Genomic DNA, 72,089 nt, shown 5'->3' with positions numbered 1-72,089 from the left:
CAGTTCTCAGATGAAGAAATTAAAGCCATCTGTAGTCATATGAAAAATGCTTTAAATCACTATTGATTAGAGAAATGCAAATCAAAACAACTCTGAGGTACCACATCACAACTATCAGATTGGCCAAGATGACAAAACAAGAAAATGAAAAATGTTGGATAGGATGTGGGAAAATTGGAACACTAATGCATTGTTGGTGGAGTTATGAAATGATCCAGCCATTGGAGAGCAATTTAGAACTATGCCCAAAGGCCTAAAAAAATGTGCATACCCTTTGGCCCAGCAATAGAACTTCTAGGGCTATATCCCAAAGAGATCATACAAATGGGAAAAGGACCCACATATACAAAAATATTTATAGCAGCTCTTTTTGTGGTGGCAGAGAATTGAAAATTGAGAGGATGTCCATCAATTGGGGAATGGCTGAATAAGTTGTGGTATATGAATGTGATGGAGTTCTATTGTGCTATAATGATATAATGATGAGCAGGCAGAAAAAAACCTGGAAATACTTGTATGGTCTGATGCTGAGTGAAGTGAGCAGAACTAAGAGAACGTTGTACACAATACCAGCCACATTATGCAATGACTAATACTGATAAACTTAACTCTTCCCAGTAAGACAAGGATCCAAGACAAAGGCCTCATGATGGAAAATGCTATCCGTATCCAAAGAAAGAACTATGGAGTTTGAATGCTGATCGAAGCATACTATTTGCTATTTTTTTTCTTCTGTTGAATTTTGTTTCTTCTTTCTGGGGGTTCCTTCTATTAGTTCTAATTCTTACTTACAACATCACTAATGTGAAAATATATTTAATAGGAATGTATATGTATAGCCTACATCAGATTGTGCACCATCTTGTGGAGGGTGATGGGGAGGAAGGGGGAGAAAAATTTTGAACTCAAAAGCATATGGAAGTGATTGTTGATAGATAAATCAAAATAAATTAATAAAAAAAGAAAAAAAGCAATAAAGTAGATAAACCATTGATTAATTTTATTAAAAAAAGAAAGAAGAAAACCAAATGGCTAGCATGAAAAATGAAAAGGGTGCATATACCACAAGTGAAGATGAAACTAAAGCTATTATTAGAGTTACTTTGTACCGATTATATACCAGTAAAATTGATGATCAGAGTGAAGTGAATGACTATTTACCAAACCATAAGCTGCCCTGATTAACAGAAAAGGAAATAGAATATTTAAATAACCATATCTTAGAAAAATAACTTGTAGGGGTCATTATTGTTCTCCCTAAAGGGAAAAAATGACCAGGACCAGATTGATTTATAAGTAAATTCTACCTGACATTTAAGTAGCAATTAATCCACATACTATATATGGTATGGTATACACCAAACTCTTCCTTTTATGATACAAATATGGCTTTCATAACTAAACCAAGAAGAGCAAAAACAGAGAAAGAAAACTATAGACCAATTTATTTAATTAATATTGATGCAAAATTTTTAAATAAAATATTAGCAAGATTACAGTAATACCTCACAAAAATCATACTATCACCAGGTAGGAGTTATCAGGATTTCAGAGCTGGTTCAATTTAAAAAAAACACTATCAGAATAATAGACCATATCAATAACAAAAAAAAATCATATTAATTTATCAATAGAAGCATAAAAATCCTCTTTACAAAATACAATACCCATTCCTGTAAACACAAACACATACACACACACACACACACACACACACACACATGCAAGAAAACATAGGAGTCAATGGAACTTTCCTTGAAATGATAAGTAGTATCCATCTATAACCAAGAGCAAGTATTATCAAAAATGGAGTTATGTTTGAAGCCTTCCCAATAAGATCTGGGGTGAAGCAAGATTGTTCATTATCATCACAATTATTCAATATATTACTAGAAAAGTGAACTACAACAAGAAGGCAAGGGAAAAAATGAAGTTATAAAAATAGACAATGAGTAAACAAAATTATCATTCCTTAAAGATGATATGGTGTACTTAGAGAACCTCAGAGAATCAATTTAAAAAATTAGTTGTAAGAATTAACAATTTTCACAGTTTCCAGTTATAAAAATAAACCCACAGAAATAATCAGCATTTCTATATGCTACCAACAAAACCCAGAATGAAGCGATAGAGAAATTCTATTTAAAATAAATGCAGACAATATAAAATACTTGAGAGTTTGTATGCCAAGAAAAATCCAGGAACTATATAAAAACAAACACAACAATTTTTTTCACAAAAAAAGATAGATCTAAACAATTGGAGAAACATTAATTGCTCATAAGGTAGACTGAACCAATACAATCAAAATAACAAATCTAACTAATTTAATTTATTCTGTGTCATATGAATCACACTATTTTATAGAGCTAGAAAAAATAGCAACAAAATTCATCTGGAAGAACAAAATGTCAAGAATAGCAAGGGATTCAATTAAGAAATGTGAAGGAAAGTAACCTAGCAGTACCAGATGTTAAACTTTATTACAAAATGGTAATCATAAAAAAATCTGAAACTAGCTAAGAAATAGAGAAATGGATAAGTGGAATAGAGTAGGTAGACAATACACATGTAATAGTAATCTAGCATTTGATAAATCCAAAGATCTAAGCTTTTAGGATAAGAATTCACCATTTGACAAAAAGTGATGGGAAAACTGGAGAACAGTATTGCAGAAATTAGTCATAGATCAGCATCTCACACTGTATACTTAGTTAAGGTCAAAATGGATAAAAGACATAAAAAAGTGATATAAGTAAATAAGGGGAACAGGGGGGGAATTTGACCTGTAAGGTAAAGAAAGAGTTTGTTACTAAAAAAGGGACAGAGAGGATTATGGGAAATAAAATTGATAATTTTGATTACTTGAAATTAAAAAGGATTTTCATGAACAAAACTATATGCAGCCAAAATTGGAAAACAGGAAACTGGGGGAAAATTTTACAGAAAATTTCTTTGAAAAAGGCCTAATTTTTCCAACTATATAGGGAACTGAACCAAATTTATAAAAAATAAAAGCCATTCAGTAGTGGATAAATTGTCAAAGGATGTCAACAGAAAGTTTTCAGAAGAAGAAATCAAAACCATCAAGAGTCACTTGAAACAAAGTTCTCTGAATCACTTCTGACTAGGGAAATGCAAATTAAAACAACTCATATATTTCTTCACAACTATCAGAATTGCTAACATGACAGAAAACAAAAATGACAATGCTAGAGAGGATGTGGAAAAACTGGGACACATGCACTGTTGGTGGAGTTGTTAAATAGTTCAATCATTCTGAAGAACCATTTAGAACTATGCCATATCCTTTGTCCCAGAAATGCTAGTACTGGGTCTTTATTCCAAAGTGATTCAAAGGAAAAGATCTATTTATACAAAAATATTCATAACAGCACTTTCTGTGTCAGCAAAGAATTGGAAATTGAGGGGATGTACATCAATCAGGGAATACCTGAACAAGTTGTGGTATATGATTGTGATGGAATACTATTGGACTATAAAAAATCACAAGGGAGATGGTTTCAGAAAAACCTGGAAAGATTTACTTGAACTCATGCAAAGTGAAATGGGCAGAACCAGGAGAACACTGTATATAGCAATAGCAATATTGTAAGGTTGAGAAACTGTGAAAGACTTGGTTAATCTGTTCAAGACAATTATCCTAGGCAATTCCAAAGGATCCAAGAAGAAAAATGATACACACTTCCAGACAGAGAAATGATGATCTTTGAGTGCAGGTTGAAATATGCTTTTTAACTTATTTTTTCATGTTTTTGTCAATTTACTTTTACAACATGGAAAGTATGGCAATATGTTTTGCATGACTTCACATATATAATTGATATAAAATTGCTTGCCTTCCAAAGGAGAAATACCAAGGAGGGAGAGAATTTGGAATTCAAAATTTTAATAAGTGAATGTTAATTTCTTTACATGTAATTGAGAAAGAGATAATGAAATAAATAAAAATATTTTTTAAAAATCTTTCCTTTATCACAGCTTAGCACTTAAAAGTAGAAAGTCAGTTTTGGAATATAGAATGGTTACACATTGGTCTTGTTAGTGTGGTTCCTAATTTATATGCTTCACAGCTTTCCTAGATGTGAAATATAAAACAAGAGAATTGGGGAAATCCACCAAATTATAATAAGACCTCTTATGTACCAGAAACTTGAGTTACATATCCCTTTTATTCCATTGACTGTAATAAGCTCCACAGGCAATCTGAGTCTATCAAGATTAAAGCCCTGCTCACTATAATTCATCTTGTCTATGAGATGCATTAGAGGCAGATGGCCTTGAACATATGTTAAAGTAGTTGAGCAGTATGGTGTACCAGGAAGCAAAGTTAACAGAATTCACATTATCACGACACCTTGGATAATTGTCTGAAGCAAGGTAGGATACTCAATTATTCCTAGGAAGTCACAACTTCAATCAAATCCATAAGTTATTAGAAATAGGTTGTCACAACCTGATACAAAAAGGTACACTGTTTGGGGATAGCAACACATAGCCACAAACAGAGATATAAAATTCACAGAGTAGCAATTGATCTTCAATAGCAGTTCTTTGTCCTCACTGTTAAAAGGGATCCAAGTCATGCATGAGTCTTTCTTGTCTAACTCACAGATATGGATGACAATATAATTAACAATCAATGTCAAAAGTAAAAGGGGAAAGAAAAATGTTAAGTATTTTTTATTTCCCAATAATGGATTTACCAAAGTTAATTTTAAACCATTTTGCATCAGAATAATTCCCCTCTTTTTTTGCATAGGACCATTTTTATTTCCTTCATGAAATGTTATGTTTTTTTTTTTATTTTAAGGTTGAGGCTTTCTCAGTCCCAGAGTAAAGAGCTAACCTGATTGTTTGGGACTTACACAGGATATAGAAAAGTAACTGTAGATATCCATAGTTGTATATAATTTTAATAGAGATTTGGAGAAACACTACAGAATTACAGTTTTATTAGAAAAGAAGTTAGTTTCAATGTGAATAGAACAAAATTTTAAAGACATAAAGCTTTAGGGAAATTTGTTTTTCCATAGTCCTATTTGAATGTACAATATTGGAGTTAGAAAACCAATTAAACCTTTTAAAATGCTTACATCTGGTTTCTGTGGGGAAAAAATAGAATTTCTTTGATCAAAAAAATAGGCTAATGTATAGGATCAAAATGTAAAGTAACATCAAATAGCTCTCCTGAAACAACAATTTGTTGAACTGTTTGTAAATGAATAAGAAACACAAGAATTATGTTTCCTTTAAAAACTTCCCATGCTTTTTGAAAAGTGAAGTGAAGAGTACTTCGGACATGAGATTCTGGCCACTTATTTGAAACCAGATTTAGAGTATGTACTGAAGAATTGCTTCAGCTCAGTTTCTAAGGATCTCTTCACTAAAGGATACCTCAGAAAAGACACTTAAAGGATGAAAGTCCCAGAAGACTTGTATGAAAGTATTAGAGTGTTCAGTGTGGTTGCATTTCTTTCTGATAAGATCAATGGGAGAATTTAAATATAAACACTTTCATAATATAAAATTATAAACATTGGAAGGATGATGATTGGTTGATGTGGCACCTGGGATAATTCTCTCTCACTTGTGGGGCCCATAGAAAACTTATCCCTAGGTACCACAATTACAGATATTAATGGCTAGAATAATGAGCTTACAAAATGAACACAACTGTGGAAACAGATATGATTAAATATTGGCCAGGGCATACATGCAGAGGAACAACTCATTCTTCTAGTACTGAAGAGCTGCTAACATCTTTGGATAAGGATATCTTCATATTGTGCTATGTATCTACTTCCTGCTATTCTTTGTTAGACCTGAATCTGGGTAGCATGTTGTGCTTCTGCTCTTCACCTGTAGGATGTTGAAAATACGCTGCTGCCCACTTCTCCCTTTCACTTCATTCCCCCCCTTCAACTCCCCACTCCCTCCACTTACTAGGCATTGCTGCTTCTAATTGGCTACTACACTCAACAGGTCTTATGGTCTCTGTTGAACAATGCTCTTAGCAGCCAGCTTCCTGTCTTCATCTCTTCAGTACCACTATCAGTTATTTCAGCTTTTCTGATGGAGTACAGTGACTAGAAAGCCTCACCCTGATAGAGGTTGACAACTCTTTAGTCATAATCAGAGGTTTTGAACCACTACATCCAGGTAGCAAAATCTCAATGTTTTCTCTAGATAAAATTAAACATTTTCCTGTAGTCTCCCACATCCAGGAATGTTAACAGTCATTTGTCTCCAACATTTATTGAAAAGATTTTACATTTCTGAACATCCTTTTTGGTTTAAACATTAAAATAAATCTAAACCAGGAGGCAAGGCTATTTTTCCCAATAGACTTACCATAAATTCCTGCCTTAATTTTGAATATCTAGCATTCAAGACCCTATAAAAAAGGATAAAATATCTGAGCTCCAGATAGCATGAGAAGTTTGGTCACAAACACGATACTGTTTATGGTTCAGTGTAATGCTCTTGTATAGAAAAGGCTCAGTACATATGCATGAGGATTACGATGACTATGCCATGGAGGCCAAAAAAAAAAAATCTAAATGATTTATGGAACTTTTAAAAACTATTCAACTAGATATTTTGATGTTGTATAGACCAAAGTTTAATTTTGGAAATGCCTTGTCTTTACTCAAATACCTTTTACCAACTTAGAAATGCTATATCACAAATGTCAGGTGCATACATATCACCAGGATGTCATCCTCAAAAAATTTTCAAATGACAATATTTATCATTGAAATATGATTTATAGATTTACTATAGCTAGGAAGAGCTTTTCCATGTATCAAATAAATGATTATGACATTTGAAATGAAATTTAAAGTTCATCTAAATTACTTTATTTTCCATCAAAAAGAGTAATGGCTATGCTAATTTGGATTATGACTGTTAGAAAGGGTGTACTGCAACGTGATTACATAATTTATACTAAGGGAATATGTTTGCAACCGTGCTCTAGAAATACGTTCTCCCCTTTGAGGTATTATTATTATTATTATTATGGACACTTTCTTTTCTCCATTGAAATTTACAACCCCTTGGCTCCTTCCATGTACTTGATATATTGGTTTTGATGGTATGAAACAAGATAAAGGTGCATGCATTACATCTCTAATTAGTCTCCAAAATCATTTAATTTAGGTCAATCCCAAAAGATATGTAAATATCAAGATAATAGCATTTCTTCTAGTATTAAAGTGAAAATCTAAGGTGAAATTATCCAACTATTTTTAAAACTAATATTTGCTTCTCATAAAATACTTTTTGTTTTTGGCCAATCAGTATTCAGCTGAAATTGCAATATAAATTCATTGTGGTCCAAGATGATTTCATGTTTTCCTCTGTGCTTATTTACTTCTCTACTGTCAATATCTAGTGTACACCATCTACCTTATATCATACTAATGATGTATTTAGACCTGGAGGGGCCTTAGAGATCATTGAGTCTAAGAGACTAAAAATTCCTTAAAGGTAAAGATTATATTTGTATCCCCAATTTTAGCACTATATCTTTTTAGAAATATCTTTTTATTTTTATTTATATATGTATACTAATATTAATAGTATACATACATGCATTATATATACACACATATTTATATGCATGTTTATAGTCTTGGTTTTTCCTTGTATCCTAGTTTATTCCCCTTGCCAGAGAATCATCCCTGATAATGAAAAATTGTCATTATCTTTTACATGATTTGTGTTTTATGAATATATGTCCTTGTTGTTGAGATGAAGGCTCAAAGAAAGAGTGAAATGTGAAAAAATGAGATTGCAGTGGCATAATCATGAAAGGAAGGCTTCAGGGAAAATATTTTCCCATGCTGCTGTAATCTTATCACTTGGAACAGAGTTTGAGGTAGAAGGCACAAGAATCTCTGGGTTTTGAAAACAGTTAACCCAAAGTGCCCATAATTACAAAATTGAACCACAGAGTATTTTCTAAATGGAATTTATAATAATTTCTTGTTACTGATTTCACATTGTAAAGAGGAAAAGGACTTTATAGTAGAAGACCAAAAATAAAAATTGTGAAAATGGAAAAGAAACATATACTTTGTTCATATTGAGAAAGGCAGACTATCATAACCTGGTCTGCTAGACAAATTGGGAAGGGAACAAAACTGAAGGGAGGAAAAAGAGGGTATTTGTAATTGCACTGTCTTTTGTTCTGATATGGAAAAGGATAGAGTGTAAATGTCCTAGTTTCACATGGACAAAAGAAACTTTAGAATGGCCTAGAGATCCAATCAGGAAAATAAATTAGTTACTCTAGGGTTTGGCTAGTGAATGAAATATATTTGTAGTATATATGATTATTCCTTTCAAAATTAGAAGTTGTACTTCTATCACACAATAGGGTTTTTACTGATTATGCCCCATTCCTGGAATTATCTCCCTCATTATCTTTGTCTCTTTGCCTCCCTGGCTTCCTTCAAATCCCTGTTAAAATTCCATTTTGTACAAGAAGTCTTTGCTGATCCTCCTCCGTAGTAGGTGCTTTCTTTTGTTGACCATCAATTTATCCTTTTATATATCTTGTTTGCACGTAGTTGTTTGATGTTGACTCAGCTCCTAGAGAATGCTTACTGTTTTTTTCTTCTTTCTGTTCATCTCTACTGTTTAGTACAGTGCCTGACACATAGCAGGCATTTTCAATATGCTTGTTGACTGACAAAATACAACTTAGCATTTACTCTTGACTTGCTTCCAGTCCTTTCCTCCCCAAATCTATACATATAAGTAGGAAAATGAATTGGTAAACTTATCTGTGACACAAAAGAACTGTCAAATGTGTTTTCAAATATAGGAGGAACCCCAGTTATCACACAATGTAGACTTTAGAGTAGCTAGGCCTTTCTCTTGCCATTCTGTTGTTTTCATGGTAAATCCAAGGAATACATGAAAAAGAAATTGTACAGATTGATTAGCTTTAACATTTTCAAAGCTAGCATACTATTGATTGATGTCTTAAAAAAATTTTCTGTGAAAGGAATTGGTTTCCTGATATTTCTGTGAACATTAAGCAGAAAATTCCATAGGTGACTTTAATCACCTTTAGCAAGTTTTGTTTTGTTTTGTTTTTTTTAACCAAATACATGGGCAAGAGGACACACCATGTTTTTTTTTTTTTTTCAGATGCACTTGAATTGGTTTTGTAACCTAGGTATACATGTATACATGATGATAAATGAAAACTTGTATAAGAATGAACCAATGTAGTCATGGGTAATCATTTCAAAAGTTATAAAATGACTCCACTTGAGGACCTCTTTTATCAAAATTTTGTTCAATTTAAGATAGATTTCTAATTAAAATGGTTAACTAGTACCTTATCAAGCAAGTTCCTTGGCCCTCCAACAACTACAAATAGATTATGTTTAAATAATGCATAACATAACAGATGGAAGTAAAATGTTGGACCAGATTTTTTTTTAAAAAGCCTGAGTTTTGCTCTTTCTGCTTTATTGAAAGGCCAGAAATGAAGCTGATTAATATTTTGTCATATTCTCTAACATCCTATTATCATTAACAATATTTCCTCATACAATGTTCAGGAAAATATCATATGGCAAGCAAATTCTTTTGATCAACTAGTATAGCATAGTTAGAGATGCATATTGTCTTCTTATAAGGTCAACGTTAGAGCTACAAGTATGCTCAATCTTGCTGGATAGTTGATTCTTGGTTATAATTCACATTCCTTTGCCTTCTGGAAAATCTAAGCCCTCTAATACTTTAATGTAGAAGCTGCTAAGTCCTGTGTAATCCTCATTATGGCTCCTTGATATTTGAATTATTTTTTTTTCTGGCTGCTTGCAGTATTTTCTTCTTGACCTCATAATTCTGGAATTTGGCTATAACATTTCTTGTAGTTTTCATTTTCAGATCTCTTTCAGCTTGTGATCAGTGTATTCTTTCAATGACTATTTTACCCACTTGTTCTAGGATATCAGGGCAGTTTTCCTTGATCATTTCTTGAAAGATGCTCTCCAGGCACTTTTTTGGTCATGGTTTTCAGGTAGTCCAATCATTCTTTTTTCTTTTTTTAGTAGCAAATACTATGCTTCAATCTGCACTCAAACTCCATAGTTCTTTCTTTGGATGTGGATAGCATTTTCCATCATGACACCTTTAGAGATTTCTTAGATCCTTGCATTGCTGAGAAGGGCTAAGTCTATCAACATTAGTCATTACTCAATGTGGCTGTTACTGTGTGCAACATTCTCCTGGTTGTGCTCCCTTCACTCAGTATCAGACCATACAAGTCTTTCCAGGTTTTTCTGAGGTCTGCCTACTCATCCTTATAGTACAGTACTATTCCATTACATTTGTATACCATAATTTGTTCAGCCATTCCCCAATTGATGGTCATTCCCTCAATTGCCAATTCTGGGACACCACAAAAAGAGCTGCTATAAATATTTTTATACATGTGGGTCATTTTTCCTTTTGTATGATCTCTCTGGGATACAGTCGTATAAGGGTTATTGGTGGGCCAAAGGGTATGCACATTTTTATAGCCCTTTGGGCATAGTTCCAAATTGCTCTCCAAAATGATTGGATCATGTCACATCTACACATACAAGGCATTAGTGTTCCAATTTTCCCACATCTTCTCCAACATTTGTCATTTACCTGTTTTGTCATGTTGGCCAATCTGACAAGTGTGATGTGGTATCTCAGAGTTGTTTTGGTTTGCATTTCTCTATTTAAGAGTGATTTAGAGCATTTTTTTATATGACTATAGATGGTTTTAATTTCTGAGAACTGCCTGTTCATAACTTTTGACCATTTATGAATTGCAGAATGACTTGTATTCTTATAAATTTGACTTAATTCTCTATATATTTTAGAAATGAGACCCTTATCATAGACACTGGTTGTAAAAATTCTTTCCCAATTTTCTACTTTCTTTCTAATCTTGGTTGCATTGGCCTTGTTTGTGCAAAAACTTTTCAATTTAAGGTAATCAAAATTATCCACTTTGCATTTTGTAATGTTCTCTATGTCCTGCTTAGTCATGAATTCTTCTGTTCACCACAAATGTCATAGGCAAACTATTCCTTGATCTCCCAGGTTGCTTACAGTATCAGCCTTTATATCTAAATTATGAGCCCATGGTGTGATATTTTGGTCTATGCCTAGTTTCTGCCATACTCTTTTCCAGTTTTCCCAGCAGTTTTTGTCAAAGAGTGAGTTTTTATCCCAGAAGCTGGGGTCTTTGGGTTTATCAAATAATAAATTACTATAATCACTGACTACTATGTCTTGCCTACCTAACCCATTCCACTGATCCAACATTCTGTTTTTTAGCCAGCACCAAGTAGTTTTGATGATTGCTGCTTTATAATACAAATCAAGATCTGGAGAAGCTAGGTCACCTTTCCCTGCATGTATTTCATTAGTTCCCTTGATATTCTGGTCATTTTGTTCTTCCAAATGAATCTTGTTATTAATTTTTCTAGCTCTATAAAATAATTTTTGGTAGATTGATTGTTATGGCACTGAATAAGTAAATTAATTTAGGTAGAATTGTCATTTTTTTTATATGAGCTTGGCCTACTCATGAGCAACAGATGTTTTTCCAATTATTTAGATCTGACTTTATTTGTGTGAAAAGTGTTTTCTAATTGTGTTCATAGAGTTCCTGGGTTTGTTTTGGTAAGTAGACTCCTAAATATTTTATAATGTCTATGGTAATGTTAAATGGAATTTTTCTTTCTATCTCTTGTTGTTGGGCTTTATTGGTAATATGTAGAAATGCTAATTATTTATGTGGGTTTATTTTATAGCCTGCATCTTTGCTTAAGTTGTTTATTATTTCAAGTAGTTGCTTACTTGATTCTCTAAGTATATCATCATATCATCTGCAAAGAGTGATAGCTTTGTTTCTTCTTTGCCTATTCTAATACTTTCAACTTCTATTTCTTCTCTTATTACTAAAGCTAACATTTCCAGTACCATATTGAACCACAGCGGAGATAATGAACATCCTTGTTTCACACCTAATCTTATTGGAAATGCTTCTACTTGTCCTCATCACATATGATACTTGCTGAACCTTTTAGGTAGATGTTACTCATTATTTTAAGAAAGACACTAATTATTCCTATGCTCTCTAGTGTTTTTAATAGGAATGGGTGTTATATTTTGTCAAAAGCTTTTTCTGCATCTATTGAGATAATCATGTGTTTTCTGTTAGTTTTGCTGTTGATGTGATCAAGTATGCTGATAGTTTTCCTAATATTGAATGAGCCATGAATTCCTGGTATAATTCTTGTGATAATTTGCTGTAATCTATTTCCTAATATTTTATTTACAATTTTTGCATCTATATTCATTAGGGATATTTGTTTATAATTTTCTTTCTCTATTTTGACTCTTCCTGGTTTAGGTATCAGCACTATATTTGTATCATAGAAAGAATTTGGTAAGACTCCTTCTTTGGCTATTTTCCCAAACAGATTATATAGTATTGGAATTAGTTGTTCTCTAAATGTTTGGTAGAATTTGCTTGTAAATCCATCTGGCCCTGGAGATTTTTTCCTAAGGATTTCATCAATGGCTTATTCAATTTCTTTTTCTGAGATGGGGATATTTGAGTATTTTACTTCCTCTTCTGTTAATCTGGGCAATTTATATTTTTGTAAATATTCGTCCATTTCACAAAGATTGTCAAATTTATTGGCATATAGTTGGACAAAATAGTTCCCAATTATCATTTTAAATTCTTCTTCCTCTGTGGTGGATTCATCCTTTTAATTTTTGATATTGCTAATTTGTTTTTCTCCTTTCTTTTTTTTAAATTAAATTAATGAAAAGTTTATCTATTTCATTGTCTTTTTCATAAAACAAGGTCTTAGTTTTATTTATTAGTTCAATAGCTTTCTTAACTTGAATTTTATTAATTTCTCCTTTGGTTTTCAGTATTTTCAATTTGGTGTTTAATTGAGGACTTTTTATTTGTTTTTTTCTAGTTTTTTTAGTTGTATGCACAATTCATTGATCTTTTTCTCTATTTCATTCATGTAAGCATTTAGAGATATAAAACTTCTCTTAAGAACTGCTTTGGCTGCATCCCATAAGTTTTTTTTTTTTTTTGTCTCATTATTGTCATTCTCTTGAATGAAGTTACTGATTGTTTCTATGATTTGTTGTTTGACCCATTCAAAGTTTTAGGATTAGATTATTTAGGTTCCAATTATTTTTAGTCTATCTTTCCATGGCCCATTATTACATATAATTTTTATTGCATCATTATTTGAAAAGGATGCATTTAATATTCTCCCTTTATGCACTGGATAGTGAGGTTTTTATGCCCTAGTACATGGTCAATTTTTGTGTATGTGCCATGTACCACCGAGAAAAAAGTATATTCCTTTCTATGCCCATTCAATTTTCCCCAGAGGTCTACCATATCTAACTTTTCTAAAATTCTATTCACCTCCTTAACTTCTTTCTTATTTATTTTGTGGTTAGATTTATCTAGCTTAGAGAGGGGGAGGTCGGGGTCTCCCACTGGTATAGTTTTGTTGTCTATTTCTTCCTGTAACTCTCTGAATTTCTCCTCTAAGAATATGGATGCTATACCATTTGGTGCATATATGTTTAGTAATTATATTACTTAATTATCTATGGTGCCTTTTAGCAGGCTGTAGTTACCTTCCTTATGTCTTTTGATAAGATCTATTTTTTGCTTTTGCTTTGTCTGAGATCAGGATTTCTACCCCTCTATTTCTTTTTTTTACTTTAGCTGAAGCATAATACATTCTACTCCTGCCTTTTAACTTTACTCTGTGTGTATCCCTCTGTTTCAAATGTGTTTCCTGTAAACAACATATTGTAGGATTATGGTTTTTAATCCACTCTGCTATCCACTTCCATTTTATGGGAGAGTTAATCCCATTCACATTCATAGTTATGATGACTATCTATGTCTTTCTCTCCATTCTATCCCCTCCTTGTGTATGCTTTTCTTTCTCCATTTTTTCTTTCCCTCCTCACTAATCTTTTGCTTTTGACCACCACCTCCCTCAGTCCTGCCTGCCTTCTATTAGTCCCCTCCCTTTTCTTTCCCCTTTTCCCTCCTACTTCCCATAGAGCAAGTTAGATTTATATACCTAAATGATTATGTTATTCCCTACTGGAGCCAAATCTGATGAAAGTAAGGTTCAAACAATTCTCATCTCCCTCTCTTCTTTCCCTCTACTATAATGGGTTTTTGTGCCTTTTCCTGTAACATAATTTACCCTTGTCTGCCTCCTCCTTTCCTTTTCTCTCAGTACATTTTCTTAGTTAGATCAGATTAATTCACTTACTTAGATCCATTTTACCCAATTTTTTAGATTTTTTTATCATATCAAAGTCAACTTATACCCACCCCTTTTATCTATGCCCCTTTAAAATGGTGTAATTGCAATAAAGTTCTCAAGAGTAATAAGTATCATCTTCCCTTGTAGGAATGTAAATAGTTTGCCCTCATTAATAACATGTTGTTGTTTTTTTCTGTCCTGTTTACCTTTTTATGCCTCTTTTGAGTCTTGTATTTGAAGTTCTGTTCTTTTCAGCAAGAATGCTTGAAAGTCCTCTATTTCACTGAATGTCTATTTTTTTCCCTGAAGGATTATACTCAGTTTTGCTGGGTAGGTGATTCTTGGTTGCAATCCTGTCTCCTTTGCCCTCTGGAATATTATATTCAAAGACCTCTGATCCTTTAAGTAAGAAGCTGCTAAATTTTGTGTTGTTCTGACTGTGGCTCCATCATACTTGAATTGTTTCTTTCTGACTGCTTGCAATACTTTCTCCTTAATCTGGAAACTCTGGAATTTAGCTATAATATTCCTCAGACTTTTCATTTTGGGCTCTCTTTCAGGAGTGATCAGTAGATTCTTTCAATTTCTATTTTACCTCCTGGTTCTAAAATATCAGGGCAGTTTTCCTTGATAATTTCTTGAAAGATGATGTCTAGGCTCATTTTTTTTATCATGACTTTCAGTTAGTCCAATAATTTTTAAATGATCTCTTCTAGATCTATTTTCCAGGTCAGTTGTTTTTTACAATGAGATATTTCACATTATTTTCTATTTTTTTCATTCTTTAGGTTGTGTTTTACATCTTGATTTCTCATAAAGTCACTAGCTTCCAATTGTTCCATTATAATTTTTAAGGAAGTATTCTCTTCAGTGAGCTTTTGAACTTCCTTTTCCATTTGGCCAATTTTGCTTTTTAAGGCATTCTTCTCTTCATTGGCTTTTTGGACCTCTTTTGCCATTTAGGTTAGACTACTTTTTAAGGTGTTATTTTCTTCAGTATTTTTTGGATCTCCTTTAGCAAACTGTTGATTTGTTTTTCATGATTTTCTTGCATCACTCTCATTTTTCTTCCCAGTTTTTCCTCTACTTTTACTTGCTTCTCAAAAAATTTTTTTGGTTCTTCCATGGCCTGAGACGAATTCATATTTCTTTGGAGGCTTTGGATGTAGGAACTTTGATTTTGTTGTCTTCTTCTGATTGTATATTTTGATCTTTTTTGTTAGGAAAGGAAGATTCTGTGGTCTGACATTTTTTGCCCACTTTGCTCAAGATCCCAGTCAATTACTTGAATTTTAAACTCTTTGTTAAGGTAGGGGGTCTGCTTCCAGTGTGGAGAATGTCCCAAGCTTTGGGGGTTTTCTGCAGCTGTCTTCAGAGATTTTTCTAGGGACCTGTAAATTTTCAGTTCTTCCAAGGTGGTATGATCAAGGGTGGAATGTTTACTTTTCCCTGGCCTGTACTCTGGTCTATGAGTGACCACAAGCCCTCTTTTCTGTCTTGGAACTGTGAGGAGGATGCCCTCTCCACCGCCACTACAAGCTCCACCATGCCAGCACTCCTCCTTGCCCAGGACCACCACTCAGAACTTGCAACCCAGATCCAAGCCCAGGCAAAGCAAGAGAATCCTGCCTCAGCACCAGCAAAGAGATCTTTTGCAATCCACCTCTGATCAGCCACTGGATTCCCCCTCAGTCTGTGGGCTAGAAGCTCAGGATGCAGCTGTATCACCAGGGCAGTGCCAGGGACTGGGGCTAGGACCGAGCTTCTCTCTCAGGACAGTCACAGACTTCCTATTGACCTTCTAAGTTGTCCTTGGCATTCATGGGTTGAGAAGTCTGGAAACCGCCACAGTCCTCTGAGGCCTGCTCCACCTACACTGAGGCCTGTTTTGCCTGCACACCCAAGCTGAACTACATCACTCCCCCAGTCTGGTGTGATAGACCTTTCTTATCAACCATCTAGGTAGTCTTGGGCTGCAAATTTGTTTCATTTTGTCTTTTTGCATGTTATGTTGCTTTAGAATTTGTTTAAAGACATTTTTACAGGTATTTGGAGGGGTTTGGGGGAGAGCTCAAACAAGTCACTGCTTTTACTCTGCCATCTTGGCTCTGCCCCACAGGTAACATTTCTAAAGAGCATTCTTCACCACAGTTCTATGAAGGAGATAGGGCAATGAGTACAGGATTTTACAGATATCTGTTGGCACTAACCCTGTTTATATGAAAAATGCTCCCCTCAAACTGGGCCCAAAATTGGTCCAAGTGGATAAGATAAGACTAGGTGGAGTCAGGGTCTTGCCCTCCTGGGTTGGGAGGCCCTGGCCAAGGATGACATTTCTTCTGTATCCTTAATACAGAGGGTGTGTGTCAGCTGGTTGAACCACCAGATAGAAATATAGTAAATGTGTCAGAAAACAAGTGAAATGTTATTTTTTTTTAGCTTTTGAACAAATACACACAAATATATATATTTGTATGTAGTGTAGTGGAATGTATGTTACTGCATTGATAAAAATTCCTTATCAAGCTATCTTTTGACTAAATGGCTAATTAGCAACCTGATCACCTAGAACTTCATGTCACAATGGATTCACACAGAACACATAGGTAAATCTTTTCAAAGAATTCTGAGTTCATCTTGTTGCTCAGGCATCTTTTGACCAACAGTCAAGTGCATCAACTTCTGGCACATGAGGTCATAGCTTTTCCAGTCATTTGCATGAGATGCTCAGAATACTTTGGTTACTAATCATGCATTCATTCTTCATTGGTTCTCCACTGAGACCTAGTGGGTTCAATGTGATCTTCCAGAGGAAAGATTTAGCCCTCATATCACTACTTTGGTGCCTTTCTATGTCTGTAGCATGGTAATTTTGGGAAAAGACAGGAAAAGCCAATTGCCTTAACATTATGTCCTTCAGGATGTGGTTTAATTTAATATATGATAATCAGTTAGAACCTAAGGCTTCGGGACTTTGGCTTTCTTAAAATTAGTATTGGTTGCTTTTGGGGGGCGGGGCTTGCCACCAAACAGAGAGGTTTTACTTCTGTTATGGGAAACCTCATCTGGCAGATAGCAGGATATTTCTTCTGAAACTGCTTTAATATTTTTCCCTTTTTTTTTTCTTTTAGCGGTAAGCTTTTATCTTTGATAATATTCTCCAAAAATTCTACAATTGCAACTTGAGAGGTAGAAACTTTCTGTTCATCAAATTCCTGGGTGCTTATCTGCTTAAAATAAGAGAAGGTTGGCAAAGCAGCAATCAGTTCATCCCCATGACTCATAATATGGCCCTTCCTCAGGTAGTACAGGTGCTTCTCCATGTAAGTGAGATGGCACTTGAAGAATTCCTTGATGATGATCTATCAGAAAGGGAATTATTCATGTAGCAAGTCAAGATCAACTTCCTCAGCACATCACAGCACACATTGGGAAAATGCTTATATCATAAGTGATCTTGTTCCCTTCGTATCATAAAGTTTTGGCATATCATTGTTCTGACTCATCTGAGAAATCATTCTCATTAGAAGTTGGAGCTTTCTCCCATTTGGTGGAGGAAGCAACAAGCAACATATTTGTAGGGAATCAATAGCAACTCTCTTTAAATGAAGCTGTAGTAAACCAAATACATTAACAAATAATTCATAATATTAAAAAATAAGAAGTAGTTCTGGGAGATCTACAAATTCTCAGCAATAGTTACAAATACATCTCATTCCAATTCAACAAAAGTTGGATGGCTCATGTCATTACATCTTGGTCAATTTGGTAAACATTTCATAACAGATAATACCCAATAAAGAAGGTCTTCTGCTTTGTTTTGCAATACACTACTTCATGTTTATGCATATTGGTCATATTATACATTATATGCTGAGGTATTACTTGTGTTGGATCCAAGACTTCTTATAAAGATGGAATATCTAAAATGGTTTGTAAGTGCATCAAAATAATATGTTTCAAAATTGCTTTGATATCTTTTTGACTTATTTCTCTTTTCTCTAGTGGGTTTTCTTTATTTTCATCTTCAATCCCACTTTTAACATTTTCTGTATTTTCCTGATAGACATGCTTTTTAGGAGTTCTATGATATAAATGCCATAATTTAAAGATACTTTCTTTCTCTTTAAAAATATTCTCTTCCCCAACTGATAAATGGTCAAAGAATATGAACAGGCAGTTCTCAGATGAAGTGATTACAGCCTTCTATAGTCAAAGAAAAAATGTTCTAAATCACTATTGATTAGAGAAATGCAAATCAAAACAACTCTGAGGTACCACATCATACTTGTCAAAGTGGCCAACATGACAAAACAGGTAAATGACAAATGTTGGAGAAGATACAGGAAAATTGAAACACTAATGCATTTTTGGTGGAGTTATGAAATGATCCAGCCATTGGAGAGTAATTTGGGACTATGCCCAAAGGGCTATAAAAATGTGCATACCCTTTGGCCCAGCAATAGCACTTCTAGGGTTGTATCCCAAAGAGATCATACAAATGGGAAAATGACCCACATGTGCAAAAATATTTATAGCAGCTCTTTTTGTGATGGCCAAGAATTGGAAATTGAGGGAATGACCATCAATTTGGGAATGGCTGAACAAGCTGTGGTATATGAATGCAATGGAATACTCTTGTGCTATAAGAAATGATGAGAAAAAAAGAAATGATGAGCAGGTGGACTTCATAAAAACCTGGAAAGACTTGTATGGACTAATGCTGAGTGAAGGGAGCAGAACCAGGAGAACATTGTATACAGTAACAGCCATTTTGTGTGATGATTAACATTGATGGTTAGCCCTTCTCAGCAATGCAAGGATCTAAGACATCTCTAAAGGTCTCATGATAGAAAATGCTATCTACATACCAAGAAAGAACTATGGAGTTTGAATGCAGATTGAAGCATACTATTTTCTCTTTTTTTCTGTTTTGTTTTGTTTTCTCTTCCTGGTGGTTCCTCCTATTGGTCCTAATTCTTCCTTACAACATCACTAATGTGAAGATGTTTTAATAGGAATGAATATGTATAACTTATATCAGATTGCTTGCTGTCTTGGGGAGGGAGGGGGAGAAAAATTTGCAACTCAAAAGCTTATGAAAGTGATTGTTGATAAATTAAAATAAAGTAAGAAAAAAAAGAAAGAACAAAAGATGAATAACAACAACAAAAAGAAATATTTTCTATGTTTCTTTTTCTCAATTCTGGGTGATGGTGTGGTACACTTTTAAGCAGAGAAGTTGTAGGAAACCTGAAGAGTTGACTATTGTTATCAAGATTTTATGATCCCCATCTTCCTTTAACATCTTCAATTACATGATTCTTGAAGAATTTTCTCAATGGAACAGTCTGTTGTCTTGTAACTTCAGGACCAAAATTGCTATTACTTCTTAATAGCTCATAAAGCAAGTCTACTGCTTCATCGACAGTGAAAGAGTTGCCATATTTTTTAACGTGCTGCCTGTGTTTTCTTAGAGGCATTCATGCTTATTCCACAGCTTGGTGGCCTGGTAAGGCCCCATGGTCACCCCCAGCTTTCCGTGCTCCCCGCCAGGCTCCTGTATTGCTCTGGGCCTTTCCCCATGGTGGTGTCCAGAGACTGAGCATTGAAGCCTCCCCAACCTCCACCAACTCTCTCCTGAGAATAAGGATTCTAAAAGGTCGAGGATAAAACACTACAGGAGTGACAAAGAGATCCTGCAAAGGCATGGAGGTGGCTGATGAAATGCCATATTTGGGAAATAGCACATAGGCCAGGTTGACTGAAATGAAGGTGGAATGAGCCAGAAAAATATGAAATCAGAATGAAAGGAGAAGTTGAACCACATTATAATTTTTTTTATGGTAAAGGATTTTATCCTAGAGAAATTAAAAAGACATTGAAACTTCTTGAATAGGGAAGTGATATGGTCAGATCTGAAATTTAGGAATATCAGTTTGATAGCTATTTGGGCAATGAATTGGAGTGGTGAGACTGGATCTAGGGAGCTCAATTAGCAGGTTATTGTAATAATCAAGATGAGAGATGATGAAGATCTGAAATAAGGCATTTATAGTGTGAATGTAAAGAAGAAGAGCATGAATGATGTTGTGGGCATAGGCTCTACAAGACTCAGAGACTTACGTGTTGTAGGGGTTGAGTTAATGAGAATTGTCAGCATGACTCTGGAGTTTTGAACCTATGTTACTGGAAGGCAATTGTTTAATAAACAGTAAGAAGTTAGTATATACAATAAACTGTAATAAATTCTGGGAATACAAAGCGAGTCACATACCTATAGTCCATTTCCTTAGGGAGATCAATTTCTAATGCGGGAGACAAAAAGCAAACAATTATGAACATGTAAGATAAATAGATAAATGGGAAGTGATCTTGGAACAAATACACTCAGAGTTGAGGGGATCAGGAAAGGCCTCTTATGTTTTTCAGTCTTTTTCAGTCATATCTGACTCTTTGTGACCCCATTTGGTATTTTCTTGGAAAAAATACTAGAATGACTTGCCATCTCATTCTCCAGTTCATTTTACAGATGAGAAAACTGAGGCAAACAGGGTTAGGTTACTTTTCCAAGGTCACACAACTAGTAAGTGTCTGAGGCTATATTTGAACTCAGAAAGATGAGTTTTCCTTTCTCCAAACCTGGCATTCTCTTCACTGTACCACCCACCTGCCCTTGGTCTCTTACTGAAGGTGGAATTTGAGCTTAGTCTTGAAGTAACCCCAGGAATCTAGGAGGCAGAAATGAGATTGAAGAGCATTCCATGCATGGGAGATAGCAAGTAAAAGAAGGCACAGATTTAAGGGATGGAATGTCATGAATGAGCAATGGCAAGAAAATCTGTTTTGAGCTACTTAGAGGAGAGAAAGACTGGAAAATGTAGGAAGGGAGCAGCTTGTGAAAGAATTTTAAAAAGAAATATAGTATCATGGCATCATCAATAGAATGAAGAAATTTGGAGAATTTAAAAGTTTTGGGAAAATATAGTTCAGAACATTTCTCATCTGCCAAGTAATTTTTTTTCAAAATTTTCTGTGTATACATAATTTAATCACTTTTTTATTTTAAAAATATATTATTTATTTTAACATTCTTTTCTTTTTAAATTTTGAGTTCCAGATTCTCTCTTTTCCTCCCACCACTCTCCCACCCACTGAGAAAGCAAAATAAAAAAGATATTAATTACACATGCAAAATCATGCAAAACATATTTCCATATTTGCCATATCACAAAAAAGCAAAACTAAAAGCCAAAAACTTAGACTTCAATTTGCATTCAGAGTTCATAAGTTCTCTCTCTGGAGGGAAATACAATTTTTTTATCATGAGTTTTTGGAATTGTCTTGGATTACTTTATTGATCAGAGTAGTCAAGTTTTCCACAGTTGGTCCTCATTACAACATTGTTGCTATCGTGCACAGTGATCTCCTGGTTCATTTAATTTCACTTGACAACAGTTCATACGGGTCTTTCCATGTTTTTCCAAACCACCTCCTCATCATTTCCCACTGCACAATAATACTCCATCACAATCATACCACATGTTCACAAATTCCCCAGGTGATGAGTGTCTACTCAATTTCTAATTCTTCAAAACCCCAAAAAGAGTAGCCAACCACAAAATAACAACATAAGTAGGTCCCTTTTCTTTTCCTTTTGTCTTTTTTGGGGTACAGATTTAGTAGTGATATCTCTAGATCAAAAGGTATGCACAGTTTTATAGTTCTATGGGCAGAGTTCCAGATTGTTTTTCAGAAAGGTTGGACCAATTCACTACTCCACCAAAAATTCATTAATGTACCTATTTCCCTTCATCCTCTATATCATTTGTCATTTCTGATAGTTGTGAGGTGATGTCTCAGAGTTTCTTTAATTTGCCTTTCTGTAATCAACAGTGTTTTAGAGAATTTTAATACGAGTATAGATAGCTTTGATTTTTTCTGAAAACTGCCTATTGATATATGTTGTTCATTTATCAATTGGGGAATGACTTATTTTTATAAATTTGACTAAGTTCCCTTTATATTTTAGAAACAAGGCATTTATCAGTGAACTTGATGTAAATTTATTTGATATTACTTCATTATCTATAGTACTTTTTAGCAAAATACACTTTCACTGATTATCTCTTTCAATTAGGTTTAATTTTGCTTTTCCTGATATGATTGCCTCCCCTTCCCTATTTACTTCAGGTGAAGCATAATGATCTCTGCTCTAGCTCTTGATTTGAAGTCTCTGTGTGTCTTTATATTCCAAGTGTTTTTCTTTTATATAATGTGTTGTTGGATTCTGGTTTTCAGTCCATTCTGCTGTCTGATTCTACTCCATAGGTCAGCTCAACACATTCACATTCCCAGTTATGATCATTAACTGCATTTCTCTCCCTCTCATTTTCCTGTTTATCATTCTCTTTTTATCCTATCCCTCCTCAAAAGTCTATCTTGCTTCTGACCACTGTTTCTCCTGATCTACTCTCCTTTTATTACCACCTCATATCTCTTTTCTCCTTCCCCTCTCATCTCCTTATTTGGAAGTGTGTGTGTGTGTGTGTGTGTGTGTGTGTGGATATTGATATCTATCTATCTATCTATTTATTTATCTATCTATATCTTCCTTCTTTGAGCAAATTCCAATGAGAGTGACATTCAAACATTGTTTGCCACTATTCCTATTTTCCCCAAAATATACTCAGTTTTACTAAGTAGATTGTTCTTGATTATAATCCTACTTCTTTTCCCCTCTGGAATATCATATCTTAAGCCCTCCACTCCTTTAACATGGAAACTGCTAAATCTTGTGTGATCCTGACTGTGGCTTCCTGATATTTGAGTTCTTTCTGGCTGCTTTCAATATTTTCTCCTTGACCAGGAAGCTCTGGAATTTGACTAAACTATTCTTGGGAGTTTTCAATTTGGAATCTCTTTCAGGAAGTGATCAGTTGGGATTCTTTCAATTTCTATTTTACACACTGGATCTAAGATATGTGAGCAGTTATAATTTATAATTTCATGACATATGATGTGTAGGCTTTTTTTAATCATGGCTGTCAAATAGTCAATAATTCTTAAATTATCTCTCCTTGATCTATTTTCCAGGTCAGTTGTTTTTCCAAGGATATTTTTCACATTTTCTTTTTTTTCATTCTTTTGACTTTGTTTTATTGTTTCTTGATGTCTCTTGGTGTCATTAGCTTTCACATACCCAATTCTAACTTTTAAGGAACTATCTTCTTCTTTTATATTTTTTAGTATTTTATTTTCCTCAGTTACATGTAAAAAACAATTTTTAACATTTGTTTTTAAAACTTTGAGTTCAAAATCCTCTCCCTTCCTTCCTCCATCACCTCATTGAGAAGGCAAGCAATTTGATATAGGTAATACATGTCTGGTCATGCAAAACATTTCCATAATAGTTGTGTTGTGAGAGAAAACATAGACAAAAAAAAACTCAAGAAAAATAAAGTAAAAAATAGTCTTCAATCTGTATTCAGACATCATGAGTTCTTTTTCTGGGAATGGATAGCATTTTTCATCATAAGTCCTTCAGAGTTATCTTGGATTGTTGTATTTCTCAGAATAGCTAAGTCATTCATAACTGATCATCTTACAATATTACTGTTAGTTTGCACAAAGTACATTTCATTTTGCATCAGCCCATTCAAATTTTTCCAGATTTTTCTGAGAGCATTGGGGTCATCTTTTCTTAGAGTACAATAATATTCCATCATAATCCCATACCACAATTTGTTCAGCTATTCCTCAATTGATCGGCATCCCCTCAAGTTCTAATTCTTTGCCCCCAGAAAAGAGCCACTATAAATACCTTTGTACATATAGGTCCTTTTCCTTTTTTGTTTTTTTATCTATTTTGAGATACAGACCTAGTAGTGGCACTGCTAGGTCAAAGGGTATGCATGGTTTTATAGGCCTTTGGGTATAGTTCCAAATTGCTCTACAGAATGGTTGGATCAGTTCACAACTCCACCAACAGTGCCTTAATGTCTCCTTTCCCACTTCCACTTGACATTTGTCTTTCATCTTTTCTGTCCTTTTATCCAACCTAATAGGTGTGAGGTAGTACCTCAGAATTGTTTTAATTTGCATTTCTCCAATCAATGAATTAGAATATTTTCTTTTCCATATGGCTATAAATAGCTTTGATTACTTGGTCTGAAAACTGATTATATCTTTTGATCATTTTTCAATTGGGTAATGGCTCTTATTTTTATAAATTTAATACAGTTCTCTATATGTTTGAGGCCTTTATCAGAGAAACTTGTTTCAATTTTTTTTCACAGTTATGATTGCTAACTGTATTTCCCTCCATACCCTTCTCCTAACTCCATTTATTCTATTGTCTCTCACCTTTCTCCCCTATGCACTCTGTCTATATGTACTCCTTCTAACTACCTTAATAATGAGGAAGTTCTTATGAGTTACAAATATCATAGTCCTATGTAGGAATGTAAACAGTTTAACATTATTAAGTCCCTTATGATTTTCCTTCCCTGTTTGCCATTTTATGCTTCTCTTCAGTGCTGTATTTGAAAGTCAAATTTTCTACTGACCTCTGTTTTTTTTCATCAAGAATTCTTAAAAGTCTGCTGTCTCATTGAATGTTCATTTTTTTTTCCTCTGAAGGATCATACTCAGTTTTGCTGGGTAAGTGATTCTTGGTTGTAAACTTAGCTCCTTTGCCTTCTAGACCTTCAATGTAGAAGCTGCTAAATCTTGTGTTATCCTTACTATGGCTCTATGATACTTGAATTGTTTCTTTCTGGCTGCTTACAATATTTTCTCCTTCACCTGGGAACTCTGGGATTTGGCTATAACATTCCTAGCAGTTTTAATTTGGGGATCTCTTCTAGGAGGTGATCAGTGGATTTTTTTCCATTTCTATTTTACCCTCTGTTTCTAAAATATGGGAGGAATTTTCCTTGATAACTTCTTGAAAGATGGTGTCTAGGCTCTTTTCTTGGTTACAACTTTCAGATACTGTAATCATTTTAAAATTATCTCTCCTGGATCTATTTCCAGGTGAGTTGCTTTTCCAATGAACTATTTCACATTGTCTTCTAAGTTTTCTTTCTTTTGGTTTTCTTTTAGTGTTTCTTGATTTCTCTTAAAGTCATCAGTTTCCATTTACTCCATTCTAATGTTTAAGGAATTATTTTCTTTAGGGAACTTTTGGACCTCTTTTGCACTTGGCCAATTCTACTTTTTTTTCTTTTTTTTGCTTTTTAGTGAGGCGATTGGGATTAAGTGACTTGCCCAGGGTCACACAGCTAGTAAATATTAAGTGTCTGAGGCTGGATTTGAACTCAGGTCTTCCTGACTCCAAAGCCAGAGCTCTATTCACTGCACCACCTAGCTGTTCCCTAATTCTACTTTTTAAGGCATTCTTCTCCTTATTGGCTTTTTGGACTCTTTTGCCATTTGGGTTAGGCTATTTTTTAAGGTGTTATTGTCTTCAGTACTTTTTTGGGGGGTCTTCTTCACTAAGCTATTGACTTGTTTTTCATGATTTTCTTGCATCACTCTCATTTCTCTTCCAAATTTTTCTTTACCTCTCTTACTTGGTTTTCAAAGTCCTTTTTGAGCTCTTCTTGTTCTGAGATCATATTTTTCTTGGAGTTTTTGGATGTAGGAGCTTTGACTTTGTTGTCTTCTTCTGTTTGTATGTTTTGATATTCCTTGTTGTCACCATAGCAACTTTCTATAGTCACAATTTTTCCCATTATTTGCTCATTTTCCCAGCCTATTACTTGACTTTTAACACTTAATTAAGATATGGCTCTGCTTCCAGGGTGTAGAGCACACTGTCCCAAGTTTTAGGCTCTAAGTGCAGTAATTTTCAGAGATTCTTCTAGAGTCCTATAAATTTTAAGTTCTTCCAAGGTGGTATGATCCAAGAAGAGGTGTTTACTAATCTTCTGGGCTGTTCTCTGGTCTGTGAGTAACCACAAGCATTCTTTTCTTCCTTGGAAGTGTGAGGAGGTTCCCCTCTCCACTGTGAGTACAAGCTCTGTTATGCTAGTGCTTCTCCTCAGCCTGGGACTGCCACTCAGCATTGTGACCCAGATTGGAGTATGGGCAAGGCAGCAGAATCCTGCCCTCAGTGACAGCAAAGAGACCCCTGTAATCTTTTTCTGACCGGTGTTCAACCCTGTTGTAGTCAGTGGGCTGAACGCTCCAGAAGCAGTCATTACTGGTGCCATTGCCATGCCAATTTTGTAACTCCAAAGTCCTCCTCCTGGTTTGCCAAGACCGTGCTAGTACAGCCTGCACAGACTTGTGCTCCATTCTCACCCAGGTGCAACAAGCTTTTCCTGCTGAACTTCTAAGTTGTCTTTGACATCTGTGGGCTGAGAGGTCTGGAAACTGCCACTGTTAACACTGATTCAGTCTCCCCAGGTCTGCTCTGGCTTTACTGGGGCCTGGCCTGTGAAGGTGTACCATGTGCTGGATTGTGCTCCTCTCTCACTCTGGTGCAACAGAACTTTCCTACCAACTTTCCAAGATATCTTGGGCTGGAAATTTGTTTCACTCCATCTGTTTGTGAGTTCTGTTGCTCTAGAATTTGTGTAGAGTCATTTTTAAAGGTTATTGGAGGGATTTGGGGAAGAGCTCAAGCAAGTCTTTACTCCACCATCTTGTGACTAATTCTTTATTTTAAGATATTTTCTTCAGTACTTTTTTTTACCGAGCTGTTACTATTTTTATAATTTGTTGCATCACTCTCATTTCCTTTCCCCTTTTTCTCTACCACTCTTATCTCTTTCTTTAACTCTTCCAGGAATTCTTGATGACCTCGAGTCTAATTAGCATTTTTCGTTGAAGCTTTGCTTGTAGTTGTTTTCACATTTTTGTCTTCTTCCAAATTAATATTTTGATCTTTTCTCTCACCATAGTAACTTTCTATGATCTTTTTTGGTTGTTTGCTCATTTTCCCAGTTTATTTCTTGACTTTGAACTTTATTTTAAAATTGGGCTCTGCTCACCTAAGGATGCTGAGGCACTATCCAAAGCTTCAGACTTTTTTTGTGCTGCTATTTTCAGAGCTAATTCTGGAGGTCTACAAGTTTTTGGTGCTTATTATATTTGTATTATCTTTGGTGTATTATCTTTGGTGAGGTATGGTCACTGCTCTCCTACTCTGCAATTTGATCTTTACCCAGGAAGAGCCTCTATAGCTATAAGTATCAGTGTTTTCCTTTGCCCTGGAATTATGACTAGGTGCTGTGCAAAGCACAACCCCAAGTGCTTATACACCTCTTATCCCTTGAAATGTGACCAGTGTCTGTGCTCCTTTGTGACTGATCACCAGTGCTCCTCTTTGTCTGGGTACTACAACCCATAATTGCATATGGGCAATAGAGTTACCAATCAGTGCTTGCTATAATCAGTTCCATCAAAGGGTCCCCTCTTATTACCTTCTGACCAGTTATCCAATTCCTTCACATCTCTGGTCTGAAAGATCTTGATGTTGTGGCTGCTTCTAAGGCCCATATCTCATGATCTTGCCATTCTTACCATGTTCTGGCCTGTGCCCTCCCACCTCCCTTAGGGGCTATTTTTTAACAACCAAAGCATCAATTAAAAGCACAAAAATAAGAAAAAATGTGACACAAAATAGACTACATAGAGGACACTTATTATAGCATTAGCACTGAAACAAGAAGACATATATGTAACATATATGTTTCTTATAATATGTGTGCACAAAATACATGCACATTATGGTGAATGTTATAGTATTATAGTATTTCTATGTACATATGTAACATATAATTTAACTGTTATTTTGTTTTTCATAATTCTGCACTTAGATTTCTCCTTTGCTTTTATATCACACTTTCATAGGTATTAGATGTACATAGGTATACACTCTTACTTTTTATATTGTAACTTCTAAAAAATCAGTATTTGTGTCATTTGTAAACTTAGCTTCTGGTAGAGTACTTTAAGCAAAGCAAATGCTTAATAAATGGTTTTTTAAATCAATTCTTGAGTTTCCCTTCTGCCATGTGTCTCCATCTTTGGACCTATTTTCCTTTATTCTATCAAGGAGGAACATATATTGCTTTAAAAGCTTATACCATGTGCTAATGATGCTAATGAATCTCTTAACAAGCCTGTTTTTCTATATTATATCATATGGCCCTTCCTCTTGGATAGTACAAACTCTAACAGACTAGAATTTCAGTCCTTACAGATTTTTAAACTTAAACAAGAGCCTTGTGATTTTAGTTTCATTTTTGTTTAGCAAAATGTAAGCACCTTCAGAATCACAAAATCTGAGATTTGCAAGGTACCTTGGAGAGCTTCTGGTATACCATCCAACTTTGTGTAGGAATTGTTTCATTGATGTACCTAACAGGATTTTAATTTATTTATGAAGTAAATAAAACAAGTAACATTAATTCAGTTTGCATATACTTTGGAAATCTTTCTCTGAGATTAAAGGATACAAATATGAATCTTTTAACTTAATATTATTTTAACATATACCACTACTTGGTATGTGTTTCTTATATGCCTTCACTGGGGTTTGTTGATGAGCAGATTTTGGAAATGTTCCAAGAAATTTCTGGATTCCTCACTAGGTTTCTGAATTTCAGCTCTAATCTTCTTCCTTGATACCAGATAGCAAATTGCCTCTGGTGTTTTTGAATGCCTTCAAAATGTTTTAGTTTTGAGAACAGAGCCAAAAATATGGTGGAGAGAAGCCAGGAAATTGCTTCAGCTATCCCCAGTTTCCCTTTGATACAATATTGAATCAAAGCTCTAAAAGAATGCTAGAATGACAGAATCTATAAAAAGATGGATTGAAACACTTTTCTAGGCAAAGGTAACTTAGAAGAACTTCAGGAAAGGTCTACCTCACTTGGGTAAAAGGGGAGTACAGCTCAGCATAGGCAGTGTCTTGGCAAGCAAGTGGGAGACTCTTAGCCACAGCATAGATCAGCAACCAAGGGGATGTAGTTCTGGCACAGCAGGCTAATGGCACAGCAGACCAATTATGAGGTTGCCAACCCCAGAGCAGCAGGAAGCTGCCAGCCCAGGAACCCATGACACAAGAGGCACAACTAATTTGGGCCAACTCAGCACAAATGGGCAAGCTTCCAGGCCCAGAAGGTCCAGTGCAGAAAGCCAACGGCCAGGCCACTGGCCTCCAGCACAGGAATCTCAGCACAGTGCCTCTTGTACCTCAGAAGCAGAGATCAATTTCAAAAAATGAACAATACCAAAAAGAGCCCTGACCATAAAAAGCTACTGTAGTGAAAGGGAAGATCAAAACACAAACTCAGGAGAGAACAATGTCAAAACACCTACCTGGGAAGCCTCAAAGGGGAATATGAATTGGTTGCAAGCTCAAAAAGTCTGTTGGAAGAGCTCAAAAAGGATTTTAAAAATCAAGTAAGATTGGTGGAAGAAAAAAAAATTGGTAAAACAAATGAGACTTTTGCCTCAGTGAACCTGGCGCAGGCATCAGGGGACTGAATCACTAGCAGTAGTAGCAGTTTCCAGTCTTCTCAATCCACAAACATTCGAGACAACTTAGAAGGTCAGTAGGAAAGGTCTGTTGGACCTGGGTGAGAGAAGAGTGCAGTCCAGCCCTGGTCCTGGTACAGCCTCAGGGTGGTGGCTGCTTCCAGAGCTCTTGGCCCACAGATGGTAGGAGGATCAAGTGCCTGATCAGAGAGGGATTGCAAGGATCTCTTTGTTGGTGCTGAGGCAAGATTCTCTTGATTTGTCCATACTTGGATCTAGGTCTCAGTCCTGGGTGGTGGTCCTGGGGTGAGAAGGAGTATTGGCATGGTGGAACTTGTGGCAGCATGGGAAAGAGAATCATCCTCACAGTTCCAAAGCAGAAAAGAGTGCTGTCATCACTCATAGACCAGAGCCAAGGTGAGAAAAGGAGTAAACACCTTGTCTTTGATCATATCACCTGGGAAAAATTGAAAATTTACAGGACCCTAAAAGTATTTCCAAAAACAGCTGCACAAAACCCATGAAGCTTGGGACAGTACAGCCCCTACCTTGGAAGCACACCCCTACCTTAACAAAAATTTTAAAAGTCGAGTAATTGGCTGAGAACATGAGCAAACATCAACAAAAATGTCAGACCATTGAATCATACTTTGGTGACAAAGAAGACCAAAACATACATACAACCAGAAGAAGACAACAAAGTCAAAGCTCCTACATCCAAAGCCTGCAAGAAAAATATGAATTGGTCCTAGGCCATGGAAGAACTCAAAGGATTTTAAGAAGCAAGTAATATTATACCCAAATTCCAGAGTTCCCAGGTCAAGGAGAAAATATTGCAAGCAGCCAGAAAGAAACAATTCGAGTATTGTGTAAACACAATCAGCATAACACAAGATTCAGGAGCTTCTACATTAAGGGATTGGAGGGCTTGGAATATGATATTCCAGAAGTCAAACGAGCTAGGATTAAAACCAATAATCACCTACCCAGCAAAATTGAGTATAATCCTTCATGGGAAAAATGGACATTCAGTGAAATAGAGGATTTTCAAGAATTCTTGAAGAAAAGATCAGTGTTGAATAGAAAATTTGACTTTCAAATACAAGACTCCAGAGGAGCATGAAAAGGTAAACAAGAAAGACAAATCATAAGAGACTTATTAGAGTTGAACTGTTTACATTCCTACATGGAAAGATGATATTTTTCACTCATGAGACCTTTCTCAGTATTAGGGTAGTTGTAGAGACTATATATATATATATATACACACACACACACATATATATATATATATATATATATACAAACACATATATATACATATATATACACACATATATATATATTTATATACACATATAGACAGAGAGCACAGGACGAGTTGAATATGAAGTGATGATATCTAAAAAATAAAATTAAGGGGTAAGAGAGGATTATACTAGGAGAAGGAGAAAGGGAGAGGTGGAATGAGGTAACTTATTTCGCATAAAAGAGGAAAGAAAAACCTTTTACCATGGAATGGAAGTGGGGGGGAGGTGAGAGGGAATGAGTGAATCTTACTCTCATCAGATTTGGCTTAAGGAGGGAATGACATACACACTCAAATGGGTATGGAAATCTATCTTGCCCTACAGGAAAAAAAGGGATAAAAGAAGGGGAATGATAAAAGGGAGGGCAGATAGGGGAAGGGGTTAATCAGAAGCAAACACTTTTGAGGAGAGATAGGATCAAAGGAGAGAATAGAATAAATGGGTGGGGTGGGGTAGAAGGAAGGGAAATATAGTTAGTTTTTCACAACATGGCTATTTTGGAAGTGTTTTGCTTGACTACACATGTATAGCCTGTATCTACTTGCTTGCCTTCTCAATGAGGGTGGATGGGGAGGGAAGAGGGGAGACAATTTGGAACCCAAAATTTTAAAACTGAATGTTATAAATTGTTTTTACATGCAACTGGGAAATAAGACATATGGGCAATGGGGTATAGAAATCTATCCTACCCTACAGAAAAATAGAAGGGAAGTGGAGAAGAAAAGGAGGGGATGATAGAAGGGATGTCAGATCAGGGGAAGGGGTATTCAGAATTCACACTGTCTTGGGGTGGGGAGAGGAGACAGATAGGGAGAAAATTTGGAACTCAAAATCTTGTGGAAGTGAATGTTGAAAACTTGAAAATAAATTAGTTAAATGTTAAAAAAAAGAGCCATAATAAAGACAGCACTTGCTTTTCTATATAACTAGAAGATGGAGCTGATTTGTAAATGTACACCTTTGTATCTATATTTTAAATGCATTAATTGTGATTCATAGTGCAAAAACATTAAGCATTTCTTTGATGAATGAATTGTCAAAAGATTATGAAATTAACAAGCAAACCACTGTCGCTGTCAGTACTGTAGGGTCATAAGTGAGTTTATTTCTTTACATTTTATTTTTCTGTGTATTTGTTTCTTATAATTATTTAATACATTTAGTAAACCTTTGATAAATGGTTGTTAAAAACAAAAAATAAATAAATGTAGAAATGGCTGAATGGAAAAGAAAACTGAAGAAAATAATTCCTTAAAAATTAGAATTTGGCAAGTGAAAGCTAATGACTCTATGAGACATCAAGAATCAGTCAAAAAAAAAAAAGAAGAAAAAAAGAGAAGAAAATGTAAAATACCTCATTGGAAAAACAACTGAACTGGAAAATAGATCAAGGAAGAACAATTTAAGAATTATTGGACTACCTGAAAGCTATGATCAAAACAAATACCTGGACATCATCTTTCAAAAACTAATCAAGAAAAACTACCCCAATATCCTACAACCAGCAGTTAAACTAGTCATTTAAAGAATCCATTGATCACCTGCTGAAAGAGATCCCAAAATGGAAAATGCAGGAATATTGTAGTCAAATTGGAAAACTATCAGGTCAAGGAGAAAATACTGCAAGTAGCAAGAAAGTAATAATTTAAATACCAAGGAGCCACAGTCAGGATTACCCAGCAATGAACAGCTTCTACATTAAAGCATCAGAGTGCTTGAATATGGTTTTCTGGAAGGCAAAGGAGCTTGTATTATAACAAAGAATTAGCTACCAAGAAAAAGTGAGTATAATCTTACAGGTGAAAAGATTGACATTCAATGAAATAGGGGAGTTTTTAACTTTCCTGATCAAAAGACTAGAGTGGAACAGAAATGACCAGCTAAAAATAGTATAGACTGAAGCAATCCATTCAGCTTCTATTCATTGGGTTACTACTGAAAATACATGCTGCAATGGTTGACAAGTTAGGCTCTTATTGAAAGGAGAGGGTTATTCAACCTTCAATTCTGACAAGTAGCTATGTAATAATTAGTAATTTATCTAACTCCTTTCAGCCTGTGGTTCTTCATCTTTAAAAAGAGAATAATAATACTTGAAATATCTACTTCATGAGGTTTTGTAAGCAAAGTGCTTTGGAAACAAAACTCTTTATACATATCTTGCTTACATAATTAGGGAATTTTGCTAGACAATTACAAAGCATAGCATACATTGATCTCTGCTCTGAAAGACAGCACGGATTTAGAGTTAGGAAGATCTTGGCTTTCACCCTTATTCTGACCCTGTGTAAATCATTGTACCTTTCTAATACTCACTTAACTGATCTGTAAAAACAGATATAATAATGTTTTAGGTATTGGACTTTTGTGAAGATTAAACTAGAAGTGTGTAAAGAGCTTGCAAAGCTTAAAATACTAATTAAACATCAATTATATACCTGTCATGTAAAGATCATATCCAAGGCTAGAGTAATCTCTAGGCAGAATAAATCAACTATTAAAAATCTAATGCATGTCAACCAGTCTTCCAGAGCTTGACATTGTCTCCTTTAGAGCAGTTATTGGGTTATTGATAATTACCAGTTCTTAAGTCCAATTCTACAAGTACAAATTGGAGCATGAATTGCTTTATTTTAACTTTTTTTTTTCAAATTAGCACCAAGTTAATATCTAGAGAAATGAAGGGATGAAAGAGATATCAGGTAAGTATTAGTCATTGCAGAATTGGGCAGCATAATCCCATGACTGAGCATAACATAGGTTATAAATCAAGGGAGTCAATCTTAAGGTTTTAGGCTACCTGGAGGAGATCTTATGGGTGTGCAATTAACACCAACTTTCTTTCCTTCATGGTTTTACCTAGGACTGGTTGTGTGTACAGGCACTGATGTTCTGTCTCAAGGACTGCAGATTGCATTTTTGCTACAACTCTTCTGTCCAAATAAGTGTGTCTTAAAGTCCCTAGTGTCAAAAGTGGATTCTGTGTATGAGGCTCTATAAGCCCATTACCAAAACAAAGGGCACAACTGAAAGTTCTGAATACTCCCTTGCTGAAGTTAATAATAGTATTTCTTCACATTTGTCTTAACCCTACTGTTAATAGTAACACTTTCTCAGCATGCATCATGCACTCACAGATAAAGTTTATTCCAACTATCCTCTGAGGTATAATAAGTAAGGTTAATGTTATCTCTATTAATCAGAGAAGAAAACTCTGAGAGGTTTTCTGATTTGCTTAAGGTAATAATAACTCAGAACCACATCTAGGACTGAAGTCCAGGTGTCCAGACCAGTTCATTATTCTTTGATGATCCCATATTCCAAATGCAAGGAAAGTTCATTGGTTTTCTCATGGGCAGGGCCTCACAACAGAAATTAATCTGATCATGAAGAATCACCTGCTAACACCACTTCTCACATATTTCTCAGATGCAAGAGGTGGTGGATATGAAGTAATCAATTAAAGTGCTGGCCAATCTTCTTTCTCTTCAAATTATCTGCTTCTGCTTGACTGGTGGCTATTAACTCTACCTATACTTGAGCTGTTAATAATATTCTCTGGGATGTGTTAATGATGGCTTTTTATCAGATTGCACAGTATGATGTAGTAGACACAGCATTGGACTGGAGTTGAGAGGTCTGGTTTTAAATTCTACCTCATGCTATTATTACCTATATGATTACTGGGGGAGTGGAATTACATTTCAGCAGCTAGATGGCACAGTGGTAAAGAGCCATACCTGGTGTCAGAAAGACTTATCTTCCTGAGTTCAAATTTGGCATTAGATACTTACTACCTGTGTCATCCTCAACAACAGTTTGGGCTGGGAAAAGAATACATACATACCTATGTGTGTGTGTGTATACATATATGTACACACATATGTATATATGTATGTATATATGCATATATACACATATATACACACATACACACATGCATATACACACATATGTATATACATGTGTATCTATATGTGTACATATGTGCATATGTGTAAATACACATATGTGCATGTATGCACGTGTGTTTACCTTTACATAATATTTAGAACTGGATACTCTAGGCTGATCTATTTATCTTATAAATGAAGGGAGAAAATCATAGAAATGTCAAGTGATTTGTCCAAAATTACTCCTGGATTAAGTTGGAGAGCTGGGATTTAAAGCCATTATCTTCTATTACCAAACCTGGGCATTTCCACTATATACCAGAACCTTCATTACTCTAAAGAGCACAACTACATCAGGCAAAAGAACATTTTTTCCCTGTATTTATACTTAATATATTTACTCCAGTATCTAGAGCTCTTGAATTATATATAAAATATATATATATATATAATAAATTATATATATAAAAATCTAAATTGCTCTAATAATTCTTGCAGAGATCTCCTATGATGCCATTGAAAAACATAAAACTATCATGTATTGAAAGACTAACATGATTACAAATTTCTATTTAGTACATCTTAATACTCTCTTACTTGAAACATTTGAATACAGATCTGAGAAAAGTACCAGATGCAATAAAAGTAAGGAGAGCCAGGGATATGCATGCATGGAAGAGATAGAGAAAGATGTGGTTTCCTATGACCATCCATATCACAACTTAACTCACCTCTCATTTCTCTCTCGTGCTACATCCTTTTCACAAGTTCTTGGCTTCTGAATAGTTACATTAAAAGGAAAGGGATGGCACAAGAGAAAGATGGGTAATAAAAGGGGCTAGTGTTGTTCAATTCTTTATCATGTTGTTCTATAATTCATCCTTTTGAAGTGGGTAGAAGTCACTTGAAGACAATAACATTTTCCAAGTCCAAAGAGATAAATACTTTACCAAAACTGATGATAACTCTAATCTTTTAAATTTGTCTATAGACAATACCTAGAAGGAGAAGAAATTAAGCTTCCTCTTCTTCCTTTCCACTCCTAGTCTGTGGAAAAAAGTCCCATTATCCTCACACAAGGTCAGAGTTGCCCCAGATTAAAATACTTGAATGTCTTTAAAGGAAGCTATTATAGTAGATTGAATGTCAGCCTTGAAGCCAGAAAAACCTGAGTTTAAATGGATTTTTAGAATCTTACTCTCCATGTGATTGTGAACAAGTCATTTAATAGTTATTAACCTTAATTTCCTCACCTATAAAATGGAAGATAACACCTACTTTACAGAATAGTAAAGAGAATCAAAGGAGGTAATATATGTAAAACACACTACAAATCTTAAAGTTCTGTAAAAAATTAGCAATTACAATTATATAAATATTAGCTACTGTTAAAAGAGGTGTGGCTAATTAAGGTCTTGTTAATTTAACAATGTGTATTCTGAAGACTTTCTATCACCTTGAGGTAGAAGGTAATTTTAGGTGACACTACTATATTTTGAGAAATAGACTTCATTTAAACATTCCTGGAAAAGACTAAAGAGAGATCACATCAAAGAATCAATGAGGTGCTGTCAAATTATCAACCTCTCCACTACTCTGTTTCTAACTCACCTGGATAGAAAAGGGAACTCCTGAGTGCCAAGTCATGAATGCCATGTCTTTTTTTAGCTTAACTATTTTATTGCCAAACTCAGTATCTTAAATTCAAGCAGTCATTTTAGAATTATATGCCACTGGTCATAAGAGAAACTGGGCAAGAAATGCTGAGATAAGAACAAATTCAACAGCCCTATCGGGAAAACAAAAAACAAAAAACAAAAAACAAGACAAAACAAGACAAAACAAAACAAAAAAAGCTGATAGTAAGTCCAACTAGTAATAAGAAATGTATCAAGAATATTAACTCTCCATACATGTGCAAACTTACTGTGAAAACAAGGGATATGGATGAGGGCTGGACCTGTGATCTCACTGATATAGGGAATTTCCAGGTGAATTGATTCTCTCTTTGAAAGAAGTTTAATGGCAATTGTAAGTTTCAAAAGCATAGTCTAGAATGACTAGACTATGTCAATATTTTATGTATAATCTGATGATAATATAGAATCCCATGTCATTGTAAGTCTTTATCAAGGCAGACAACATCCCATCATATGTTACTCTTCAGGTTTCAGGAAAGCATTATTCATATTCATATAGCAAGAGTGTCCTATACCACTTTAATAAGTAATTTAAAACCATTTGCATGATAATATAATCAGCTTACATCAATAGATTAAATTTATATAATTTTTGTAGGGGAGAGATAGAATGGAGAGATCTAGCCCAAGGGAGGATGGGAGGAGAGACTGCTTAAATCTAGGTAAAAAAGAGCATATTTTTTCTAACCAATATTTTTATTTTCTTTAAGAACACTGAAAATGGTGAGGCCATAGTTTAAAATAATTACTTATGTTCTAGCTTTTGAAAACATTTATCAGAAATGAGAGAAAATATGATGTGTGTGCTAATCTACATGTAATATATATATATATATCTGCATGGATTTTCTCATTTTAAGGGCTACTAAGATAATTCATATTGCTATAATCACAAACTGTGCATATCTATTTATTTTTATTATTGAAAACATGTAAAGATAATAAATTTGAAAAAAAAATCTAAGCCAGAAGATTTATTTACTGGTTAATCAGGCAGACAAAGGGTAAAGTGAATAATTTAAAAAGTCCTTTGAGGAAGAACTGCTCAATTTCTTCAAAGTGTTCTCTACCATAGAGAAACTAGTCATCTTGACAAAATTAGAGACTCAAGAAACATGTTCTTTATTTCTTACCTCTTCCTTTGACCACTCTAGAACCAAGTGGTTCTCAAAAAATCATCACTAAAACACACCCAAGGTTCTAGAAGTCATACCCTGGCAACAATTCTTCCTACAAATGTGTTTGTTTGGTAATATATGCAAATCATTCTTGATTCTCATGATTCTGAAGAGGATCATTTCTTTACAAAAAAGTAAATTATTGGACTCATCTGCAAATGGAAAGTGTTCAATATAACTCCAACAAATGAGTAATCTTCTTGACTAGACCCTGGGGATACCAGAAATAAAATATCCTCTGATGCTGAGGAACTCATATTCTCCTGGTAAGATATAACCTGTGCACAGAAAGGCCAATCTAAGCTGTTTCAGGAAGGATAGGGCATTGACACATAAGCAGATTAGGAAAAGTTTCACAGAGGAGGTGGCATCGCAAGTGAACCTTTAAAGGAGTTAATCATTCTAAAACCCCTTCTCATTAGGGAATACATTCCAGTAACAGACGTTGAGATGGGGAAGAGGGTAAATAGAGATCTCGTATAAAGGTATGAAAATGGATAACACATTGTGGAGTGGGTGAGCAATTAGTAGGCCATTTTGTTGGGAATATATGAAGAGGAGTAATGCACATGAGAAAGTGGGTAACAATTTTGTGGAGAACTTTAAATTCCAGATAGAAGAGTTTAGGAGGGAATGAATAAGATTATGGTTTGGGAGTTAGAAGGTATCTTAGAGATCACAGAAAACAAGTTCCTCATTTTATGAATGAATAAACTATGGTTTATGATAGTTAGCTGACTTTTTCTGTTTCACATAGCTTGTAAGTGTCTGAGGTAGAATTTGAACTCATATCATCCTGCTTCCAAACCCAGTTTTCCTTTCTGTTCACTATTCCATGCTGCTTCTGGGCTAATAGTTGCTATTCACTTTTTTTTCTGAAGATCTTTCCTCATCAGGCTTAGTGGGCAGTAGATTTTCTTTAAAATTTTGTCTCTTTATCACTGCTCTTGCATTTTCCCCCTCAACACAACTTTTATCAAAAACAAGGAATTCTGCAGTCTAAAATGAAGTACATATTGGTCCTATAATGTTCTGTCTCTACCTCAAGCATCTTGCATTTGCTTTTGGTAGCTTTGGTAACAATTCTGAAGTGATTATATTTGCTAACATTCTGTACTACAGAGAGGGGAAAAAGATACAGAGATCATTATTTTTCCCCTAACTTTGGAATCAACATTTTAATAGGTGTTGAGTTTTTTTTTCCTTTTTTTGGGTAGATAGATCAGTGAAACTGCAGCAGAAGCATCAGGTAAACTAAGATCATCACTTAATTTATAATACAAACCTCTATCTTAAATAAACTGCTATACATTTCAAGATGACTCAGATAAGAATCCACAGACTTTCAAAACAGGAGAACACTAGGGTAATATATATCAGACACATGAATACATCATATTTCAAAGAAGAAATTCATTTTCAATATATCCACTTTTATGTGTTCACTCTTCTTATCTAATTATCATCCCAAATCTACTCTCTACATATACATTGGGCCTCTTTTGCTCATGCAGAACCCCAATCTTAATGTCTTTTTTGCTACCTTGTTCTTTCATGCTCCCTTGGACGTTTACCTCTCATTGTTTCAGTGTTATTTTGCCATGCAAAATATTCAGGACTATACTATATCAATTTAAGAATGCCAAAGGCCAGATGTTGAGAAGCCTTTCTATCCCTTAGAGCTCTTTTTTTTCTTCCAGGAAATGTTTTAAATCAAGGAGTTGTGATTTTAATTGTGTAGGAACTCTCTTTATTCATGTATCAATTAAAATTCATTTATTAAGTGCCTTCTGTGTGCCAGACACTGTGCTAGGTGCTGAGGAAAATATAGGGTGTGAAACTATCCCTACTCTCAAGATACTTACATTTTAATGAAAGATACAACAAATGTGTATGCGTACACACATACATATATGTGTGTATATATATATACATACATACATATATATATATATGTACATAGGCACACAAATTATATATGAGTTACTTCTCTTTTTAGAATTCTAGGGGTAATTGTGAGTTCTCATTTTTGTCTTTGTAATAAGAATTAGCAACTAGAATTAATTAGTTTGCAGAGATGGTGTTTATTAAGATGTTATTTTAATAATGGTCTTTATAAAACATCTCCTTTACCCTCCCCATCTCACCCAAAGCCTGGGACATATTATACAAATTTACACAGGTCTCTTGAAAGAGTAGGCCCAAATGTAGAGTACAAGGGTAATGAAACAGAAGTGTACATGTACTGTATTCTTGGCTACTCAAAGTCCATTTCTGCCTTTGTAAGGTCCTTACTAGATTTCTCTTAGATATAGCATTCAACTAGGGTGCAAGGGTTTATGTCTTTTAAGGGTAGGGCTGGCATTTCTTTCTGCCACAATCAGGTCATGATCCCTGAAGCTAGCTTCCCTTGGGTGGCTGTAGCTCTTGGATGGCCATGTTGTCTGCTACTAATCCAGTTTCTGTGATCTCAACTAGGTGCATTGTCTGATACTGATCCAATCTGTCTGATGACATGTTTAATAGCAGTAATTACTTTTAAGAGCTTGACTGTTACTACCTAATTGGTATCCTTGTGATTAGAACTATTTCAACTCTAGGCTGGTTTACTACTTCACCAAGTACTATTTTTATACATTGGCCCAAGAGAATGCTTAATTCAGTCAGTCACAAGACATGTTCTGCCTGGTATTATCTATTTTCATTGCAATGGTCATATCACAATAATCTTTTCACATACATTAAGCACTTCACATATTTATAGGATGATTTTTAACACCTAGTATTCTGTTGATGATTAAATAATCAATGAGGGTTCAGGGGAAGTGTCTGAGACTTCTGTGATTACATGAATTATGACAGAAAGAACTGCACATTTATGCATGTACTAAAGTGTAAAGAAAATAATTTAAAATAATATGTAGTAGTTAACTACAAGATAGTTTAGGTTGGAGATTACCAGCAGTTGATGTAGATCATAAAACACTTATAATTTATAGATAAATCTTAGAGATGCCTGAGTCTTAGAGATGTTAAATGACCTGTCCATAATGCCAGAGGCTAATAACTGGCACAATAATTTGAATAATCTTCCTAATTCCAAGTTTAACACCTTTTTTGTTAGTCATGCTACTCCAGGACACATATGTGTTTTTTGAGGATGACCTCTGATTGTAATGCCCTCATTTTTATTATTTAAATCCAAAAATGTTATATTAATGGTAAGAATACTTATCTCTGTATGAATGAAGAACAGTAGCATTATGGACAATGTCAGTCATATTGTTGAGGACTCTATGGAGAACCACAAATAATAATGATAGCCACCTCTTACTCTATCCTGACTAGAAGAATCATTTCACAAAATGGTTTTAACAAAGCTTGACAAAAGTATTGAGGCATAACTTAATTTTTTTAGAAATTGAAGAGAGGTTTGACTGCAGTGTCAAAAACTATGAGAGTATTATGCTAGAAGAGGTTTATGAATTTCAAACAAACATAATTTTAATCCATTAATTTAAATATATCAAACTAGTTGTTTTAGCACATTAAATATTTACACATATTACATTGTGTACTAACATTAATGTGACAGTATGAGTTGCTTTTCTAAGGATTTTTAATTAATTTCCTTTCTTACTCATAATTTTATTAATGGGAAAGTGAATTGTTTAAATTCCATTTAGAAATTCTAAGTATATGGGTTAAAACATGTAATCTCCACATGGAATTCACATAAATAATGAAGTGGTCAGCCTGCTCAGCATCAGAGACCAAACATCTTGTAACACTGGGACCTATGAAAATTCTCAGCTAAGTATGTGAAAAAAAATCTTATTAAGAATTGCTTTAAACCATAAACAATAGTAATTTTTGAAAGCTCAAAGTACCTGCTTGAAATCTTAGAATTAATATCCTTACATGAATAATAAAAATACTTAGGAACTTATAAATAAGAATTAGCTATAATTAGTATTTTGATTTTTTGTATGTGAATTAGTGATCTTAAAGTCCTTGTTGATACTTGAAAATAGCTTGCTTTCTTAAAAACAGTAAACATGATTTAGGGTTTAATTACATTGTTAATTTTAAATACAAAGAGTCTGTTAAATGTAAACTTTATCATCATTTAAATTATAATGATTCCACAGAAATTAATCCTGAATTAATGATATTTTGTTTATATTCATTTTCCCATTTATTTTGTTGTTGTTGTTGGTGTTGTTGTTGTTGCCCTATGGATTGAATGTACATTCCTTGAATTCAAGTCTCTTCAACTTTTGTTTAGTTTTTTAATCTCTACATAGTAGCACAGTGACTGACCCACAGATAACATTTAATAAATACTTATTCATTGATCAGTTGACATACATGAACTTAAAAAAATAAACATTTGGAACATGTTACACAAATAGCTACTATTATTAAGAGTAAATACTATTTTGCTACTACGGAATTGTAAAGGCCAATGCACATTCTACCTAAAAGTCTTTTCTTTTTTAGATAGACAAAAGGATGTTTAGCAGGTCAGACAGACTTTGCCCAATGACCACAGATTTTTGCTTGGGAAAGAAGTATTAAGTGAAAAGTATCTTCTTTTTTCTTGGCCCAGGGAAATGTGTCATAGAGAAAAATAATTGATAGAATGATTCTAAGAATCAGGTACATAAAAGGTTTGATGTGCATTGTGAGATGGGATATGAGTCAAAAATAGCAAATTTAATATGTTAATATTTGATAATATTTCATTTCTTCACTTGGATTAAATTAGATCCTGGAAAACAAAATACTGGTGTTTCTGAGTAAAAAAGGATCTGCCATGTTAGGGTGAGGATTGCTGCCTCTTAGAGGAACGTTTCAAGTAGAGTACCACATGGTGGATAATTCAGATACTGCATAATGAATTAATTTAAATTCCTTTACAACACACAAATCTGGAGTTGCAGGGGACCTCAGAGGCCCCCTAATCCTAGTCCTTCATTTTACAGATGATGGAACTGAAGCCCAAAAGTGAATTGTGCCACGGTCAAGGTTACACAAGTAGTATTTTAAGTGATACTTTAATGCAAGTATCTATCTCTCTCTCTCTCTTTCTCTATCTATCTAGATATAACTGTATGTAGAGATACAGATAGACATATATGTATATGCATGTATATATGCATGCATATATATATGTACATTTGCATGTGTGTATACATACATATAGACAGTGTATATACATATGCATAGTTATATGTATACATACAGTACACATACAAACATATGCATGTATAGATGTAAACACAAATACTTTTTTATACTTTTATGATTATATAAGTTGCAGAGAAGTAACTATGAATCGACAAAAGAGGTCCCTCACCAGAAAATCTCTAAACCAATAAAATCACAGGTCAGAACAAACAAATTTGATTCTCAAATACACACAAACTCATGCATGTATACTCATATATTATATGTTCATATATAAATGCATATACATATAAATATGTGCATAGATACATATTTGAAGATATATACACACATATACATACCTATCTCTGTCTGTATCACTTTCTATCTACAACTGTCTTTTCCTCTTTCTTCTTTAAATTTCCACTGATCTTAGAAAAATCTTAAATATGTGTATACATTTGTGAATCATGTAAATATATTCATGTATATGCATCTATGTATGTATATACATATTTGTATAAATATAGATGCAGTAGAGCTATAGATATTGATAATAGAGATGTATAGTTATATGTACACATATATACATGCATTACACATGTGTGGTCTATATTAATTTATATTTACACACACAAGCACACACACACAAACATAAGATTTTGTTATAAATTAATGGAAAATGAGATTAAATTGCTTTATTGGAGCCAGATTTCGGAAACACTTTGAATATTAAATTTAAGTGTTCGGATCTGATCAGCCATGACCTAAGAGGAATCAGACTTTTCCCCAACATTTTAATATCAATTGTATTCAATGAACATTTATTAAGCATTCTCTATGTAAAAGACTTTGCATGATTAAGGCAGTAGTTCAAGAGAATAAGTATTACAGGAGTATAAAGAATGGATTTGAGAATGGGAAAACTAAAGAAAGAACAACCACTTACATTTTGATACAAAGAAATTAATAAATTTGCGAGTTGATAAGAATTTAGAGAAGAGTATTGTCAATAAGAATGGAGAAAGGATGAATACAACACAGTTAGAAATGACTAATGGCTTAGTAACTTGCTTTTTATAGAGGTCTAAGATGGTACAAGTTTCAAAGATTGTAATTTTATTTAAATATATGGAAAAAATTACTGAATGATCTGAAGAAGAGTGGAATGTTGAATTTCTAGCAGTAATGAATTTCCACTGTCTGAAGGTCTTCAAGCAGAGGATAAATAATGATGTGTTAGAGATATGCCAAAACAAGTTCCTGGTTCTAGTCAAGATTGCACTTCAGATATGGGTGGTTTTTCCACTTCTGAAACCATATAATGCTAATCTGATGTAATAGATAAATATATATTCATGTTTTCCAGAAAACTTTCTTTCTGTAATTTATTAGGTGCAACATAATGTGTTATGTTAATAACATTATAACAATAATTAAAATGTTCCAGTGTGTATAAGCTTAGTTCTGTTAGACAATCTGGGGAATATAATGTTATTAGTTCTGTAATATCCTAGAAAAATTGAATACAGTTTTGGTAACCAGCCAGTATTATACTATAAAAACTGTCAAATACTGAGAGAGGTCAAGGGAATGAAGTTTTAAAGGAAGTCACTGACAACCTGAAAGATTATAGTTTCATTGCAATGATAAATGTGAAAACTAGATTTTATAGAATTAAACAGACAATGGGTACTAAAGAAATGGAAACATCAGAAATAGGTAGTATTTTCAACAAGATTGACTGAGACTTCAGACCAGTTAAATTGGCCATAATGTTTTCCAAAAGAAAAAAAAAGCAAAATAAATAACATCATTTGAAAGCCCATATTCTGATTTTGAGATGATGTGTTACAAGTGCAAAGAAAAAAAAATATACATTTTCAGACATGGACAACTAGTGGATTTTGTTTAATTATATACACATACATACATATATACACACACATGTATATGTTATGTTATAAGGAAAGTTTTTAAATTGGGGAAGAGGAGAGAGAGGTTAGTTAAACTAAGGTCATTTTTTTTTTTTACAAAGAAGGCCATTGAAATATTAGAAAAGAAAGCTCATTAGGAAAAAAAAGATAACAACTTTGAAATTAAAGGATAGATTTTATTTTCTTTTTAAGACATAAGATTTATGTAACAGATTCCCATTTTCATATACAATCTCTCTTTTTTGTTCCTGTTTTTGTTTTTGTTCTTATTTATGTAATAATAGCTAATGCTTAGGGAATGTTCTAAGATTTCCCAAGCATTTACATTTGCTACCATTTCATCCTTACAACAACTCTGGGAGGTATGTGCTATTATTATCCCAATTTTACTCATAATCAAACTGAGATTAAATTACTTCCCAGTTATCTGAGGAAGAATTTGAATTCTGGTCTTCCTGAATCCAAGCCAAACAGTTACATGAAAATATTCATGAATATCGTGTTAAGAATAATATAAAAATGGATTTTTCTTTAAAGTTTTGAAGAGAAAGGACTCAAAGAAATAGACCACATACACATATATACAGACACACACACACACACACACACACACACACACGCCTTCTGAAAGGAGAAAAGTGATAAAGAGAGAGGACTAGGTATCTCAGGAGTTGGGAAAGAACAAAATCTAAGAGCGTTGGTGGAATGGCAAGTTTCAGAAAGGAAGAAGAATCTGATTTTCTCTAAGAATAATGGAAAATATGAGAGGACACTGAAAAGAAAGAGTGACATGAAAAAGTTATAGATCAGGTTGCTCATAGTAGAGGATCTTGGTCTTGTCAGTAAAATAGTGAGGTCATTTGTAGCTTAGAACAATGGTACCAACTTCTGGAGTTCAAATTGTATTTGAAGAAAGTAAATTCATTAAGGGAATAATACTATTTCTAGAATATAATTTTAAAACTCCTGAAACTTAATTAATGGGGCAGCTAGTCAATAGAATGCAGGGCCTGGAGTCAGAAAGAATCTTCTTCCTGAGTTGAAATCTAGCTTCAGATGCTTACAAGCTGTGCGGCCCTGGACAAGTGACAACACTTTTGCCTCAGTTTCCTTGTCTGTAAAATGAACTGGAGAAGGAAATGGCAAACCACTCTAGGATCTTCCTGAGAAAGCCCCATTTGGGGTCACAAAGAGTCAGTCAGACATGACTCGAAATGACTGAACAACAACAATTTGATTAAATAGTAGTGTATATTTATTCAAGAATAAATAACTTTCATTAATTCTTAAAGCATGTGTCATCTGGCAATGAAAAAGAAAAAGAAATTTTGTCCTTTACTTTCAACTCTATTATTGATTTGCAGACCTCTGAATCTGAGAAATTTTTCTAAGTTTTAAGGCATGATTTAAACAGTGATATTTGAATTGGAAGTGACTTTAGAGAAAATTTGGATCATTTTATTCAAAAAGATATGTGGAAACCAAAGTCCAAAGAGCTTAAATTATTTTTCCAAGGTTGAATAAGTAGTAATTAGCAGACCAAGGATTGAAACCCAATTTCTCTATGTAGTTTATTTTTTAATCTAATTTTTAAATTTAAATAGTATTTTATTTTTCCCCAAATACATATTAAGAACAATTTTTAGCATTCACTTTTACAAGATTTTGAGTTTCAAATATTTCTTCTTTCCTCTGTCCCCTCTTCTGAAAATGGTAGGCAGTTTGATAAAGTTTATACATGTGCTGTCATGTAAAACATACTTCCATATTCTCCAGAGTTGTGGAGGAATAATCAGATCAAAAGGAAATAAAACCATGAGAAAGAATAAAGTGAGTGAAAAAAATGCTTTGGTATCCATTCTGAGCCCATTGTTTCTTTACCTGGATGTGGATAGTATTTTTTTCATGAGTCCTTTGTCCTTGTCTTGTATCACTGTGTTGCTGAGAAGAGCTAAATCGGTCATATTTGATTATCACACAATGCTGCTGATACTGTGTACAATGTTTTCCTGTTTCTGCTCATTTCACTTTGCATCAGTTTGCACAAGTCTTTCAAGGTTTTCCTGAAATCTGCCTGTTTATCATCTCATTACACAATACAAAGGTTCTCAAAGTGGGAAATATCCCTACCTGAGGGGTGCTGGAATGATCCAGGGAGTGACAGTAGCCTTAGGTTTAATTGGGAAGTATTGAATAAAAAAAAGAGGGTGGTGAAATTATAACTATAAAAGAGAAGACAATTTTGAAAAATCATTCATACATGTTTCATCTGCTGTATAGAAGAGTTAAATATTTTCCAAATAAACACACAATATGAAAGTTATAACCAATCAATGATCATGTCTGCAAACAGATCTTAACAAGCTAGTGTTGGCAGGTGAGCTTGTGTACCATTGTTGGAAAGTCCAGCATGCATGAGCAGGAATATGTACATGTAATGACTTGTTTACAATATGATACTATATGATTATCTGACATAATATTGCATCATTAAAATTTCAATGCAGAAAAAACACTACAAATTTACAATAAATTATTAAATTTAAGATGCATCATTTTTTTTAAAATTATTTTTAATGATGCAAATTTCAAAAAAAGCTAAGGGGTTAAGGATTTCTAGGCAAGCACTGAGTAATTTTTTTAAAGGGTGCAGTAGGCCAAATGAGTTTGGGAACCTCTGCACAATAGTATTCCATTACATTGATCCTCTACAAGTTCTTCAGCCATTCCCCAAATGATAAGCATCCCTTCAATTTCCAATTCTTTGCCACCACAAAAAGATCTGCTATAAATATTTTTGCACATATAGGGCCTTTTCCTTTTTTTATGATCTCTTTGAGATATAGACCTAGGAGTGGTATTGCTGGATCAAAGGGTATGCACAGTTTTATAGTCATTTGAGCATAGTTCCAAATTGCTCTCCAGAATGGTTGGATCAGTTCACAATTCCACCAACCATGTATTAGTGTTCTAATTTTCCCACATTTTCTCCAACACTTATCATTTTCTTTTTTTTTTGTCATATTAGCCAAACTGATTCAGAGTTGTTTTATTTTGCAATTCTCTAATCAAAAGTGATTTAGAGTACTTCTTAACATGCTTGTAGATAATCTTTGATTTCTTCATCTTAAAACTGCTGGTTCATATCCTTTGACCATTTATCAATTGTGGAATAGCTTGTATTCTAATAAATTTTATCACTTCTTTATATATTTGAAAAATGAGACACTTTATGAGTTACTTGCTGTAAAGATTATTTTCCAGCTTTCTGTTTTCCTTCTAATCTTGGTTGCATTGGTTTGTTTGTACAAAGGTTTTCAGATTTAATATGATGAAAATTATTTATTCTACATTTTGTAATACTCTCTATCCCTTTTTGGGTCGTGTTATTCCTATATTCATCCTGTTCTTCCCCTCCCCATAGATCTGATAAGTAGACTTTTCCTTGCTCTTCTAATTTGATGGTTTCATTGTCTATGGTACCTTTTAGCAAGGTGTAGCTTCCTTCCTTATCTCTTTCAATTAGGTATATTTTTGTTTTTACTTTGTCTAAGATTAAGATTGCTACTCCTGCTTTTTTTTTAACTTCAGCTGAAGAATAATAGATTCCACTCCAGTCCCTTACCTTTACTCTATGTGTGTTTCTCTCTGCTTCAAGTGTGTTTCTTGTAAGCAACATATTGTAGGATTTTGGTTTTTTTATCTACTTTTCTATCCACTTCTGTTTTATGGGAGAATTCATCTCATTCACATTCACAGTTATGATTACTACCTGTGTCTTTCCCTCCATCCTAGTCTTCTTCCTGTTTGTCCTTTTTCTCCTTTTACCCTTTCCCTCCTCACCACTGTTTTGCTCTTATATACCACTTCCCCTGATCTGCCGTCCCTTTTGTCAGTCCCCCCCCCCCTTTTCTTAATCCCCTCCCCTCCTGCTTCCCTGTCAGGTAAGATAGGTTTCTAAATTCAATTGATTGTGTATATTATTCTGTTGAGCTAATACTGATGAGAGTAAAGCTCAAGTGGTGCACATTATCCACCCTCCCATCTTCCCCTCTACTGTAATAGATCTTTATCACCTCTTCCTGTGAGATAATTTACCCAATTCTACCCCTCCTTTCCTGTTGCACCCATTGTAGCCTTTTTTCTCATCCCTTAATTTTTTTTAATGTCATTCACTCAAATACGCCTTATACCTATACCCTCTATCTATGTATATTCCTTTTATCTGTACTGCTAGTGATACAATTTTTAAGAGTTAATTAAGATATTAATTTTTAATAGACTTAGTTCTATTGAATACCTTATATTGTCTTTTCTCCTTTTACCTGTTTATGCTTCTCTTGGGTCTAGATATTTGAGCTAAATTTTTTGGTTTAATTCTCGTCTTCTCCATATGAAGCCTTGAAATCCTTCTATTTTGTTGAATGACCATTTTTCCCTTTATATATTATGTTTAATTTTTCTGAGTAAGTGATTCTTGGTTATAGTCCTAGCCACTTTGCTCTCTGGAATATCATGTTTCATGACCTCCTGTATTTTAATGTTGCAGGTACCAGGTCCTGTGTGATCCTGACTGTGACTCCCTGATATTTGAATTGTTTCTTTCTAGTTACTAATAGTATTTTTTTTCCTTGACATTATAGTTCTGAAATTTGGCAATAATGTTCTTTGAAGTTTTTTATTTTGGGATCTCTTTCCTGAGGTGATCAGTGGATTATTTCCATGCCTATTTTGCCCTCTGGTACCAGGCTATCAGGGCAGTTTTCCTTGATAATTTCTTAAAAGATGCTGTCCAGGTCATCTTTTTCATTATGGTTTCCAGGCATTCCAGTGATTCTGATATTGTCTCTCCTGGATCTATTTTCCAGATTGGTTGTTTTTCTCATGAGGCGTTTTACATTTTCTCCCATGTTTACATTCTTTTGAATCCATTTTATTGATTCATGATATCTCATAGAGTCATTAGCTTCTAGTTGTTCAATTCTAACATTTAAAGTATTGTTTTCCTTGATTAGATTTTTTACTCTCTTTCTCATTTGACCAATTATACTCTTTAAGGAGTTGTTTTCTTCAGTGGATTTTTCTATCTCCTTTTCCATTTGGCCAGGTCTGTTTTTAAGCAGTTTTCCAGATTGTTGACCCCTTCCCCCATAATTCTCTTGCATCACTCTCATTTATTTTCCCAATTTTTCTTCTGCCTCTCTTATATGATTTTTAAGCTTTTTGAACTCTTCTATGAGATTTTTTCTGGGCTTGAGACCACTTCTTTTTTTTTTCTTTGGGGTTTTGCCCGTAGGTATTTTGACATTATTGTCCTCATCTGAATTTGTGTCTTGGTTTTCATTGTCACCATAATAATGTTCTATGGTCAGATTCTCTTTTTGTTGTTGTTTTTTCTGCTTGTCTCCTCCCCGCCCCCATTTTTAACCTTTTCCCTTTCTTTTAAATTTGAGCTCTGCTCTCAGGGTGGAAGGGACACTGTCTCTGGCTTCTTGTGTTAGTGGCTGTGGACCATGTCTGTTTAACATGGTGCTACACTGATTTTGCTCTGAGGCCCACAGGGGATCCTTGTGTCTGATACTCTGCTGTGGGGGTGAGACAGGGGTTGACTGGCATGGCAGGAGACTGTGGGGGTCTGGCAACTTGCCTGGTGCTGAGCTGGGGTCTGAGTAACGTTGTCTGATATGTGCTGAGGCCCTGTGGTATGTTTTTGCATTCCCCAGTGGCTGTACTGAAGCACATGCAGTCTGGCCTCTGGAGGCTTCCTGTCTCCTGGAGATATGATGAAGTATAGTGACCAGTGCTATCTGCCTGTACCCTTACCATTGGCATATACCTGTTTGGCCCATGCTGTGCTGATGCATGTGTAGGTTTGGCCACTGGAGTCTGCCTGTTTGCCCAGGGTTGTGATGAAGCACATGGTGGGTTTCAGAGCTGGAGTCTTCCATTTCCTCTGGTTATGTTAATGCATGTGGTGGGTCATGGTGTTGTTTGCCTGCTCCACCACACTGGGGGTCAGGATCTACCGCTGGTTTGCTGAGGTGGGGCTTGCTGCAGGCTTGCTGGAACCCTGCCCATCCTGGGCTGCTCCTTTCACCCAAGTGAGATGGACATTGCTGATCCTCCAAGTTTCTTGGGTAAAATATTGTTTCACTCCATCTTTTTGCTAGTTATGCCATTCCAGGATTTGTTTAGGGGCTCTGTATTATGGTTGTTTGGAGGTGATTATGGGAGAGTTGCAGCTTATTCCACCATCTTGGCTCCTGAAAGTTCTTTCTATGTAGTTTATTCTGAATAAAATATAAATTGATGCAAAATATATGTATCCATACACTTTTATGCATTTCATGGAGCAATATAAAAATAGATCTTGATTATTTTCTTTAGAAAACATAATGTAGTTTGATTTTCCATAATACATCATCCTGAATCAGTGGACATGTCATCTTTATTCAGATGATGTGTCATCCTATGAGTTTCCACACTGCTGGAACATGACTAATCCTAACATCTAAGGGGTTCAAGGTCTTTGAACTTAAAAGACATTCCCTAAGGTGTTTTTTGCAACTTATGTACAAAATGAGAAATGCAGATTTTTGCTTGTGCAACAAAATAAAATATGGAGAACTCATTATACAAAGTAGATATTCTCTAGAGGCTGTGCCAACGTACTGGATGAGGGATATGAAAAAGTAAATCAAAGAGAAGATCAATACAACTTCTTATGTAGATCTGTGCTTGTTAGGGCTGCTTTCAGAACTGAATTTTGTGTGAAGACATTGTAGCTTGTTCCATTTGAATCCATCCATAGCTGAAAATTTTAGATACATAAAAATCTTGGTTAAATTACTCAAGGGGATTCACTACAGGTAACACTAAGAGCTTGGGTGGGGTTGTCACAGGGATAAGCCAGGATTCATAAGCCAGGAGTCTGAATAAGGATAAGCATGGTCCAGGTCTTCTACAAAGCTTATGACACTGTGACCAAGGTTTTATATCTCCATTGTACTGTCCCACTTGAAATGAATGAGAGACAGGGCAATGACAGTGCCCATGCAACATTCACTTTTAATAAGATTTTGAGTTCCAAATGTTTTTATCCCTCCCTCACTCTCTCCCCACCCTCCTCTCCAAGACAGAAAGCAATATGACATAGGTTATACATGTACAATCATATTAAACATATTTCCACATTAGTAATGCTTTGAAAGAAGAATCAGAATAAAGGGGGAAAACCATGAAAAAGAAAAAAAAAGTTAAAATAATATATTTTGACTTGCATTCAAACTCCATAGTTCTTTCTCTTGATGTAGATAGCATTTCTATCATTAATCTTTTGGAATTGTCTTAGATCATTGAGATTGATCAGCTGAGAAGAGCTGTCTATCATAGTTGATCATCACACAGTGTTGCTGTTACTATGTACAATTTTCTCTAGGTCCTGTTCACTTCACTCAGCTCAGTTCATGTAAGTCTTTTCAGGTTTTTCTGAAATCTGCCGGCTCATCATTTCTTATAAAATAATAGTACTCCGTTACTTTCATACACCACAACTTGTTCAGCCATTCTGGAATTGAACATCCTCTCAATTTCCAGTTCTTTGCCACTATAAAAAGAACTGCTATAAATATTTTTGTACATATAGGTCCTTTCCCCTTTTTAATGATCACTTCAGAATATAGAACTTATAGTGATATTGCTGGATCAAAGGGTATGCACAATTTTATAGCCTTTTGGACTGAGTTCCAAATTGTTCTCTGGATTGGTTGGACCAGTATACAACTCCACCAACAATGGATTAGTGTCCCAATTTTCTTACATCTTCTCCAATATTTATCATTTTCCTTTACCTGTCATATTAGCCTGTCTTACAGGTGTGAGGTGGTATCACAGAGTTGTTTTAATTTGTGTTCTCTAGTCAATAGTCATTTAGATTTTTTTATGGCTATAGATAGCTTTAATTTCTTCATCTGAAAACTGCCTGTTCATACCCTTTGACCACTGATTGATTTTAAAGGTGGTGGTGACTATGGGGCTGGGAGAAAGAGAGGCAGATTGTGGGAGGTAGACTCTGAGTTGATGGGACAGATTCACAATGTCTGTAAGGCACAGACTGGAGCTTCTAAATGAATGGTGTGCCTTGAAGGAAATGATTAGAAAATGTCCAGAAGGCAAGAAAAATAGGATTTTCTGAGATGCAGTCCAACAGTTGTTTTTAATAAAACAATGTCCAAGAGACCATTCCTGAGAGCAATATCTGATTATGATGGCACTATTTGAGTGTGATGGCAATGAATGATAGTCTATTTTCAGCATTTTACAGAGATCACTGCAAGGTGATGACTTATTGGGGTATATTTCTGTGATTTAAAGGAATTTTTTAGAAGACTTAGATATCCCATTTTAACTATGCCTATATCTGAGGCCAAGTATGTAGACAGACCTTGGGGTGAGCATGACCATTTCTTCTCAGTTGAAGGGCCCATGCCAATGTTTTCTCCTGAATGTGTGGTATTCTATGTATGTTCATACAAACCAGTAAGTATGGAAAGCAATGGACATAATTATTTACTCATGTTTAACTCATAAGCAAAATCTCTGCAGCTTAACTAGAGATACATAAGAGCATGAGTGAGGGTGATAGGGATACAACCAGATTAAAGAGAGTTGGGTACAAAGGACCTTGTCACCATGACATAAATGATTATTAATAACCAAGTATGGGATAAATGCAGGCTTTCCTCTGTCCTATTATCTTAATCAAAGCCCGGTCTTTGAAGGACATTATTAACTTCTGCCAAAAATTTACCATCTTATCTAAGTGAATTCCTGTCATTGTGTTCTTTTCAGATTTAAGTAAGGATAAATTCTATGACTGAATTGTTCAAGACTGTAGTTGATTTGGAAGTAAATGACATCATCAAAGTCATGTCCCCGAGCCCCTGGTTAGAATAGGCTCACTTCTCATAATATTCATTCTCTCACTACTTGTTAAGCAATCAGAGTCAATTGCCACCCGCAGGAACACCCAGTCTTCCAAAGGCACAGAAGTGTTGAGTGGATTCCATGAGGGGTCTTTGTTAAGAGTGTCACTGACCCGTTTTATTAATAATATACTAGTATTATTAATGAAATGGTTAATTACCCAGAAACTATCTCTCTTTTTAAAATTATTTTATTAATGTTTAGTTTTGAACATTCACTTCCACAAGTTTTTGAATTCTAAATTTTCTCCCCATATCTCCCCTCCCCCCACACCAAGATAGCATGCATTCGGAATATCCCTTCCACCAATTGACCCTTTCTTCTATCATCACCCCTACTCTTATCCCCTTACCCCTTATTTTCCTGTAGAGTAAGATAGATTCCCATACCTAATTGAATGTGTATGCTATTCCCTCTTTAACCCAAATCCAATAAGAGTAAGATTCACTCATTCCCTTTCACCTCCCCCACTTCCCCTCCACTTTAAAAGCTTTTTCTTGTCTGTTCTATGTGAGATAATTTACCCCATTCTGCCTCTCCCTTTCTACTTTTCCCAGTATAATCCTCTCTCACCCCTTCTTTTATTTAGATATCATCCCTTCATTTTTCAACTCACCCTATGTGCATGCTCTCTCTCTGTCTCTTTGTATAAATATATATACACATACATACTATATATATAATATATACATTATATATATATATATATATATATGTATATGAAATTTTCCCTCCTCCAACTACCCTAATACTGAGAAAGGTCTCATGAGTTACAAATATCATCTTTCCATGTAGGAATGTAAACAGTTCAACTTTAATAAGTCCCTTATGATTTTTCTTTCCTATTTACCTTCTCATGCTTCTCTTGAGTCTTACATTTGAAAGTCAATTTTCTATTCATCTCTGGTCTTTTCATCAAGAATGCTTGAAAGTCCTGTATTTCATTTAATGCCCATTTTCCCCCTAAAGAATTATACTCAGTTTTTATAGGTAGGTGATTCTTGGTTGTAATCCTATCTCCTTTGACTTCTGGAACATCATATTCCAAGCCCTCTGGTCCCTTAATGTAGAAGTTACTAAATCTTGTGTTATGCTGATTATGTTTCCACAATACTTGAATTGTTTCTTTCTGGCTCCTTGCAATATTTTCTCCTTGACCTGGGAACTATGGATTTTGGCTATAATATTACTAGGGGTTTTCCTTTGGGCATCTTTTTCAGGAGATGATAGGTGGATTCTTTTAATTTCTATTTTACCCTCTGGTTCTAGAAGGTCAGGGAAGTTTTCCTTAATAATTTCTTAAAAGATGATGTGTACGCTCTATTTTTTCATCATGGCTTTCAGGTAGTCCAATAATTTTTAAATTATCTCTCCTGGATCTATTTTCCAGGTCAGTTGTTTTTCCAATGAGATATTTTACATTGTCTTCTATTTTTTCATTCTTTTGGTTTTGTTTTATAATTTCCTGATTTCTCATAGAGTCATTCTCCATTCTAATTTTTAAGGAATTATTTTCTTCAGTGAGCTTTTGGACTTGCTTTTCCATTTGGTCAATTCTGCTTTTTAAAGCATTCTCCTCATTGGCTTTGTGTACCTCTTTCATCGTTTGGGTCAGTCTATTTTTTAAGGTGTTATTTTCTTCAGTTTGAGTCTCCTTTAGCAAGCTATTGACTTGTGTTTTGTGATTTTCTTGCATCACTCTCATTTCTCTTCCTAGTTTTTCCTCTGTTTCTCTTACTTGCTTCTCAAAATACTTTTTTGAGTTCTTCCATGGCCTGGGATTTATTCATATTTTTCTTGGAGGCTTTGGATGTAGAAGCTTTGAATTTGTTGTCTTCTGGTTGTATGTTTTGATCTTCTTTGTCACCAAAGTAAGATCCTATCATCTGAGTTTTTTTTTTTTTTTTGCTATTTGCTAATGTTCCCAGCCAATTACTTGACTTTTAAATGTTTTGTTAAGGTAGGGGTCTGCTTCCAAGATAGGGGGTGTACTGTCCCAAGCTTCAGGGGTTTTGTGCAGGTGTATTCAGAGATACTTCTAGGGATCTATAAATTTTCAAGTCTTCCAAGGTACAATGCAAAGGTAAAGTGTTTACTCCTTTCCTGGCCTGGGTTCTGGTCTATGGGTGACCACAAGCACTCTTTTCTACCTTGGAACTGTGAGGAATATTCCCTCTCTCTCCTGTTGTCATGAGCTCCACCACGCCAGTACTCCTTCTTATCCCAGGATCACCACCCAGGACTGGGACCCAGATCCAAGCATGGGCAAAACAAGAGAATCCACCAGCAAAGAGATCTCTGCAATCCCCCTCTGATTAACCACTCAATCTGCCTACCATCTGTGGGCTGAGAGCTTTGGAAGCAGCCACCACTCTGAGGCATACAACCTCTCTCACCCAGGTCTGACAGACCTTTCCTACTGACCTTCTAAGTTGTCTTTGGCATTTGTGAGTTGAGAATTCTGGAAACTGCCACAGCTGCCTGTGATTCAGTTCCCTGAGGCCTGTTCCAGTTTGGCTGAGGCCCTGTCTTTGCATGCACAACCTACATTGAACTGCAGTCCTCTCCCAGACTGTCACAATAGAACTTTCCTATCAACCATCCAGGTTGCATTTGGCTGGAAATTTGTTTCACTCTGTCTTTGTGTGTTTGTGTGTGTGTGTGTGTTCTGCTGCTCTAGACTTTGTTTAGAGACAGTTTTTTGAGGTATTTGGAGGGATTTGGGGGAGAGCTCAAGCAAATCACTGCTTTTACTCTGCCATCTTGGCTCCACCCCCCAGAAACCATGTCTCTTGAACTTTTTAAACATCATAATAATATCCAGAGGGGAAAGGATACAACCAAAACCTTGTAGAAAACCTTGAGTACCAGGGAAGGAAGTAGTAATTCAAAGTGGTCATTTGACAGGACTAGGTACCTGACACTCTTATCAATTCTCATGTCACTCTATGAATAAGAATAGCTCAGCAATACTAAAAAAAAGGCCAACTATATCATAGCAATGTATGGAGTTATGATTATGCCAGCTAATTGGTTTCTCAATTCTGATTTAACAATCATCAGTGTTATGTGTAAGAGGGATATTTCTAGCACAAAACACTCTTAACAGATTCCCCAAAATGTAAATTCCTTGAGGGTAAAGTCTCTCTCTCTATATATATATATAGATTCATGTATATGTATGTACTATATATGTATGTGAACACACATGTTTGTGTAGTAATGTGTGTTTTAATTTAAATAAAATAATTTATATTTGTTATGTTATTAATTTATTTTTAATTTACTAAAATGTATATTATTGAAGACAAAGGACAGGATTTCTCTGGTTTTTTTTTTGTCTCCATTTTGATGACTTCTTACCTGAACCTTAGTCAAGGAAAGCAAATTAATATTTATCTAAGTATCTATCTATCTATCTATCTATCTATCTAACTACCTACCTGCCTATCTTTCTATCTATCTACATACATTTATGTTTACATATAATTACAGAAATATCTGTGTATATGTTAAATGTATTTTTTCATTGACTAGGAAGAAGATAAAACAAAAATTCATAAAATTGAAGATAAAGAACAAAAAGGTAAGTTACTCCGAGCGGTGTCAAACAGTCAAAGGACACTTGTTTTTCTCTAAAACCTGGAGCATATGCTATCCCTTAAGACATGGAATATGGAACTGGTTCCACCTTTGAGTTTTGCTTGATGGTTCATAACTAGGCTGCAACCTCTAGAGAAGATGTACCTCCTCATCCTCATGAATGAGAGAAGCTATATCAAGGCTTGCCCTAGATGGATAACACTAGACACCAGTTTCCTACAGACTGACATTTTCTTTAATGCATATCTTGCCCTCACTTGTTTAAGGTCAAATTGCTTAAACTTTTCTATCATTAACCCCTTTGGAAGTCTGTTGAATCCTGTGGACCCCTTCTGATAATATTTTAAGTATAAAATAAAATATATAAGATAACAAAGGAAACCAATTACATTGAAATGCAATAGATAGATAGATAGATAGATAGATATAGATATAGATATAGATTTAAAAGATGATGGATTCAGTAGAGGAAGGAGGTAAGATACAGCATCTTGTCTTAAAAGTTCAATAATCATTAAATAGACCCACCAGAACTTCAAATCCTGACATAGACTTTTACTAGTTATGTGACCCTTGGTAAGTCAATCTTCTCTCAGCTACAGTTTCCATTTGTAAAAGTAATAAGTTGGACTCTGAGTTTTCTTTCAGGTCTAAATCTATGATTTTATGATCTTATTAAGTTATATGATATTTAGGGGGATAATTTATATATTAAAATGATATTAATCTACCACCAGCAAGACACTGATTATGAGTTATTTTTACTTTAAGGTCATTAGCCCAGAGCTCCTTTTTCTCTTCTCCTCCCAATCTCACATCACCCAGATAACTTCTGCCACCATTTCTTCCTTCAACCCTGTTTCATATGAAGAGATTGATCCTCTCCTTAAAAATATAAATCCCTCTCCAAGAACAAGTAATCCTTTTCCATCTAATCTGCAGCAGGTTGCCCCTTTGCCACTCTCTCAATGATTTTCAATCTCTCCTTGTATACTGACTACTTCTGTACTGCCTAAAGACATACTCATATTTCCCCTGTCCTTAAAAAACCCTCACTTGATTCAACCATTCCCACTATGTATAATCCCATATCTCTTCTCCATTTTATGGCTAAACTACTCGGTAAGATCATTTATAATCAGTGACTCCACTTCCTTTTCCTTCATTCTTTTTTTTTAAACTTCATCATTCATCTCAATCTGTTCTCTCCAATCCCTTAATCATCAAATCTAATGATTTCACTCCTCATCTTTTTGACACTGTCCATCATCCTCTTCTCCTTGATGTCCTCTTGTATCTAGGTTTCCATGGCACTATTCCATCTTGCTTCTCCTACCTGTCTGATCACTCTCAGTTTCCTCATCTGTTTTTCATCCAGGTCATCATGCCCTTTAAAAATGGGTATCTCACAGTGTTCTTTCCTGGTTCCCTATCTCTTATCCTTGTTGGTAATCTAATTAATTTCCATAGATTCAGACATCATCTCTATGTTAATGATCTACTTTTCCAACCCTAATTTCTCTCCTAACATCTAGACACGCATCTTTAATTGACTCTTAGATATTTCAAACTGGATGTCTTATAGACAACTTAAAATCTACACATCTAAACTGAACTCACTGTTTTCTCCCAGAACCTTTAACCTTCCAAACTTTCCTATTACCCTTTGAGACCACAATCATCCTCCCAACCAGCCAGGCTTACATCCAAGATGTCATCCTTGATCTCTCCTTCCTTCTCACCCCCTATATAATCTATCCATTTATTCAAATTATTAATAAAAATATGCAAGAGATAGGCTCAAGTACAGATATCAAGGACACTTTATGAGATGTTCTTCCAAATTTAAGCCTTGGTTTTAATAGGACTACTGTAGTTTGGTGAATAAGCTCAGCATATAACAATGTGTATCTGAAGAGGTCTTTTATCATATTTGAAGATATAGTTCTTACCTATAGGTAACTGCCTATACTATAAATCATCTACATACTAATTGTCTGTCTCATGTGTCTTAAAAAATTACCTGTATCTTTTTTTTAATCTGTCTGTCAGCTCTATTGCTTTCATGGCATCAGTGCACTGGAGTGAACACCTAAAAGGACTTTTCCTGTATTTGTTCACTAGCAATGTGATTGCATGTAAAAACTAGCTTTTAGAGACACATATACACATACACTAGAGTTGGGGCAGGTAGGTGGCACAGTGGATAGAGCACCAGCCCTTGAGTCAGGAGGACCTGATTTCAAATGCGGACTCAGACACATAGCACTTACTACCTGTGTGACTCTGGGCAAGTCACTTAACCTTGATTGCCTTACCAAAACAAACAAACAATAACAAAGAAAAAAAAAAACAACCAAACAAACAGATACACTGAAGTGAGTAAGCCAATAAAGTGTGCAGTATATTCATTGAATATAACTTGTAGTGTTTCACAGATTATACTTCTACTTGTTTTAGGCTATGGGAAGCCTATTGTGTGTACCTTTTCTTCCAGCCTCACTTTTACACCTAACCTCATTCATTAGCATAAAAAAAATTTCCTAAGAAATAGAAAGCAGCTGACCACAGCAAACTTTGGCCTGGATTTGCAGTGAGTAGTAGCAGTCAGCTACCTGCAAATAATGTATATTTAAGAATATAAGGCAGCATTCCTTAGACCTGTCATTTAAAAGGTAACATTTAGAGGGAAAAGACAAAATATAACTATATGAGTCATCTGTAATCCCTTTAATGCAGGGCCCTGTCTCCCTATGGGAGCCACCCCTTTTCACTTGGTTTCTGAGGAAGAGCAGGATAACCATTGACATCAAACACATGCAACATCTAAGTCCTAGTGTAGATGAGAAGTTGTCTGGTGACTTGGCAGCATAAGATAGTAACCACAACAAGTGCCTCAGAACAGCTTTGACTAATGTATGTTTGATTTCATTAGACCTAGAATACACATACACACACACACACACACACATATATATATTATACATCATGGCTTCACATTCAAGCATCCAAGAAAGTCTTTAGGATTCATTTTATACATGTCAAAAATAACTCTTGCTACTCCGATGTTTTATTTTTTTTCTACTGAGTAACATATTTAGGACCCAGTATTGATTTCTGTCCTTTCCCACAAGATCATGAAATGTGTATTATCTCCTAGGATCTGAAAGAATTCTTAAACATCCACAAGTGTGCCATCTTCCTCCAACACTAAGGTAACCAGTCCAGTAATAATTACTAGGGCATCTCAGGTCTTGCTAATGAGTTCAGCAGTGTGTTGGCTGTCACCCAGTGTAGGATGCTTCTGTCTTGATTTGAGACATGGAAAGGCTGAAATGAATACATGAGGGAAGTTAACATGACTGATTTTGTTTGCGATCCCACAAAAGTCAAGGACCCCTTCAGGGTGTGAGCATAGTTCTTGGCAGTGTCCGTTGCAGGGTGACCTTTGTTGTGGAGCTCTAGAACAGAACAGCCTGGTGTTTCAATTGACTCAACCTATAGCTTTTAAAGCAGATGTTTATTGACTGCTTTTAGTATAGAGAATCAGAGCAGAGTAAGAATTTTATCTTATTTTGTTGGTGTTCTATATAAAATATTTTTACATTTAAATCTACCTAAGTTTGTAGATAGGTAAATATTTTTGTGTATCTCTCTTGCACTACAAGTAAAAAAAATTCACATGTGTATACAACCTCTATTGTCTACATATATTCATATGCATATACATATATACACACTTAAATATCTATGTGTATATGTTCATATAGATGAATATAAAAATATAAATGACATAGATATAGGCATAGATATCTATAACACATTCCTTATATCTACCAGTTTAGTAACCTTGTGAAAAAGGCATACTATCTACCTCCAGAGAAATAATTGACACTTTCTGATTACGGATTGAAGCATGCTATTTTTTACTTTCTTTCTCTCATTCTTTTTTTCAAAATTTTCCTGTACAAAATGAACAATATGGAAATGTTTTACATGATTGCACATGTGTAAACAATATAGAATTGCTTATCATCTTAGTGGGGGGAGGGGAATACAAGAAGGAAGGATAGAATTTGGAATAAAAACTTTTTTTTAGAATGTTTAAAATTTGTTTTAACATGTAATTGGGCAAAAATAAAATATATTATTTTAAAAAGTAAATAAGATTATTTTAAAGTGACTTATTCTTGATGAAACCATGCTATATCTTTGTGATCATATTTTTCTGAATACTTAATAACCTCCCAATTAATAATATGTTTTAGATTTTTTTCCAGGAATCAAATTCAAGCACATTAACATACAATTACAAAATTTCGTTCTCTTCTCATATTTGAAAAATCAGGAAAATACAATTTGCCTTTCTTCAATTCTGTGGCATTCCCTTATTGTCCAAAGTCCTTGAAAATCCTTGGCATAGATTCAGCAATCAAACCTGCCAATTCCTTCAGCACCTGAGATTGTAGTTTATCTGATCTCATGACTGAATTAATCAAGAATGGCTTGTTGCTCTCTGATTATGTCCTCATTTCTCTAATATGAAAACTTTCTGTTCTCCATTTTTTGTTCAGAATTTTCCAGTCCAAAGAGCATTTTCCTTGGAAGAGAAACAAGCATAGTAAGAGTTATGCCTGTGCTTCCTCTTTTTCCTCAATAATTGTCATCCTATTCACCCTGAGAACTAATCCTATCTTTGATCATCTTCTTCAATGAAACTAAATAAGTAAGCAAGCAAACAAACCGCAAACAAAATGCCTTTGATTCTTTACCTGTCAGTAATAATCTCAGCTCACTCTGAGTGTTGGTATTCCCTATGCATTTTTTTTAAAAATGATTCCACACTTGGGGATTCATCCTCTGTTACCTGAGCTGCTTTCATCTTCTTTAAGCCTTTTAAAAAAATAATATTGGTTGGTAGTTTCCCTGAACATAAATATTAGTTTCTTTTGATAAATCTCCCTTTATCTTCTTCATTGTACTTGTTACTATTTGTAATTTCATTCTTGAAATCTTTACATCACTTTTGGCCTGACATCCCCTATAGAAAAGTTAAGTCTCGTAGATCATACCTAGACTTACACTCTTTCCTTTAAAATCTTCTTTCTGGAAATCTATGGCAAATGCCTATTATGTTCATTTTCCCCCCTCTCTCTACCATAAATGCTAGAGCTAGTGGTTACTTCCCTACAAGATTCCCATAATTTCTAATCAGAAACTTCTTCATTGTAATTTTCACTTATTTGTTCTTATTGGTTTCTCCCTCTATTGTAGGAAAAAAAAATTATCAGTCAGATAAGTGAAGAAATTATTTCAGTTAAAAGAAAAGAGAACCAACAGAGATTTAAATAATTGAAATCCCTCCATTACTACTCTATCATGCTTCTGTCTCAGGATTGTTGTCTCTTTCTTAAACTGCTGCATGATAGTTGAAATGAATGAAAATCCCAAGAGACAGAATCTCTGAGTAATTAATAGTCAATTCATTAATTATGCTAGACAGCAATCAATACATTGATGGTCCTTGGTTTCTTTTTGTAAACAAAAAAAAATAGGAGACTCTGAAATGCCTTATAACCCTTCTGAAGAAAATTCACTCCATTTGGTGGACATTAATGAGGACATGGGCTAAAAGTCTAGCTCTCTCTGCTGAAAATTTGACTTGATCATGAGACTCACTAGTCTGAAGCCACCTGGGCAAGGTAAGTCATCTCCATCCAGCTTTCTCCTACATGAGTTGGACTGCCCTAAATCCTAATGTAGGAAAAAGAGGACAGGGGTTCTTCCCCCAGGCAAAGGTTCACCCAGACTGGATTCTGTTTATACTTTAAACAGAATTTAGGCCTGCCAGTTGGGTGGGGTCTTGCCCACCTAGTTAATTATCATGAGCCTTGGGGGCTAAGAGAAAATTGCATCACTCAGCCAAGCCCTTCAAAGATTGACTGACTTTTCCAGGAGTTGGGTTTTAACAGAAATAAAAGTAAAAGAATGGATCACAAATTAAAAATTAGGTATTAATATAATTGCATAGTATTAATTTCTCTTCTTGTTCCTTTCTATACTACTATAATATACTACTTTGTATACTACAGACCAGGAGGTCTGTACACTGAAGATTATATATATATATATGTATTTTAATTTTTATTTCTTCTCCATTGATCTTTATCAATTGTTTTTCATTATTCTTTTGTGAGACTCTTCTTACACTGATGAATATTTTTGATATTCTATGCTACTTTTTTCTCTCTTTGCCTATCCTGCTTATTTTGAATAATTTATAAATTTCCAGGGCCACATTCCAGCCATAAGATTCATCCTGCCAAATTTTAGTTTCACCTATTTTTCTTCTTGTTGTAAGATCTCTAGTTCTTCTTTATTGTTGTACTGTGTGAATAACAATGTAGAAATATGAGACCACAGATATAGTTGTTGGATTTTGTCTTTGGACATTATCTTCACTGACCTTTTTGTTTGGTTCTAATACTATTTTTCCTACATTGCAGTTTTTCTCTGTGGTCTTTTGCTTTGTGGAATATATATATGCATACACACACACACACACACACAAACCATTTTCTCCTGTCCTCTTCCATTGCATTTTAATGCTTTTGTCATCACATTTTTAAGGGTCTAGGCAAATTCATTCTTACTGGCCCTTAGTAGGTGCATTCTGTCCCTAACCTGTCATTCTTACATTGTAAGCTATGGTTTAGAAATCCAAATTTTATCTATAAATACTAAATTTGTTAATAGCTATTCACTTCATGAACTACTTTTTTTTGTCTAATACAAAGGAGTGACTCTAATGGAGATTTAGGATGGGCTGCCAATGAAAATTAATAGGGAAGACCTACAGAGATACTTACCCTTTGATTTGATTCAATCATATGGCAGAAACAAGTTTTAACACCCCTCCCTTCCCCATAGACTCTCAATATGTTATAGAGCAGGGTATGAGAGGAGGGAAGAACTTAAACTTTTATGTGTTGTGAACTCATCTAGAAGTCAGGAAAAAAGTATCAGATCTTTTACATTAATTTCCAGCTCAACTCACTGTCCAGTCTGTTTTAGCCCTTCACTAACTTTACAACTTTGGGGTAACTTCCTATTAGGCCTACTTTCCTTATGAATGAGTCCTTTGCCAGGATCACTATTTCTTAAGTAGTCCCAAGCACAATCCCTTCATTCTCAGCTCAATTCATTCTAGAGACTGCTCCATCTCCTCACCAGATTGGTATCCACTCACTTTCTAGTACTCTTTTATGCTTTGTCTTTGCCTATTAGAATGTGAGCTCCTTGAGAGTAGAAATTGCCTTGTTTTCTCATATTTGTATTCTCATTGCTTAGCAGAAAGCCTGGCAAATAGTAAGCACTTAACAAATGCTCTATCTACTCTCTCTCTCTCTCTCTCTCTCTCTTTTTCTTTCTCTCTCTCACACACACACACACAGACACACATACTTCTATCATATCTTTAAATATGTAAACTAAAATACATGGGATTACAAAGGAAACCAATTATTTTAAATAAAATGATCAATATTTGTTTATATGTATATATATACATACATATACACACAAATTTATGCCTGCATGCACACATGAAGGCCTATACACATTTATTCATATGCCAATACAGACAATCCTCAACTTTAGAGAGGGTAACATTCTTAGAAAATGGTAAGAAGGTAAAAAAATCAAATGTTGCCACATTGATCCTTTGGGAAATAGTGGTCTCATTTCCCAGGACCAACAAAAATTATAATCCTTTGCTAGATTGCTGAAAATATACTTTTTTTCTGTATGTAATTCTTTATAACAACATATTAATTCTGATAATATCCAATTGTCTTAACACTGTAATCATGAGATAACTCATAAAATGCAGTATAAAAAATAAAATTGGTAACATATAATACACTTCATCTTGCTAGTTATTCTCTAGAATTCTATGACCTTTTGTACTAACATCTCAATTTAACAAAAAAGGACAAAACATTGATTTCAGATAATTTTCATTTTTTATAACTCATGAAATCTACAGTACCTTAAATATTTTAAAGCAATAAAAATTCTTTAAACTAAAACATTTTTTAACCTAAATCTTACCTTCCACCATGTCAGATGATAGTGCGAGTTGTACTGTATATTATACTGCTGTAAACCTCTCTGTTGGCCTTCCTCTGAAGATCAAGGGAAAAGTTGCTTGGACATTTTAGTGGCTGCTGTTGAAAGATTTCAAGACTGGTGAGTTATTGATCATCTCAGATACTCTATCCTTCAAGACTAGTAGATGGCATTAGAGATTGTGAAGGATGCACCAGCTTAAAATTATCTGTTAGCAAAGTCTGCTTTGTGCACCTTTTGAGATCCTTAAGGGACTTCTGGCTGACAGAGCAGACATTACAGCTTGAAGTTTATCTAAGACTTTTGTCTTCTCATTAAGCCACATGATTGACTTTGGGGTGTTGGGTTTACAGAACAAAGGACTTGCACTATTTTGGGTCCATAATTGTAACATAAGGCTGAAGTTTTAAAGGCAAATAATGAAAATATGCAAGGAATGTATACGGAGATCTTTACATCATTATGATGGTAGGGTGAACAAGACCAGTAAAGCCCCCAATAGGATTCTAGCCACTTCACACACTTGCCAGTATGGGGACTCTCATTTTTTTTTCTCTACTAAGCATTGCTAGGAATGTGTGGAGTTGCTAATTTGAAACTCAAAATGAGATTAATGAGATCACACATACACTTGAAGGCATGTAAAAAATGAGCAAATGTTGAGGTTTGATTACAGATATGTATATACATGTATGTATATGTATACACATGCATAAATATATGAATGTATACACCCATATGTGTGCATAAACACAGATACATATATGGATATCCAGGTTAAGAATTCCTATCATAAAGTGAAATGAGAATGAGAGCAGGATACAGAGACAGAGAAGCAAAACAGAGATATAAAGACACAGACACAGAGAGCTAGAAACAGAGAGAGACAGAGATATAGAAAGGAGAAGAGGGAGAAAGAGAGGGAGAGAGGTTGAAAATTTTGTGTTGGGGAAAAGTAGGAAGAATGGAAGGTCATACAGCTACTGTGCACTAGAACAAATTTCCTAACTAGGTGAAATAGTCACTTTAAATGTAGAACAGAATTTTGTAGGAATTTGTTTTCATATGGACATGATATCTTACTAACAATTGCTTTATTTAGATTATTATGATATTTGAAACTTAATCACAGTAGCACATGATATATAAAGTGAACTTTGAAAACCAATGGTTAGACCACAGATCTAAAAGTTCCTTTTAGTCTGGCTGTCTTGTGTCTTCTCTGTGCCCCTGCATTTATTCTTTCAGACTTAGAAACTGTATAATTTTTATCTTTTAAATATGTGCTACTTGTTAGGCAACAAAATTAATTAATAAGGTGTGTGGAATAGGTTTTACTTTTTTAAGAAAAAAATGCAATAACAAATCATCCTGGAACTAATAAAACCAATCAATCAGACTTTTTTATGCTACATAATAGAAAAGTTCTCTTTCCAGATGTCACTGGCTAATCCTTTAAGAACATGATCAAAGGTATTAAGTGTTTAATGTTTAAATGTGATAGTTCTTACCACTATTTCCCACACCCTAGTAGAATGTCAGCTCATTGAAGTCAAGTACTATTTGTACTATTTTTTTTTACCCCCAGTCCTCACCTCATGGCCTTATATGTAGTAGTTGAATAAATGTTTACTGAATGGTTGTTGTTCGTTGTTCTCAAAAGAGGTCCAAATGATACCACTAGGTTAACATCAAGTTATAGTGTGTCTGACTATGGCTGATCAGACCAATATGAGCTTGTAATGTAACCATATGTCAGGCACAAATATTTGTTGTGGATTCTCTAAATCTCAAGTTTCTTTTGAGCTACTTCAATTCCTCTTTGCTTATAGAGCACATGGCCTTTTTTGATACAAGCACACAGTACTGGATGGTCCTTTTCCAGCATCTCCTATGTCACTTAATCAATTCCAAAGTTCTCCAGAGAGACCTTTAAAGTGTCTTTCTGTCACTTCTTCTGACCACCATGTGAATGCCTTCCTTGTGTGAGTTCTCTGTAAAATAGTCTTTTAGGTAAGCATACTTCTGGTATTTGAACAATGTGGCCAGCCCACTGGAGTTGCACTCTCTGCATTAGAGTCTGAATGCTTGGCAGCCTCTACCTGATCTACCAATTCTCTTATCTATCGCTCCAAAAAGCTATGGCATGCACAGCAGCCACACCCTTGTGAAAAACAAAGCAAAACAAAACAAAAAAAAGTTTTGGCAGACAGCTAAACCAGGTTGAGAGTAACCAATCAAATCCTTCAATGAGTTAGGGGAAGGGATGTCTACCCCAAGCATGTGAAGACTTCCCCCTGGTAAAATGGTAGATGAGAACAATTTGTTTCAATGGCTATGAAAAGAGCTGAAGCATGTGCTGTGGAGCTCTTGGAGCTTGGTTAGGCATCTAAGACACCAACGTTATCCACTACATCCTGAGCCATCACCAGTCATCTTGACTCTGTACTGCCACTGAACTGTGGTGACTTATTAAATGAATGAACACTATACTAGAAACAAACAAACAAAAAGTTGGAAAATTATTCCTAACAATTAGTATTCAGGATAAGGATCTTGTTACTACAAGTAAATATTATATATATATATATATATGTATATATATATGTATATATATATACACATATATATACATATATGTGTGTGTGTAAGCATATATATATTTATATTTCTATACATATACAGACATGTTTATCAAAAACAAAATAAAGCAAAACAAAACAAAAATACTCCATTTACATAATCTCATTTTGACTTTTTACATTTATAGATGAAGCACAAACACGTGACCCCTATAACACAATGCCTAAAATACTCATTAATTTATGTGAAATAGCAATGGCAAGTTATACAAAATTTTCAAAGCTCAAATGTGCAAAATTGTTCTAACGGATATGTTAAAAGTAATTTTCCAATTAGAGCAATCTCCCTTTTGTAATTTCACCATAATTGGAGCTGATATAACTGCAGACATATGATGTTAGTTTGCTGGTGTGACTAGTGAAGCCTGCAGGTGAATATTCCTATTCTTTCTAAGACAAACATTGTTAAGTGCCATTTTATGAACTGGTTTGAGTTTAGTTCAAATGAGACACAAGTAAACATGAAGCACTAAGAGACAGTGCTCAAGGCAGGTAATAAAGAATGATCTTCCCAGTTTGTGATTCTAAGCAGTGTGGACATTGTATTACATTTTTAAAAGTGGAAGTATGATGTAGGTAAACAGATGGAAGTTTTAGTATCATTAAGGTGTAACATGTCTTCAAACTTTCTATAATATATATTCCTGGTTATATTTGTTTATAGAATCCTATTAGAACAAGTCCTCCATCTATTATTATTCAAGAAGTTTATGCATTTAAGTGATAGATTTTTTTTAATAAAACAAAATAAACACATCTTTCAGTGGTATAACCCAAGGATGTTTGCCATTGTATTATATGAAAGCATTTCACAACAGTCTGGAGATTTGGCTTAGAATACCAACTCTGAATCCAACTCTATGGCTAAGGGTAGGTCATTGAAGAATAAATCATGTAGCATTCTAAGGTTGGGAAAGGTCTTTCTTTATAATAACCCTATTAAGTAATTAATTCAAATATTATTATCTTCATTTTACAGATAAAAAAGCTGAGGATTTGTGAAGTTGAATAACTTATCTGTATAATGATAGACATATTAGTAGTTTGAGAGGGAAATACCTCTATCTCAGGATTCCTATCTCCAAGTCCAGCATTCTATCCATAAAGTTATAATGCCTCTCTGAGCCTTTTTTTCATCATCTGTAAAACAGGGTTAATAATATTTAAACTCTTAAATTTATAAGTAAAGTAAATTTGTTATTTGCTGTTGCTAATTATGAAGAAAGATTGCCTTATATTTGGTTCTTGTATATTAGAGTAAGTTTCAAAGATCTGAAAGGCTTTCTATAGAATAGAGATGAGACCTGTGATTTCATTGATAGAGAGAAATACATGATGTTGGAATTTTGTCTTACTATGCAAGTCCCCACCTTCTCTGAAACTTGAAGTCTTATATAGCTATCTAAAGCAGTGACACAAGGATACCCAAGAACACATAGCCAATAAATATCAAACACATCAACTGAACTAAGGACTTCCTGGTTTCTAGATCAGCTATAAGGTCCTGCCTCTCAAAAAGTCTGATATTTATTTCATATGTGTTTTGGTTAAGTGGGAAAAGGGTAATATTCAGTTTGAAAATTGTATTTAATATTATCAAGGATCAGTCATTGTAGAGTGAATATAAAAATTTACTGAGTAGTTTATTTGAAGACAGAACTGAAATGGTATCTGGTAACATTCCCTTTTCTATCTTTTGATCATAATTTTGATGACTCCCAAAACTTGTAACTTTGCATTATAAGATTCCTTTAAATAATGAAGTTAATAAGAAAAGCAGTTGTGAAGTCAAATATTGTTATGTCATTTGTATTTTGAAAGTGCACCAATTCATTGAACTGACCTTCAAAAAAATGGTAAATAATTCAAACTACAATTGCCCAACAAATTCATGAGTGTTTATGAAACTATAGGAAAAAAAATCTATTATTGCTCTAGTTGTTTTCATACACACACATATTATTTATATACTATACATGTATGTATTTGCAATTCATGTACCTTCAGAGATCCAGCAATCAAAAACAAACTTCTTCTATTTACTGTTATTACTATTGAGACAAGTGCTTGGTCCAGGAACAAAGATACGTATTATCCAACACGTTTTTACTATACAGGTTAAACTTTTTAGAGCCGTGGTTTTAATTGTTTTTGTAATATCTAATTATGGAACTATATGACTAAATAATTGGCATTGACTCCATTTCTTTAGATACTTAGACATATCTCTTTTGTTCTTAAGATAACTTTTGATGTATAGAGAAAACAACTATATTGGTTAGGAAGAAAAAGATAACAACAGCTTAGATGGTGAGAGTTGAAAAAGACCTTACAGCATAGCACATTTTCTGGAACAGTTAACAATTAATAAATGCTTGATGATTGATTGATCTAATATACTCTCTCCCCACCCCACCCCCATTTTAATGGTCAACAAAACAAGGGCTAGAAAGGTTAAATGATTTTCTAAAGGATATAGCCTCCAGGAATGGCAGAGGTAGGGCCAGAATCTACCTCTACCTGGGGATTAAGGACTTTGATTCTTTATGGTGGTATCCTCAGTGGTGAGCACAGTGGCTAATGCAGAGTAAATGCTTAATAGGTACTTGTTAATTTGGTGATTTTTCCTCCCCACTGTATTGTTCCTTCATCTACATGATGTATGTGTCCAGTCTCTGTTGGCTTTTTTACAAGGACCATAAAAATGTGCTTTCTCTTTGACTCTTTACTCTGCTATATCCCAGGCTCTTTTCCATTGCTATGTATCTTGTCTTAGTATGTCCTACATAGTACCGTCATCCTAGTAGGTTCTGAAAAGAGATTGAATTGAATTAATTAATTTCTATGCACTTTGGAAATATTGATATAAATAGGCTACACATTTGTGGACAAATAAATATAACTTGCTAGAATTTCTATCATAGCCCTAGAGCTGTCAGAGATTAAAAAGGCCAGTTCACTCATTTTATGGATGAGGAGAACAAGGCCCAGAAACCTTCAGTGACTTGCCCACTATCACAAAATTTGTCAGAAATAGGATTAGAAAACAGGTCCTCTGACTCCACTGCCACAGATCTTTGTACTGTAATATGTTTCTTCCATAGCAGTAATTAGGCATTAATCTTTGGGCCAAGAAAAACAACTACCCTCCCTTATAACATAGTGTGAAAATTAGATTCAACTTACATAATTTTAACACATAATTGGGCTTATAATTAATAACAGATGAAATGGCTTTATAAAGTAAAATATAGCACCAGTTTATATTTTTGACAAGTTAACAGGAAAATATAATTATAATAGTCTGTTCATTATTGCATTTTCATTTTTAAATGAAAAATAATTTTAGTTGTTTCAGTGCATGGTTATTTGCTTGTCCAAGTTAAATTATAAACATGGAATTATCTCTTGACTCACAAAATAACCAATGGGGAAATGATTTTTTAAGCCTTTTTGCAGAGACACAAATGTACAATTTTTATTATCATTAGCTTAATTTATATAGCCTTTCTATTTTCAGTAACTGTATCCCTTTAGAAGCAACAATTATATAAACAATGTACATAGACCCTATCCTGAATGATAAAACAAGTCTAATGACAGAAGAACTACTGAGACACATATGATTCGGTTGTTCTCTAATTCTACCAGTGACTAACAGTGCAGCTAATGTGACAAATT

At 34.6% G+C, this 72,089-nt stretch overlaps 2 pseudogenes; both read right to left on the bottom strand.

Annotated features, from left to right (window-relative positions):
- Positions 1-17,314: 17,314 nt before the first annotated feature.
- Positions 17,315-19,887, bottom strand: LOC114053762 (annotated as a pseudogene).
- A 40,500-nt stretch (positions 19,888-60,387) lies between these two features.
- Positions 60,388-65,758, bottom strand: LOC114053982 (annotated as a pseudogene).
- Between the last annotated feature and the right edge of the window lie 6,331 nt (positions 65,759-72,089).

This window comes from Vombatus ursinus, unplaced genomic scaffold, assembly GCF_900497805.2.
Source record: "Vombatus ursinus unplaced genomic scaffold, bare-nosed wombat genome assembly UNPS02014812.1, whole genome shotgun sequence".
Taxonomy (NCBI): domain Eukaryota; kingdom Metazoa; phylum Chordata; class Mammalia; order Diprotodontia; family Vombatidae; genus Vombatus; species Vombatus ursinus.
This window is presented reverse-complemented; position numbering and strand designations above follow the sequence as displayed.